The sequence below is a fragment of the Vigna unguiculata genome, chromosome 3, assembly GCF_037176805.1.
Source record: "Vigna unguiculata cultivar grain cowpea cultivar isolate G323 ecotype 2 chromosome 3, ASM3717680v1, whole genome shotgun sequence".
Lineage (NCBI taxonomy): Eukaryota > Viridiplantae > Streptophyta > Magnoliopsida > Fabales > Fabaceae > Vigna > Vigna unguiculata.
This window is the reverse complement of record NC_140794.1, coordinates 3,788,108-3,854,637: the sequence shown is the minus strand read 5'-3', so window position 1 is coordinate 3,854,637 and position 66,530 is coordinate 3,788,108. Positions and strand designations below refer to the sequence as shown.

Here is a 66,530-nt window from a genome sequence, read left to right as displayed (position 1 = left end):
TATTCATATATTTGATTTTTTTTAGTATAATAAAGAAAACTACAGAATAAGTAGTAACCATTCTAATTTTGTTTGTTTTATTTAAATTCGATATCGATAGTTATATGATTAAACACATATTTAATATTTAATAATCATACACAATCACCACATGTATTTACTAAATGTAAGATTAATAATTATATGAAATTAATTTTAAAATAATTAAAGACCTTAAATTTACAAAATCAAAAGTAAAGGACAACAAATTTTCTTCAATCATAATAAGGAAAATTTTTCATTCACTTAATAAGTACATACATAAAATTATTAACTAAACAAATATTCAATTAATTCAATCATTTATAAAGTTAAAATAAAATTAATAAAATTAAATTATTTATATTAAAATATTTTTTTTAATTCTACTAAAAATAAATATGTCAGTACTTAATTTATTAAACTAATTATTTATCTTTTTTAGAATATATATATATATATATATATATATATATATATATATATATAAGTGAGATTTACGTTCTCATAATTAACGTGCATGCATGGGAGAAGTTCATAATATTTTGACCGAGACTAGAAAAACGAGGAATTTGTAGTGGGTCGAGTTTGATACCCCTATATATAATTGAGATTTAGGTGGGAGAAATTCATATTTAACCGTGATGAATGGCCCATAAAGAATATGATTATGTATTTTTTTATTTTGTGGTTTCATTGTAAACATTTATTTATGTGTATAAATAAATAAAATTAGTCCACTTTAATTTCTATGTTTGTACTAACTTTGATATTTTTGTCGTTCATAAGTGAAATCTTATTATTTACATATCAAATATAATTTATAATGGTTTTTTGTTTTTCTTAAATGGAGGTTATTAGAAAGATATTATACATATTTATGTAATAAATATGTTTATAGTCTCTAAACTTTGATGTAAAACTTGAATTCAGTTTTCTTTGAAAATTTAATATATTTTAGTTCAAAACTTTAAAAACTAATGGATATAATTCTTTTAATTCATTTACATTAAATTTTGTTAACGTGTCAAACATGTTTGTCGATTAACATTGAAGCAAAAATGTGTCAAACGGTGTAAATAACTTAATTGTTAGTATGAAATGTGTTTGACATGTCAAAATAATTTTATGTAATTAGGTTAAAATAACTATATTTATCCATTTCTAAAGTTTTGATGACCAAAATATATCAAAATTTAGGATAAGGATAAATTTCAATTTTGCATCAAAATTAAGGGACTAAAAAATATTTAATCCCAAATTATTAATTCAAAACCATAAGACCAGACATTAAGTTTATGAGTTTTTTTTTTCTATTCAAAAGTGAATTTCTTTCATATGGTATATGTTTCCTCCAGTTTATTGACATTTACTCAAACCTCTTGCTCTGGTTGTAATGTTGTTGTGTTTTGTAATTGTTATTACAATGGTCTAAGCCTATCATCAAAACAAATCATGACTTCGATATCACTCATGTCCATAATAAAATTTATTAGGCAAAAATTATATATATATATATATATATATATATATATATATGACTTAAATCCAACTCACGTAAGGATTAACATCATTTTTAATTCAAAACCAAAAGACATCGGATTTATTAACGAATAAAATTAAAACACACTTTAATAAACGATTATATTAAATTATTTATATTTTATTTTTTCTCTCACATTAATTACATTATCTGCGTAATTCCCTATATTCAAATTTCCTTCCTTCTACCTCTTTCCTTCACCCTTCGGATTCCCGTCCCAATGTAAACAACGTCTAAAGTTGGCATTAAATTCAAGACTGGAGTCTAAATTTTGTTTAAAGAATAACACTAAACAAACAATTGTAACTAATATGTAATTTAAAAAAATTAAAGTTTTAATTAGTATCTATGATTATTTAAAAATTTAAAAATTATACTTTATAGCAGGGGTCCTTGATTTACTCATCACAATTTTAAGGACATATTTAATACTATTTTCAATAGAAAAAAAAACATTAATATTTTATGCAATACACTGTATTTTTCGTCAGCAATGAGACCGGTTAACATGATAAAAAAAATGAAGTTGTATAATAAAGAATAATGATAATAATGGCATAAAGAATGAGAATGATGATGGTTTAAGTATCTAAGAAATAATAATAAGAATGTGATGAGGTTTTTGAGGTGCTCATTATTATGAAGTGATTTTCTAATCTACCTGGGAAAAGGAGAAGTAACCCTAGGAAGGAGAACTAGGATCAAAAAACCGTTTCATTTATTTCTGACTTAGGATTCATTTTAAGGACAACTGGTGTGGTCTTCAAAAAAAGACTGCCATTTTCAAGAATTTAAAACAAAACACTGCTAATTACTATATTATTTCTAGTTTAATTTAATAGATTAGGTGAATACAGACAAATAAATGTCCAAATACCAACTGCATTTTTCACCACTATTCAATTTTTTATATACTTTCTTTTTTCTTTTTTTATATACAATTTGGTAAAAAACACAGAGGTAATAATATCTATGATTAATCACCACAAATTTCATAATAATAATAATAATCAAAATCACTCGTGGCTGGACAACATTTAATCTTTTTTCTATGTAAAATATACGAAGAATATTTAATTCATTTAATGTTTTTATTGTTTAATTTTTAATTAATTTTCTCATCGACATGCGAGAAAAGATATAAAAATGACTTTAAATTTGTCCATCAACTTCACAAGTCAAATTGAATTAGAAAAAAATTTGTTTTTTAAATGTGAGTAAAATTAAACCCAATTCACTTAAATTGCAAGTTAGTTAAGTTGAAGATAGAAGGTGATTTAATATCTAATTCACCTACGAGAATTCTTTATTGTATTTTGCTCATTTCTTTATTTTTTTAATTATTTACTATTTGACATTATATAGGTTGATAATTTGATTTTTTTTAACTAAAATATTGTTTTATAATATTTGAGTTTTTTAGATATTTAACTTATTTATTTCAAAATTATATAAGTTTGACACTAGTAATGTCTTTATAATAAAATTTGATAAATAAGTAAACTTTGACGGTATTATGATAAATTTATAAAAATAATTAGAAAAATTTATTTAACTCAATCAATTTACTTAATTCATCAATTCATAATTTATCGATCTAAATTAAAAAAAAAATTTAATTCATTAAAAAATTACTTAAATTGGGAATCTAATTTTTAAATCAATTTGTTATGTGTGAGCCAAATTAACTTGATGTATATATATATATATATATATATATATATATATATATAAAGTGTTTTCAAAATAATATTATATTTTTATCTTAGTTTATTAATCGTTTCAGATTCTATAAATTATTTACTATTTTTTATAAGAATCCACCATGTGTTTCATTTCTAAACATAACAAGATTTTTGTTTTCATATAAAACTTTGATTCATTTAGGTGTTCATATTTATGAAATATATAAATAAATTTTTTCTAGTCAAACAATGTTAACTGTTTTTTAGCATGACAAACGATAAAATGACGTTGATCTTTTAAGACATTGATATGACAAAAATGTATGGATTATATCTAACATGATTTGTGATTTCTCACAATAAACGAAAATGATTACAAACATTTCTTAAATATAGGACCTAAAAAATCAAAATTTAAAATAAGAACGAAATCATAGTTAAAATAAAACATAATAAACTTTTTAATCAAATAATATAATTTGACTAAAGTGCCTTTATTGCACAAACGGTATAGTAAATTGTAACTTTAATCTATACTATATTAAATATATGATCAAATCTAAACTAAACTTCATTCAACGTCCATTGTTTTGGAAAGCTACAATTGTGATAATAAATGGGAGTTGATTCATTCCTTGCAAATGCACAAGTTACTAAAGTTTCAAAAAGGGGGAGTTTGTTCTAGTCGTTCTCTTTGAGAAAAAAGAAAAACTTTTCCTAACAGAAAAATACTTATTATAATTTCTATATGTTTGTTTAAATTTAAAAGAAAAGCCGAAAAAAAAAACTAATGTGAAAATCATCACAAACACGTGATATTAAGTGAAAATAATATTTTTCTTTATAGTTATAATAAAATATAAGTAAATTTAACTTGAAAAAGTTGCTAATTTTTTTTTCAGAAAAGCTTTATTTCTATGTTTAAATATACTCTTAGAAAAACATTATTATATTGTAAATCAATTCAAATAAACAGTGTCTAAACCAACAAGCAGCATTGTTAACTAAATTGTGATTATAATTCAAGAGAGATGAATTTGATTATCTGCAAGAATATTTTTCAACGACTATTGAAAATATAGTAACAATTTTAAATTTTTTTATTGATATAATTTTCGTTAAAAGTTAAATACTATAATGACTGAGAGAAGAATTATCATTTACATATAAAAATAATATTTTGTTGTAAATTTAACGTAACTTTCAACGATAATTATAAATAAACATTGTCAAAATTTTATTATTTCAAAATAATTTTATTCCAAAATTTTCGCCGTTATCTTTTTACAATAACTTTTCTTTCATAATCATTATCATTGTCGTTTCTTTACTTTAAAAATAATTAATTTAAAATCATCACAAAATATGTTATTTGAACATTAAATTAATTAAAAATGTCATAAAAATATGTTATTTAAACATTAAATAATTCAAAAATAGTCATCACAAACTTTACAACGTTCCCTTTATAATTATTGTATTCCTGTTCTTGAAAACAGTAAGAAAAAATCATAAAAAATGAATTTAAAATTCCAAAATATGAACATACCAATCGAGGTCAGTTATTAAAAAAAATCACAAATGGTTATATTTATACTGGTGATTATTTTAATCTCCTTTTACAAATAACTATTAAAAACTGTGAAAAAATATTAAAAAATAAATGTCAAATTAATTAGATGAGCAAATATCATATTAAAATCACTCTAAGTAATTATAAAATTCAACAATATAAAAAATAGAGTTGGAGAATAACGCACTAGTATTTATGTTGTCGACTCGGTAATCATGTCCAATCTTATTTATTTGAAATTTTATTATCATCAAATGTAAAGAGTTCTAATTGAGTTCATGCAACTAAGACCAGCTTAAAAGAATTTAGAAAAAAAGAAGAAGACAAAATAACAAAAAAATAAAAAGATAAAAACATTAAGATAAGAATATTGATTACATCAATATTTGATTATATTAAAAAAATACGTTTAAGCGTACTTTTATTTTATTATTTTATTTTGTTTTGAAAATTTTTAATATATTTTTAAAAGCTTTACTATTAATGTCATCTGTGAATACAAAAGATCACATTGAGTAATAATTTATCGTTGTAATAACAGTATACAATAAAAAATCGTGGTTATGGATACATTGTCCGTTGAAATATTAATACATAATGTTTTTAATATTTAAAATAATTAAGAGAAAAATAGTTAAATATACCCTGATTATGTACTTATACTAACTTTTGAATGATTAAAAAAGTTAGATTAAAATATTCATTCCATATTTCCAACAAGCCGACATATACGCAAGCCTATACAATGGAAACATTAACCCGAGAAATAATGATAAATATTGCAGAAATGGTAAAAGTTGATAAACAAATATCATATACAATAATCACTGGATACAGTATGCTACAAACATCATGTTAACTTGTATATATACATATATGAACCCTTTCACATTGAAAATATTATGTAAAATTTTGCCTGTTTAGTTCCTAAAAGCATCCATTCATAGAAAGCATTTTATTTTATTTTATTTTATTTTCCAAATATCGATACCAAACTTTATATACGATTCAGTCCAAAAAACAAAACAAAAAAAATACTAAGGATTAAAGGTGAGTGATTGTGAAGTCGTTTTTGAAATTCCATTCACGATATGATTGTCCCACCATTGTACCCGTTCTAACCAAAAAACTATTTTAGAACAGTTTCTTTCTGCACTTCGTACAAGTTGCGCCATTTTGAATGACTCCATGCAAAATTCAAAATTAACTAAATTCTTCCTCATGTGTCAAAGCCAGATGTCAACTATATATAAAAGGTGGAAATTTTAATTCAAAAGACATTTATTCATATTTTTCAAAGATTAAAAAAGAATAATAAAACGTGTTTTACTTGAATTTGCGACATTTACTTCATGTGAAATATCGAAAGGAAGTTATGCTTGTTCAAAAAGAACGAGAAAGAGAAAAAGAATGAAAAACAAAGAAAAATTGAACAAAAATGAAGAAAAAGATAGAAACCATCAAATAATTTTTAAAGATATTGTAAATATAGTCGGAGAGTCAATTTTTTGTTTCTCGGTATAAAGATATCGTTTCCCGAATAATCGATATCTTGACATTAAAACAATCTTAGCCCAACGCATATTTAGTTGCGGAAATATCTCAACCTATACGAATAACAGGTTAATCAACTTAAAATTATCATATTAATATAATGAAAGAAATTAAGTTTGAATCGTACCTCTCTTATCAAATTAAGTCTAAATTTTAACTATTAAATATATACTACTAAAAAAATCATATTTGGTGTTAATTTTATTTTAAATATTTTTTGTAATAAATATTTATAAATTTTGTTATAAAAAAAATTACAGAAAATTACTATCGATTTTCTTATAAAATATTTTAAATAAAAAACTTTTTACAATAAATTTTGTAAAAAATACTTACGTATTTTATAATTTTATAAAACTAATTATCTACAAAAAAATTACCTATCAATTAAAATTCTTATCAAAAATAATAGAAAAAAAATTTCTTGCAATTTTTTTTAACAAATTTGCAAGAAAAATCTTATGTAATATGAGAATTTTTAGTAGTGGTAACAACTTAATCTTATTCTGATAATAAAATTTAAATTATCAAGAAGAATATATATATATATATATATATATATATATATAATTTATTTTTTGTTTTTTAAGAATAATTTCTTACACTTTCGCTACACCGAATGTTTGACGGTGAAAATTTTACCAAATTAAGATTTTGAAGAATTTTTGGACTACAAAACTTTTTGAATAGATAGAAAGCTTGGATATTCAACCCTATCTAAGTATTAGTCTTTTTCTTCTTTTAATTGGATGATGTTAGAAGAGATGTTAGTAATGTAGGATTAAAGTCTTGAAACTTGCCTAGATTACTTGGATTCTTATAAAAAATTATTGGATAAAACACACTTTAATTTAGCTAAGGGGAATTAATATTACATATCTAGAATGTGATAATTGTCATATGTATGAAAGATGCATAATTTTATGTTTTGACAATAGAGTATGTGAAATTTGAATTTATATATATATATATATATATATATATATATATATATATATATATATATATATATATATATATATATATGAAGTTGGTGTTTGTGCTAAAAGATAAGTATGCATTGTTATATTTTGTGTATTTGAAAAGAACGAAAAGTGTATGAGAGATGAACATCATAGTTGAATCAACTTATAGACATGTATATATTATGGTATAAATGTACTTAAAATTTTATCTGTGTGGCCCTTGATGGGTGTTGTAGAATACCTACAATAGTATCATGTTTTGGGTGACAATTAAGTTAACAAAGGTATATAAGACTCAATAATTATATTATGTCCAATAGCTTTTAAATAAATAAATAAATAAAAACAAGTTTCATGAATTTACTAATTACTTAACATGCATCACTCACTTTTTGTCCTTTGTTTATAAATAAAAAAAAAGTGATAAAATAATTTTGCTTTTTTTCAGGATATCACCTCACTCACTTCATGCATCACCCTTTTTACAGCAGGACAGAAAGGCAGAGGGTGCTGTTAGTTGCTCCTCATAAATGCATACTTTTTTTTATTTTATCTTATCCCAACTTCCTCACACAGAGCTTCTCCCAAGAAAGTCACGGACAAATTGAAGATAAAAAAAATAAAAAAACATTAAAATTTGTAATTACTTTTCACTTATACATTTCCATATACATAATTCATATAATGCTATCAGTTTATGAAAAAAAGTACAACCATTACAAAACTCCACAGCTTATGTGTAGATTCATTTCACTTTTTTTGATTTAGCAGAAAAAGTACAGAAGAAAAGAAGAGGCACATCTACTATATCTCAGGATATACCAATCAATCACTAAAATTCTTCCACTATTACCCCTCTCATTCTTCCATTTTTACATCACAGAACAGGCATTGGGATTCTCATCGCTGAAGATCTGGGGAGGGTAAGCTGGTCCAGGGTATGCATACAACTCCATGCCATACCTTGGAGGGTTGTAATAATACTCACTCTTTTTCAGCTCCACCACTGTGTTTTCTTCTGTGCCTCCTTCTTCTCCTTTCCCTTTCCCTTCACCTTCACCTTCACCCTCTCCTTCTTTCTTCTCCTTCTTCTCTTCTCCTTCACCATTTTCCTTCTCCTTCTTCTCACCTTCCTCTCCTTTACCCTCTTCTTTTGCTTCCTCCTCCTTCTTCTCTCTCTCCACTTTCACTATCACTGCATGCTTCCCCGTCCTCTTCGACACCTGCTCCACCAGCTTCTCTGCCTCCAACACCCCCTTCACGCTCACCTCTGAACTCTTCAGATCTGTTTCCACTGACTCCACCCCTGCCACCATTTCCAACACCCTTAACATTATTAATCTTACATTAAACACACATACCCTGTTTTTTCATCCCAATTAAATGCAATTCAAGTCTCGTAACTTTGCTAGCTGGATGGACCACTTTAACATTTTTTTTCAATTCCCTAACACAGGACAATCAATCTACAAAAACGTTACACTAACCTTTCATTCTCTCTATGCGTCTCTTGATCTCCTGGGAGCAAGCTTCACAATGCATGTGGACTTTCAGAACCACCGTAATAACCTGAGGCTGCGCAGAACCAGATAATCTCTGATGAGACGGAGTTCAGAAACATGTAAAACACGAAAACAGTGAATTGATTAGTGAACCTCTTCTTTCTTCTCCTCTGGTTTGGGCTTCTCTTCCTCTTCGGGCTTTTTCTCTTCTTCTGCCGGCGGTTTTGGGATCGGAGAGAGGAGCTCCACCTTTCTGTGGCTCTTCCTCTGTACTCTTTCTAGAACCTTCAGCGGATCCGCCTTTTCGCCTTTCACCACCACCTTGTGAGACTTGCAATCCGTGAGGATATCTTCCACCCCTGAAATTCCAACAAAGTTCTAGAACAATCAGACAACGTGGGAAACAAAAAACATAAGTAAGACACAAAAAAAAAAAAAACAGTGGTTCTGACCTGGGAATCCTTTGAGGGAGCGGCGAACCTTGCGAGCACAACCCTCGCAATGCATGAAGACTCTAAGCACGATTTCTGGCGGCGGCGCCGGAGATTCCTCCTCCTTGGATTCCTTCTCATCTTTTGACTCCTCTGCTTTTTTGTCTTGCTCGGGTTTCTTCTCCTCCTTGGGTTCCTCTGCTTTTTTCTCCTCCACTTTGGTTTCCTCTGGTTTTTTCTCTTCCTGGAAAAGAAAAAAAAAAGAAACAAAAATGAGACAATGATAATTAGATGAGAAGAAGAAGAGGAAAAAAGAGAATGAATGGTTCCGGAGACCTCGCCCATTGGTGTAGTGGGACTCACTGCAGAGATAAGCTCGGTGGTAATGCCTTTTGCTGTGAAAAAATTCAGCCTTTTTATTTGTGCTGTGTTTGTGTTTGTGGTTCTTTCTCTCTTATATATATTTAGTATAAGATTGGGTTAATTGGTAGAGTGTGAGGGCATGAGATTTGAAGCTACTCATTCTATCATCATCACATGACGTGGCATCTTTTAAGAGGCACGTGCAACGGGGGACTTCATGCTTCCAACACATGGTACTTGGCTGTGGTTACACTCTCACTGCACTACTATTTCACTTTCACATTGTTTTTCCAATGACGCACTTGGGCAGTTTTGGAATTCTCTAGAATCTATTCTCTTCTGTGTGCTCCTCCCCACCACACGCTCCTGCTCCTCCCTTGGTTTTCAACTCATCTCAGTCAATCTCATTTACCACCGTTTATTTTTTGACTTTAGTACATTCAATTACTAATTTAATTATTAATTAATTAGCGTAAACTTAATGTTTTCCACGTTACTTATATTTGGAGGGGTGTTAATAAATTATGCTGTTTCATGATTTGACTCACTCTGAGCTGGAAATGATCATTGGCAATTCATAAAGAGAGCGTAGCAAAGCAAAAAATAATTAAAAAAATAAAATGTTAAGTTTATTGGTATTATAAATGATAAAAACTGCTAAAAAAGTTGAGGCCTAGAACTCTTGCTTTAGTGGCAAACTGTAGTAGCTAGTGCTGTCTTGAACTTTATGAAAATGAGGTAATAATAAGTGATGGACATTGAGGCAAACACTTGCAAGTTGAATATGATTGGAACAAAAGTTTAGTAGGTTTCAACATGTTTTCAGTTTATGTTCAAATTAATGAGTTTTTATTTTATTCTATCGAATTTATTATCTTTAAAAAAAGTTGAGATTATAGTGTTAAGAAGTTACTGTGATGATAGTTAAGAGTGAAATGACTTTCAAATATTATCTTTTTAATGTTTATATGATATTTCCAAAAAAATAAAATGATAGATTTATTAAATAAATATTATTTATCTTGTTTAAAAGAAATTTTGGGGTGAAATTGATAATTTCATATTTTAATTTTAGGAAAATTAAAATAAAAAATATTTTTCAAAGATCAAAACCAAAGTTTAATTTGATAGAGATTAAAAGTAATAATTTAACATTTTAGAAAGATGAATTATAATTTTTGTATCAAAGAGATATAAAATTACAGTACAGAGGAGTTCAATTCTTCTCAACTTTAGAGGGTGCTGATACAATAAGATAAATAAATTGATTTTTTTAAATGTTTATCTAATTTTCTATTTAAAAAACAACTTTTACTTATTTTAATGATTAAATTGATCTAATTCTTAAATAAGTAATTATTTCTAACATTTAATTATTTCAAAAACACTTATTGTAAGTTCAAATAAACTGACACCATATCTAATTTTTCAAAAACTACCAACGGTCCTAAACTGATACGGAATTTTTAAACACTTAGCTACGATTCACCCGTATATCATCCATCATGACCTATTTTGTTTATGATATATCTTCACGTGAATATATTATTTTATCCAACGCATTATTTCTTCCTTAAAAAAGAGATTTTATTCCTTGTTGTTTAATATTTAAAACTATTAAATGAATTAAATAAAAAAATCATTCTCTCACTTTGACTCTATTTACCATACAAAATTGACCATTTTGGGTCCACCCCTCAACAAGATATGATTAATTACGTCTTACTTTCAATATCATTATAACATTACTATGCCAACCAACCATGCCCTTCACCAGATTCATCTTTATTGCTTAGTGAATGCCAAGTTAGGAAAAAAAAGAAGTAAATGTTCCAAATTTAAAATTTACAACATAGTTTCTGACATGTCAATGTTACAACATGGTTATACACTTAATAATCTTATATAACATAAAAATGTAGAGAAAAATAATAAAAATATATTGAAGTTATGAAAGTTTGAGGGTCCTATTGTTGGAGACATAGGTTGTCACAACATTACATACGTATTTGAGAGTAGGGAACACAAAGTTGCAGGGGTTGAGGATTAGCATGTGCTTCAGTACTCTTATCACCAACCCCAATCAGAACATCAGTACAGGACTCACATGCACCCTCATTAATTCACCAAATAGCAAATCGAATAATATTAATCATTAATTATTAGTACATCTTTCATAACTTATATTAATATATTCTCATTATACTTTTATAAACTTTTTTTCCCACCAAAAGAATCCCATATCAAACAAACTTTCTATCTCTTTCTGAATTCTTAATATTATAATATAAACACACAGATGAACCCGCCATCTGGAACTGACATCTTTGTTTCAATTTGCAAAAAAAAAATATTAATAATAAATCTCTCATTTGCTTTCGAAAAAAAGTTCCTCAAAAGGATCAAAAATTCAAAAAGAAATTTTTATATAAAAAAAATTATATTTTGGTTTTAGTGTATGAATTTGGGCACCCTAGTGAAGAGGGTGGGGAAGGGTTGGTGAATGTCTTAAATTTTCATCACAGCGATGATAAAAGTTGCGATCTTGTGATGAAAGCAGAAAACTAGTTTTAGGTAATGCACCTAACTTGATTAAAGGCCTTCGGCATCATCATTGCCAAATAGAGATACACAATTTCACTTTAAGACAAACTACTACCTAATTATTCTTATCTTTATTACTTTTATTAATTCTCTCGCAACACAACAACAATGATATGGTTTTAATGCTTACGTTAATCAGGTCGCACTCTTCAACCCAACCTTAATTTATTCGAAGTGGATTTGGATTATATATGTTTCACCTTCTTAGTCTACATGGATGTAAAATGATGACAAAAACGAAATTATAGTTACTTCAAAATTCTTTGAGTGAATATTAAGCAAGAAAATTAGGTGGACTTTTATTATTACTTCATTCGTTTTACTCTTTTTTTTTCCTGCATTTAAATCACATATTAAAAAGGAAAATTTATATTCAAATTTCTAACAACTGGACGCTAGATATTCTTAAGTTAACGTAACGAACGCTGTCAAGACATGTCGAATAATACCGATGCATGATATTGAGTTGACGTCAAAAAATGTTACTAATAAGTGTATCATTATTACGTAAATGGTTGGTTTGCTACAGTGTTATAATCAATTTCAAAAGCTTTTAGCACTACTTAATTATTACTCCACGTCACCCTAATACTAGGAGGAGGATATTTTCAAGAACGATGTTTAGATGATGAGATTTTAATTTGATGAATGCCTATTTGTTTTTTTTTGTTGTTAAAGTTTCTGCTTTTAATATTATAAAATTGTTCAATGTTTATCTTTATACCGAAGGTGACAACTGACAAAAACGCACATGGGTTTTGTTCAGCAAATGAAATAAAAGTTAAAACAAAAAGAGAATAACATTGATCAATGAGAAAGAAAATATAATTTAATTTCTAAAATATATTTATTGATAAGTAGAAATAGTGATGGAAATGATGAGATTTTTTATTTGATGAGTGTTTATTTTTTTTTTCGTTAATATTATGAATTTGTTCGATATTTATAGAAATAACAAATAGATATGTCATAGTAATTATTTTTGGAACTTGCTTCTATTTTGGTGATAAATGTTTGTATTCCCTAAATATGAATATAAATAGATAATGATATCATGACTTCTATTTTTTTTTTTTTATCTTCTATTTTTGACGTGGTTTAGTGTAAGTCATTAATTAATGTATTATTATCATCTTTTTCTAAAAGAATCAACGGTCTACACTAAGTCACGTCAGAGAATAAAATATGGGAGTTAAAAAATAATTTTCCGATTTAAATATGGGTAATTCTTAATTATTTTAATTTGGAGCATGTTGTGTATGCACACACATGTACTTATTGTACATTAAGAAGTAGTCTAGTACATATGCACTAAGATATATACATCTCGATCATGAGATTAGACAATAAATAATTTGATAACACGTGAAATAATAGACTAAACAGAAAATAAACTTCATTAAAATAAGTTTTAATCTATAAGTTTAATATCATGTTAAAAAATTAATTTTAAGTCTAACTCAATCTTATAAAATTTACTTATAAAATTTACAAACACTTTAAATTTATCTTATAAGACTTTTAGCAATGTTCAAAGATATTCTAAGATGCTAGAAACCGGTTATAAATATAATTTTAAATGTAACTCGATCTTATAAAATTTACTTATGAAATTTACAAACACTTTAAATTTATTTATAAGACTTTTAGCAATGTTCAAAGATATTTTAAGATGCTAGAAACCACTTATAAATAGTTGTAACCTAATGAAATTTATTGTGTCTGATCTTATGCAACAACTCTAATAGACTCTAACACCCTGATTTTATTATTTATATATACCTTATTACGTGATTGTATTTGGATAATTAGGTTTCTGATTAGTAAAAACACGAAACAAAGAGAAAAATATAAAGTGGATACGAAGTATATCCCTTGTCCATGTCCCAATCACTGGATCTAAACTGGATGTGACACGTGATTTCATTTTTATTCTTGTGCATGACATCTCTAATTCACGGCAAACTTAACTGGACGGTCATGTAGATAGCAAACCGCAGAGATAATTTAGCTCCACAACCCACACTCATTTGAGCCCGTTTGAACGGGGTTACCCACCGATGGGTTTATATGTTTTCATATAATGGTTATGATTATAGGGATGGTTATCGATATTGAAAGATTGTAGTTCTATATAGTTATAAGATATTAGTCTTTTATATATATAACACTTTAGACACCACTTTTACATTAAAATTTAAAAACAATCATATTATGAATCTTTATTCTTATATAGTGTTTAACTTTATTTTTTCTATTCAATGTAAAACTTTAACTCACACTTAAACTATTACTGACAAATCTAATAAAAATTCTCACCATCTGTTCTTCATATTCACCGCACCCTCCAACGTAAGATTAATTATTGCATGACAATGTTGTCACTATGTCTGATTACAACCTTCACTATCGATCGACACCTGGCAAAACCCATCAAACACCCAAATCACACAATACACGTAACACATTAGTCTTTTGCCGTGGAACCTTAGTATCTCAACACGTAAAGCAAACTTTTCCATGTATATTTTACCGACCGTTTTTTCTTTATAACCTCACCGAAAACCACGTGTCCCTTTCTCAGTATTTTTTTTTTTGTGACCATCAATGTTATCCAAATGACAAGTTCTAGAAATTTTGGTATGACTTGTCAGGGGCCGCGTGGAGTGGAGAGACAACCTTTTGCATATTTGCAGAAAATTTGGGCCTGGTTTTGGGCCCATCATCGCCAGGTGGTAGACCCGTTACCAGAAATAATGTAATGGTTTTTATGGCGGGAATATTTGTCCAAAATAATTGTGCATAAGTTGTGTGATGTATTGTGAGAAGTGAACTCAGATTGCGGTGGTTTATTTGTGGCATCAAATCACTCACTTTCTAAGGTGTAATGCTGTAAAGCTTGGAGTAGACAATGGAAAGCACCTATGTTTCTTATCAATACAACACAAAGTATGCATTTTCGTGTTACATTCATTTCACTCTCACATGCATATCCCTGGATGGTAGGAAATATCAAATTCATATTAAAATTCACTTTAAATTTAACTCAGTTTAATTTAGTTGGAAATATCACTACTGGCGTTTAGTAGCTACAACAACATTTACCTAGCAACATTTATTAAAAATGTTATTATTGTATAATATAGTTACATTTTTTTAAAATTGTTACTATAAAAAATATTAATATTAATAGTAAACTTTTTAAAGATGTCACTGTAGATAGTTACACTTTTTTCTATTTTACTAGCATTTGTGTGATCACATTTATTAAAAATATTACTATGTACATCCTAATTTTGCAACATGTTTTAAAAAGGTTACTGTAAATAAATAAATATACTAAATAAATAAATATACTGTATAATATCAGTATTATCAAAAATTATATAAATATAAAATAGTAATAACACATGCATTTGTTAAGAAGTAATTAAAAATTATTTTCTAGTCATTTTTAATTTATTTTAGAAACTAAATTTTAATCAATAAAAATAATCAAAATAGAAACTAACTTTTAGTTTTTATTTATTGTATTATTAAAAAAATGATTTTTTATCTTTATTCTCAAAACTTAGATGCTGATTTTCCGGTAACTAAAATTCGTAAAACAATTTTTAAAAATATTTTATATTAATAAATTTCCTTTTAAATACTCTATTACGAACAGAGTATAAATATTTTGTTGACATATCATTTGATGAATGATTTTTAAGATTTATATTTACAAAAATAAATTTAATTAAAATGTACTATAATTATAATGTAATGTTTCGGTATACGACCATGTATAATTAACTAGTGTATTAAAGAGTATATAAAATAGAATAACATTTTTCTTTTATTATTATATAAAAAATTAATTTTAGGTACTAAAATAACTCAATAATATTGAACGCAAAAAGCATCATTAAATGCAATAAATAAACATTATTAAAAATATCTAGTAACATTTTTATAAATATCTCAATTAATACGTAAAAATATTCCCTAATATTTATTAGTAATAAAATATACCTAAAGAGTATACATATGGTATAATGTTACTAAATTATATTTGTAACATTTTTTATAATGTAGTAACATTTTTTAAATGTTACTCAAGAACAAATATATAGTAGTGTATCAAATTCATGGTTAAAATAAATTTTAAATTCATAGACTTATCTCAATTTATGGAGAGTACAAGTACAAATAGTGACATAACCAAACTTTTAGAACACCAAACCTGAAAATTGATTTTAAGCAACTATAATAAGATTAAAAGTTCTTGTCTCATGTAAGAGAATTAGAAAAGTACGTTTATGATCACTAAACATAGTATCTCACAGGTTGCATTTGAAGCATGGTTTTAATATTCCAATATCCGCATAGCAACCATAATTGCAACTGCATCAATCTCGTTTTCCCACAATGTCAAAAGATCACAGCGAAACCTTATCACAATTTCATGTTGGCTACATTAGATGTTGGTTTGGATGTTTCCTAAATGGCTAACAGTATTGAATATACATGGAATATCATGGGAGGACATCATGGGATACAGATGAATGAAATAAATGCAAATATTGATGTTTTCTATGTTTTTTTTTTTTATGTTTAAAATAATAATAAAATTGACAGAGCCGTGTGAAATGAATGTAAAATTGAGACAGTGTGTAAATGTAGCGGCATTATCCAAATGGAAAATGATAAGTTAAGTACTCAGTTTTTACAACTTTTTTTTACTACCTGACATGGCATTATATCTAGTAATTATCCTCTCCTTCTCTTTCTTTGTTGCAATTCCTGCTTTTTTTCACTTTAGATTCACCGCTTTGAAGGTGTTGAGTCTGATTTGGGGAGGGAAAACTGAATGGAAATAGTGATATTGTTTAGTCCTGAGATGATTACAGTTTGGGGTGTTATTTGATTCCAGGAGCTCATTCAACTCTATGTAAAAAATAGTGTGCAGTGACAGAGGGAGAAAAGAGGAAGAGAAGAAAGTGGTGAGGGAGGGAATGGCGTCGAGCATCGAACTCCATGGGGAGGACTCGGTGGTGTTGCGGGTCACTCATTCCAATCTGAAAACCTTCAACGCCGATGTCCGCTTCTCGCTTCAGGTTGGTTCCTTCCCTTCCACTCCCATTCTTCTAAATGCATTGTTTAACACATGGCTTCTTCCATGACAGCTCACGGTGGAAGGCGTGAAGGATAAGCTGTGGAAAAAATGCGGCACTTCTGTCAATTCCATGCACCTTGAGCTCTACGAGGATGCTCGCAATGACAAAATCGCCGATCTCTCTGATAATTCCAAACCCCTTGGCTTCTATTCCCCTCTTAATGGGTTTGTATTTTAGGGTTTTTCTTTCTTAGAATCTGTTATGCAGTCTAATATTCTTTCGATTCCTCTTGCGCGCTTTCCCATTGCGTTTTCTTGTACCAGGTTTCGTTTGCATGTTGTGGATCTTGACCCAACTTCCATCTCTTCTGGTGGTTGGCTTGAAGATACTTCGTTGGTCGAAAAATACGAAATTTCCGATGAAGCCTACAATAAGCGACAAGGCATGCACCCTAAAAAAGCCCTCTTTTTTTTCATTTTCGAATTCCTATGGAAGATGATCTGTGCATATGTAAAAATATCTGTGTTGTCACCCTTGTATGTGTAATGGTATGATCTTGTTTTATGCGATCTATGTATGTATGCTGTCAAAATACCAACTTACAGATTATCATCAATGCATGTTTTTGCTGGGAAAATATTAGTATTTTATAGTCTTATTTCCATACTAAGTGGCTTTGTAGCTTATTAGGTATGTTTTACTTTAATGTAACAGACACCTTCAGAAAATATAAAGAGAAAATTACTTCCCATGTTCATGCGACTGAGGAGGCAAAGGTGAGCATTTGATTTATTCGTCCTTCCTAGTCTGCTGTTTCAGTGCTTTCTGATTGCACGTACAGATCAAAGCTATTATCTGTATTAGAGTTTGTTATCTCTGTTACTTGAAAATTGAGATGGACCCATGCTGGCTTTTGGGTAATTGACCTTTGACGTTCATTACACAGATATCAGACACCAGTATGGAAGAGCTCTGTGCTAATATCAAGGTTTGTCTGTTATATTATTATAGGTTTTATTTTATCTGATATGATTGTTGAAATTAAGGTTTAGGTGGAAAAAAGAGGGAAATAGAATAGAGATACTGTGAATAATATGAGGTTAGATTGATGTAAGCGTGATGATAGATGTGCATAGAAAACTAATCTAATATTCCCCTTCTCGTTTATATACACTAACGATAAGATAATGTGCTGTTGTAGTATCACTAGCACAAGCCTAGACCTATAAGTAATAAAACTCCTGACGAGTGCCCTAAATCTAATACTTGCTCCTGGTCTAGAGCTTAAGTTATAACCTACAATGTGAATGGCCAATTATTCCCAAAGCTTGTGCTGTTGGCGAAGGTTTGAGTTCAACAATGATTTAATCTATTCATGCAAGAGTCTCTTGGTCTTTGAGTAAGTCATTACTGCTCAAGCCCAGCTTACTTTGTGTCAAAATTCAACATAATTATGATGTACGGGAGTGGCAATAATCAAATTCCTGATGCACCTGTAACAGAGGAATCGAGACAAGAAAAATGACTAGAGTTGTGTACTTACTATCAACTAGGATCTAATGTGCTTAGTTTGATAAATTAGGGCGAGTAGTTCAGCTGAAATACTAAATCAGGGCAATAAGCAGTATCATCTTACTCTTGCTCAGTGTCATTACGAAAATCTGAGATGGGAAAAGAAATATAGTATATGCCCCAATCAAGAAACAATTGTTAACATACTTAAGAGATGAGAAGTCTTTATTTGGATGGATTCTGGAAACTTCAATGAAAACAATTTAATAAACAAAGATAAAAGTACATTTCAATTATCAGCAAAAGAAAAACCATCTGCAAGAGAACCGAAAAGAGAATAAGAGAAACAAATAAGGATATTTGATTTCATTAACTTCATGAACCTCCTTTGAACGAAAAGGGGTAACCTATGAAGCACAAACACAGACGAGACTCATAACAGTAAATTATAGTAGGACACAGTATGATAAACTTGTAACATTAGATAAATTATACGCAGGACGAACCAACTAATTAGGTCCAGAGACGAGAAAAATAAAAGTACCTAGCCAAGGAGCATGCTCTTCTGAATTCGAAGATCCCTCTCAACTTCTGATCCTAACGAAACGAGCAAATGAAGAAAGTGATCTAACTAGATGAAATGAATCAAATCATAATAAGATAGCAAATCTTAATCAAATTTCTACAACGAAATCCTAACCACTAGTTTATAATGAAGGATCAGCGAGAGTGCAACAAAATCACTATACATTGAAAGATTGACGGAAGCAACTGAGTTGATGGGGAATCCAAATACCTAATGGTTTATGCTCGTCAGAGTTTTTTGGGATGAGTCATTGCAGAGTGCGTCAAAGTCAAAATCGCAATGTGCCGGTGGTTGATGTTCTTGCTCGGTGGTGACTACTACTATACTTGCAGAATGGTAATGGGTCTCCTCGTAACTGTAGTACAAGTTAAAGCTAAATTTTCAAGTTAACTCTATTATAGCCTACATTTTTCATCTTTTTCCCTGAACGAGTAGAAAAAAAAGGAAAGAAAACTATGGCTAGTTTTGGGCTCAACTGAAACTAGTTTTAAACAAGGGAGGAGAGCGGGTGGGGATGGATGACTCCAGAAAAAATGAAGGTTTATAGGACGAGAATAAGTAAGGGAAATAGATGGGCTAACCAACAAATTAAAGAAGGCATGTTAACCAAATTGAATATGAATTGAAATGCTTTTAGCAGTAAGTTGGATACAATGTTTTGTAAGAGTTACAATTTGTATAATGTCAATTGCTAGTAGTATAATGACTAGATTAATTATATCTATCACCTGCTTGTGGTGGCAGTAGCCTCAAATACTTGAGTATTTGGATGAATTTTGAATGTTATTTATTTGATACTTGGTGTTTCTTTTCCTTTTTGATTCCTTTTTGATTCCTTCGTTTTTTAATTTATGCTACGTTGCAATTTTGTATGGTTGAAGAAGTGATTTATACATTCTTGTTCATGTTATTGTTTATCGTAGGTATATTTCTATGCATTGAATCTTTTTTAACTGCTATTTTGTTATTCTACTGTTTCCAATATCCAAATTTCCAAAAATATTAAGGTAGGATCCAGATGTGAAGTTGAACATGGGGCAAAAAGAGGTGTTGTAAAATTTGTGGGTCGGGCAGAATCACTGGGTCATGGTTTCTGGGTCGGAGTACAATATGACGAACCCTTGGGCAAACATGATGGCATGTAAGTACGATTTCTACATCTACTTATGGTATGCAAATTTGTGTACTCAATTCCAATTAAACTATCATCTTAAGTTTTTTGAAGTATTACATCCACACTTCTCTCAAAATTTTCCTGGGTTATGTTACAGGGTTAAAGGAGTACGCTACTTTCAATGTCCTCCGAATCATGGTGGAATAGTTAGACCAGACAAAGTGAAGGTTTGTTTAGAAACACATTGCAATTATATTTTAAATATTGGGATATTTTCCAATGTTAATGGTGGTTCTCTAATCTGATAAATATCAATGGAGAGAAGCTGCTCAATCCCTCCTCAAACCTCAACATCATGACAAAAATTCCAATTAAAAGGTCACATGTTTTACACCAAATAGAATCTAAAATGGCTATTCTTATCCAACATGTTTTTTTTTTCTTGCACAATTTGTCCATAGAAACATATTATATTATTTACTCATAGCCTTACTTCGAGGGACAGATTTTGTTGGGTGTAGATATGTGTTTTACTTCCAGTCATGAATTCTCTGTTTTTTTTTTCTTGACATGCTGCATGGCTCATGTTTTCTTTCTCCATTTGGAAACAAATATATGTATGGTCATATCTAGTGAGGGTATGAGAGAAGGTAATCATGTTGAGACAATAAAAAAATTGGATGGCCAAAACTGTCAATATGACCAATTTGAAAACTGAAAATGTTATCAAGAAAGCCAACCAAAAATATCCTAAATAGCCTTTTATCAATCAGAGCCAAACAAATCTTTACAAAACTTGGACGTTAGAAACACTTGTGCTAGAGGATAATATTTCATCCTTAATTGCATCATATTCTTAGAAGTTGGTTGCTTCTAATGGTCTGAATCAAGCTGTCTTTTAAAATATAATAGAACCAAATCAATGAAATCGTGCAAGCACCCTTATTAGCTGCAATATAAAACTAAATGGTATTTCATACTTCATTGCTTACCCTTATTTGCATAAAATGCATTAAATTTCAGTTTACTTTTGTGCAAAAAATGTCATTTACGTGTACATTTCCCTGTCAGGTTGGTGACTACCCTGAACGAGATCCCTTTGAAGAAGATGAAATATGAGTTTGAAGATTGAGGGTTTTCCTTGTGTGAATCAAGTATTTGTTTCCAGAACTTATTCTGTTGGCAATGGATATCTAGAATGGTTTCATTGTGTTTTTTGAATTGTTTGTGTTGTTTTTAGAAAGAAAAACCAGTGCAACGTGAAAAACATAAATTGGATGTTCATTACAATGGTAATATGAGAGCCAACAAAGCGGGATGCTACTTCTGAGAACATTCAAATTTTTAAGCTCATAATTTGGTAAAGGCTAACACATGCAAGACTAATTATTTTAAGAATTACATTCATAAGTAAGCGTTTAATGCTTTTAGGTCTGAAAAATGAATAAATATATTATTATGGCCTGTTAAAGTTTTCTACAATTTTCATCTTTCTAATTAATTATGATACAAATTAATTTGCTTACATATCAACCAGAAGACTAATATGTGGTTTCCTCTTAATTAAGGCTTCTGAGTTTGAGTGTTGCTGAATGAAAAAGTGTAAATGGGAAGAGAGATCCAAATGAGAATCAGTGAGTTCCTTTTTCGGTAAAGATTAATTTTAATTGCTAGCAAAGTCTATGAATATTCTACATTAATAATATGATATGAAAAATAGTAATAGAAGAACACCAAATTAAATGTTATGTGTTCTGGAAAAATATGGGATTGAAAGTAAATAAAATTGACCATCCACTAATTACGCTGAACAACTAGTTTTAAAATATATAGAAGGACTATACACAGTTTTTTAAAATTTATTTTAGTCTCTCAAACTTAATGTCCAAAGATTTAAATCACATTTTCTCAATTTCAAATATTTTATTTTGCTTGAATTATTTCAAATAAGGTTACGTATTTAGGTAGTATCAACTTAAAAATAAAATGCAAAAAGGAAAGTTAATTAAAAATTTATCTAAATTGTGTTTGAATAAAAGACTTTTATCATTCTAAAAATTGAAATGCATGATATTTAAATTATTTTATATTTAATTTTATATTTTATAAATATTTTGTTTGAAAAGAATAATTAAAATATTGTATATTTTAACATTTTTGTTTAAAAAAAATAATTAAATTTTTTAAGGTAAATTTTATTATAAAAAAATTTATTTTAAAATTAAAATTTAAAAAATATTAATGAAATTGAAATATTTAAATTGTATTTAACAATATAATCTTTGAATCATATATGTGTGGATAAAAGAAACTTACTAGGTATGGAATTTCAATTTCTTTACTTCTTAACATGTTCTAAATTTGAGTACTCTTCTAATTTTCCATCCAAATAATTTATTTTATTTAAAATAAATAAATTCATCAATGAATTATTCTTTTAAATTCACTAAATTTGATAGTCTATATTCATTCATTTAAAATGATGCATAATTTTTTCTTCACAAAAGATTTACTTATAATGAAAACTCGAGTGAAGTTAACTTTAATTTTCAGTCTTTTCGTAATACATAGATTACTACTAATATTTTAGACTATATTACAAAAATATTTAAAATATTAACATAATAAAAAAAATTAATAAAACATCTGACCTCGTTTATATCTTCTCAGTTTGGATTTAAATTTAAATGAAGCGGTGGAAGATATTTTGACGTTACCTCGTCACAAAATCGATTCTTCTCTTTCTCCGTAGCTGCTGGAGAAGTTGGTAATGTCTTTTTCTTTAGCAATTTCATGGAAAGTTGGAGTTTTATTTATTAATGATTGTAATCACCTATTTCACGTTCATGCCGCCATGATTCACAAATCATGTTTCTCATTTCGTAATCTTAATTTGTCACGTTTCCTCAGTTCACAAAATGCTCACGTCTTTTATGGACAAATAAATCTAAGGTTATAAATATATTTCTAATCTCTTAAAAGTAAATGTGTTTATTCATGTCTTCAATCTATATTTTAGTGTTTAAATTTTAAATAAATGTATACAATTCACTTAATACAATCACATTATTATTTTTATTTTATATGTTAAATAATGTTTCATATCAATATTTAAGTTGAAATATGTTAAATGATAGAAACAACTTGATCGTTACTCTTATTCTTATTCTGACATTATTTGAAATATAAAAAAGTTTAAAACAATTTAATTAGAAAGATTATATATATTCATTTCTGAAACTTAAAGATAACTTTTTTTTACAAAAAATAAAATAAAATTACATTTTAATTTTATGTCAAAATTTAAAAATTAAAAATATTTAACTTTAAATTTAGACACCCATATACAACATGTTCAGAAGCAGTCTAAAATGCTTAAATATTTTTACTCTAACCAAATTTTACGTAATCAATAATAGATAATACGAATCATTATAAGAAAATAATAAATTTTTGATACGATTAAATAATAGTATGGTTTTATGTTCTTTTCGATTGTTAATTAATTTATTTTTTAAACATGAACAAGTTGGATTTCACACACACACAGCTTCTTCCTCTTGTTCAATTTTTGGGTTAAATAAACTTGACAATAATTAAATTAATGCGTTTTCAATTGACCAAAAGTCAGAAGTTAGTAACATTGACATGGAAGATTGGAATTTATAATGTCTGCGCGCATCACTTGATTAGATTCCATGTTATTCACGGCAACTATGACCAAATTCATGCTAAAATACAAACTCTTAATTATGTCTATTCCCATCTAGAATTATCAAGAATACTATTAGAGAAAACATTTGAATTAATTACTGTAATTTTTTTTAGAGTTTGGTGTGATGGAGGATATTGATATTTTTTAAATTTATCAAAGATAGTATTATTAAGGTTATTATCCTACTTAATTCAAATAATAATATTCTAAATTTTAAATCCTAAACCTTACTTATTAGGTTGATCCTTTTATTCTTCTTCTACAAAATTTGAAAAAGAATAAGAGGAAAATATATTTTATATCCTCATTATTTAAATTTTTTTAAAACTAAATTATATATTTATTTTTTCTTTGTCTTTAAAATTAGATTATATTCTATTTTATTCTAATTATGAAAGTTACGTGACATTTTATTTCAACAAATATCATATAAATTATTTTGATTTTCACAAGTATTTCATATATAATTAAAGAGAATGTTTTTCTTGACTTTTATGAAATATAGAGAGACAAAATATGCATATTTTTAGTTTAGAAACAAAAAACCTGTCTCGTAAAAATAATTTAAAAAACAGAGAAATAAATTAAATAAAAAAATAATTATTATTTAGCAGTTTGATATATGGTAAATTGTGAAAGAGATTTATGTTGGTGTTATGTAGATTATGGTTAGTCATGTAAATTGGATCTTGACCAGACCTGTTGACTTGGTTGCCGCCCTCATGTTTCACCTTCTCATAACTATTCATCCATTCTATTCTCTTATATATACATAATACATATCTCTTCTCCTTTATTTCTTCTTCAATGGACAAAAATATCTCATCTTCATCTTCATCTTCATCTTCATCTTCATCTTCTTCTTCTTCTTACTTTAAACTTGGTGATCATCACGTTAAGCCATCCCAGAAAGTTGGAGAACAAATCAAACAACGCAGATTTGCATTTCAAACAAGGAGTCAGGTTGATATACTCGATGATGGATATCGTTGGAGAAAGTATGGAGAAAAGTCCGTCAAAAACAATAAATTCCCTAGGTTTGTCGCCTTCTTTTGCTTATGTTTCGTTAAAAGTCTCGTATCCACAAGAAATAAAACAATTTCATAATATATAAGTAGATACAATTTTTATTTTATAAGTTGATTATGTGAGATTAAATTAGACTTAAAACTCACTTAGATATGATATCAGAATCATTGTTTCCTAAACGAGAATTTTGTTTGGCGGACATATTGTACTATATTAATCTGGGATATGAAAAGCTTAAGCATGTAACAGAAAATTTTCAACCTTTTATTAAAGCATGCTACGACAACGTATGTTCTCATTTCAAAATTTTCCGATGAAACCAGTGATTAGAATACAGGAAATAGAAATTGTTGTTTCAGTTCCATGATTGGTAAGTTTTTGTTATTTTGGTGGTTTCAGAAGCTACTACAGATGTTCATATCGAGGTTGCAATGTGAAGAAACAAATCCAACGGCATAGCAAAGACGAAGAGATTGTGGTAACAACCTATGAAGGCACACATTCTCATCCTGTGGAGAAGACAAGTGAAAGTTTCGAGCAGATACTCAGAAATCATCACATATATAGTCTCACTCCATAATTACAGTATCTCCAAAAATGTTGCAAAACATGTAGTGGATATCGTTTTTCAATTTGTTTTCAGTTTCAACTTCTGAAATTTTCATTCTTTAGACTAAGAGATTAAAGAGAGAGAGGAAAAAAGTAAGAATATCTCAATATATTTAGATATAATACATTCTTTCTATTAATTTCTTTTACATTTATTTCCATGTATGTTTTCTTTCCATTGATAAAAAACAAAAACTATTGTTTTTCATAATTTCCTCTTCTGTTAGCAGACATAATGGAATAGATAGCTCATAGTAGATTCTAGTCACTTAACTAAAGTTTTTTTTTTTTTTTTAAAAAGTATACAATAAAGCAAAAATTTTGAATAACAGATTTACATACTTCTTTTACAGGAACTATAAATACTTTGTTAAAGTATAGTAATTTCATTATAATACAAATAACTGAATGAAACATGTCTTTTTAATCTTAATTTACTACATTAATCATTAACGAAACTAAAGCTAGTACGTTATTCAACTGATGATGTTATTTTAAATTTCACTTTCTTGATCATGGTTAAATTATAGTTGTACAGTAATTTATATTACGTAATAAGTATCTTAATTATTTATTATTATAACTCAATAAAAGAAGTATCACATTAAGATAAAAAAAAAAAAAAACCATTCAAATAAAACAAAACATCTATTCCCAAAAAAAAAAAAAACTTAAACTAATAATTAGTGTCCCTTGTTTTATAGTAAATTATCATTCTAGCCCTTGAAAATGTATATTATTATCAGTATTATTACATTAACTCCTCAACTAAAAAAATTCAAATTAATCTCTGAAAATACAACTAAAGTTTTGAAACAACTACTATATTTCTCTATCATTAACCTATAAAAAAGGATAAGATCTAGCTTCTACCAGTACAAAGTGATTGGAGCTAGAAATTATCAATTCTCTTTTAGAAAATGAGAACTAGAAAGAGATGAAACATCCACATGATGATGATAAGTATTTCGAGAAAGAATTTATTAAAAAAATAAATATCAATAACACATAAATCAAATTAACATAAAAAATTCTTAAAGACAAAAAAAAATTGACTTAAATCCACACTGACCCACTATACAAAAAAAATTGAGTGTTCAGCAAAATTTGTTTTATGGCTAAAGCAGCCTTGTAAGAAACAAAAAGCTTTGACTACATAGCATAGGATCCAAATGTACATAGAAATCGTGTAAGTAACAATTATACTCTCAAATGAATCATATGTTGGAATTGTTCACATTTTTCAAAAGTTCTTCAATTTTCTCTTTAGCACTGTCTCATCTTTATTCAATTGATTACCTTTGGAAATAAATGCATCCTTATAAATTTGTTCAACGCATTTCACTAAAAGTAGTATTTTCAACACTTTATCATAGATAGAGTTTTATAAATATCATAAATATTTTATTAGAGTAATTGTTATCTTCTTCCACACACAACACAAAACACAACACCATCTTTGTTGAAAATGAAAGTTTGAAAACGTAAGAGTAGAGGTTTATTGTTGATAAATCTTGGTTTGGGTAGCGAATCTAATATCACATATCACAATGCAAAACAATTGAATTTTGTGGCTGCTATTCAACTCATGTCAATCAATCTAAGTCTATATCAACTTTAATAGACAACCCGCGTGCCCTAAACAAACATTTTATTGTTCTTTTCTATATAAAAATGGTTCATGTATTTCAATAAGAACAAACAATTATGGCTTAAGAGCATGATTCTTGCCAACTAAACATTATTTTTAACGTTATAAAAATCAATCTTAGAAATAACTGGCCAATCTTTCATATTCCAGAATAAACCTTATAGCCACTATAAACTTAACACTTATTCATAACCAAGTTTTTTTTGTCGTTTTAGGTGAAAGTTAAGTATATTATTCACACACACTACACACAACAATTCATATATAGTAACTAAAAAATATATTTTATATTATTATAGATATAGATAACCGAGCCATGAAGAAAAGCATGAATACGGGGTGTGTAAAACTTTGGCAAATATTACTTTTGACAGAATACAAGTTTTTCTATTAAATAATTTGTTTAATGATCAAACAAATGGAGGATTAACATAAAAAGAAAGCTGGGATTGAAAATAAAATTAAGATTGTGGGGAAGGTTGTACAAAGGTTTTCTGATAAGTTGGCAAACACTAAATAGAGATCAAAACAATGGCCATAAAAACAGTATTATTCAACAGAAATTAACGGGGGGAAACTAATTTATAATAATTTTCAGGAATACATAGGTTAAGTTAAATTTATAAACTACAAACAAAAATCAATTCATGACACATGCTTAAAATTTGTAAAACAAAAAGCATGTACATACATAGATATCTGTGTGTAAATTTATTGCTAATAAATAATTCCAGCATCAGAATTACAAATAAATAACAAAAAAAAAGTAAGATCCTAACTGCATAAGGAAAATATGGCTTCATAAACATAAGGAAAATAAACATAAGGAAAATAAGGCTTCATAACTTCAAAAGCCATTCGATGATGAAATACAATCCACGGTCCAAAGTGACTAGAAGATCCTAACTGTAGCTGTCATTAGTCTAGATAAATAATTACCAACTAAGAAACTATACGAGCAGTTAATAAGAAGGGTCAGTTTCTTCTCAGAGATCTTAGAATTTTACTACGTTTTCTGTGCTGTTTTGGCAAAATCTTACATCCCAGATTTAGATTACCGAAAATTCATCCATTAATCAATTCGCAGATATGTCTTCTATAATGCCCTTCCCATCGAAAACATCAAAAAAGAAAAAATTCTTTAGGGGATCTCCTTTTCCAGAAATTGCTTTGATAACCTCCTGAGACGTTAAAGTCAACCTTGTCAGTTAAATATCACAAACATTTTTACAACGCAATGAAAACTAGTACCTGTCCAAGAATTCCCCCTATAAGAGCACAAACAGGAGGAAATTCTGTTGCATTTGTCACCAATCTTTCTAAAAGAGTGTCAGGCACATGAGATTCATTGAGAGACTGTCAACAAAAACATAAATATCAGATATAAAGAGGACTTTTGTAATACCACTAAAAATAACAATTTTCAGGAAGCATACTTGTGCGGTGCATAGGTCCTTTTTCAGCTTGAGAACAGCAGAAAGATCTGCAATTGAAACTTCCCCAGCACTACGTCCTTCGGACTCTTCAAACTTTTCAATTACTGCAATGGACAGCAAAACGTTACTGACTGCAAATCTCTCTATAGACCAGACTGATCATAAAATTCAAAGGAAGAGAACAAAAATAGATATGTATTAATTGTTTACTTCAGAATGAAAACAATTTCCAATTGATTAGAATCCCTTCATTTTCTTGTGTTTTACTTACAAAAAGAGCAGCACAGTTTACCGTACCTCTCATTGCAAAGTATAGCTTTGACATTCTCTTGGGAAGTGACCTCCAAGGTACTGACAATGCATCCTGCAGGAAAAAAGAAATAGGCACACTCACGAAAATAGCTCTCAAATACAAAAGGATGGTCACTCCAGTAAACTATTAAAGACATAGACAACCAAGACAAAATCACAAGCACAATAACACTAATCCCACATCTGCCATTTCATATTGTTTTACAGGCCCACTTTTATTTTACAAAATCAACACAACTCTGAAATCTTAATTTCAGCAAAGAAATCATATGGGAAGCATGGCAGACCTAAAGTACATGATAGAAAAGAGAATACTTCTCTTTCCTGACTTCTAGATTATGATACTAGGATCGCTGAATTTAAAAGTATGCATTTCAAGTCATACCATGGGGGTATCTGATGCAAATTAATAGTATGGCCTCCTATAATGATTACCGGTTGCATCAACTACCCTTCGGGTCAAAATAAACATGTTATTTCAACTGTTATTTTCATTTCTTTATGCAGATGATAAAATAGATAAATGTAGGTACAAGTTTTGAAGGTCTTAGGAATTGCAACACATACTATTTTGGGAAACATTAAAGGATTTCATCTCATATTGAAAAGAAATACAAAGTAGTATTGCAACTATAACAAATTAAGACTGGCATACCTCAAAAGAAGGATATTTCAAATCGCATTCAACGGTTTCATCCTGTTTTTTCTGCCAAATTAAAATAGAGCGTTAAAAAGAAAATAGATGCAGCTTTAGAAAGCACTCCGGGATCATCTAATGCTTATAATTTACTAGTTGCAATCACAAACAATTTATTTCTTGTCACAAAACATAAGCAAGGTTGTTAAACTCAACACTCTATGTAAACTTAGGAAAGATCCATAAAGTTGAACTGAAAACTCGTAAGAGTTACTCAGAACAGATGACAAAGAGCACCTGCAACAACAAAAGCAGGGACAGAAACTCTTCTCTTACACCCTGCGTTCACAATGCCTGATTGACATCAATGCTGCCAGACATCACCAAAAACCATAATTTTGGGAAAAAGGTTTTTACCACAACAAGCTCCCAGGATTGTGCAAGTTCAATTGAGCTTGCTAAAAAACGTTTGCAACCAAGCTAATCAGCTGCATCTTCGTGGAGACGTAAACCAGTCCCAAGTCTACGGGTTAACACACAAGTTTAATAATCATGAGCATAACAAAAAAACAAAAATGATTTTGAAACTTCTTAATGAGTCTAATTATCAAATAGTAAGATATACAATCCACAATCATGGGAACTGTGAATAAAGGAATTTAAGTGTCATCTATCCCAACTTACACGTTCACTAATTTTTCTGTTTTTGTGAAACTTGTACTTATACTTCCCTTGCAGCTTCTACCACTCATAGCAAGAAAAAAAAAAGTCATACCAAAAATGACGACCTTTTATTCATTGTAATCACAAATATAGTACAAATTGAGTTCTTTACAAACCATCGTCATATAAAAATCACACAAATTGACTTGACACAATCAAAGAAAAAATATCTAGTCGTGAAATCCAATAATTGTGACAAATAAGTTCCACAGAAGTGAAGCGTACCTTTGAATATTTATAATCCTGCAAATCAACAAAAACTTCACCACAAGAATCCCTACAGTCAACAGCATAAAATGCTACACGTTTTGATAGCTTTCTGCATTTGTCATTAGCCAGTTTCTACAGCAAAAGAAAAAAAGGCAAACAAGAATGTTAAAAGGAACTCTACAGTATGGGTAATGTGTAAAGTAATTTTATGTACAGTAACTATGTACACCATCAGAAGTAAAAAATATTCCAAACTACTTTGGCTGAAAGTGAGCAACAACTGACGACCACAACATCGAACTTGCTGAAGAATTCAACACCAAAGCTTGACAAATCCCCTGAAGCCAAGAGGAACAACATAAAAGTACAAACACAAGATAATGTCATAAGCCACGGGAAAGCGATGCAAAAGCAGAAACCAAACTAATAAGGGACAGGTTTGAAACAAAAACCTTTGTCAACTGAAACACGAACCATAGGATTGAAATCTTTAAGAGAGTTACAACAAAGCTCGGCAAGGGTCTTTCCACCATACACATCCTCGACAGGAGGGATGAGAAAATTTGAGGAAAGTGCCTCCTCAGTGGCAACCCGATCATCTACTAAAGTCAGACTACCCACTCCAGCAAGAACAATATTCTTGCAAAACTGACCAACAAAAGTAAACTCAAACACCATACAATATGACAAAAACATGAGAAGGATGCAAAAGAAAGTGCAACAACAAGAACCGGTAACCAAACCCAACATCCTATTTTAGTCATTTTATGTTTTGTGTGTCAAAGTCAAATTAGAGAAACCAAAAATATAAAGTGGTGGATTTACCTCAGCTACAGTTCCTTTCATTCCATAGACCAAGACATGAGCTTTGCTTAATCTAGGTAAACCAGAATAACAAACAGAAACTATAATTAAAATGCTGCATGGAGAATTTATTTAAATTTTTAAATTAGATACAATGAAAAATAAAAATAGCAGAATGTAATTAGGTTATGAGAACAAAGTAACAGAATAAACCGAGCATAAGAGAATTAAGAATTTCAAAAGTAAAAGAAGAAGAAGAAGGAACCTTCTTTGAGCATCGGCTCCCCAAACCCTAATTTGGCGGTCATACAAAGCAGTCTCCTGCGCCGTCAACTCCTCGCCGTCGCCCTCCATTCCGAGCCGCAACCTGCTGCACGACGTCATCGAAACCTTCACTTTCAACTTTCAAATTCGCAAATAATAAGAAACAAAGTACAAACAATGACAAACACCCACTGTCGCTGAATCCCCTCCCTCAAAGGCAAAATTCCGTTTCTCGCTTCAAGCTCTCGGTAGTTCACGGAAGAGAATAATGGGTGATGGTGAGTGTAATTTTTTGGGGCTCAACTGCACCAATAAGAAAAGGGCCAAACAGCTGGAACCCAAGATCAACAAAAATGTAAGGCCCAATAACGTAAATGAGCTTCGTCACTTTGGATCCATGCTAATTTGGGCAATAATAGGTCCAAGACGGAAACCTTAATTGTAAATCATTTGGTTACCAGACGGAACATGAACAAAGATTACTATTTTTATAAATCTTCTCGTAATTAGAGCTAATTATATATAGTTTCCTTCAATACTCACGCATCTTAATTAATGTACACAAAGAAATATTTTATATATTAAAAAACAACAACATGATAGATAATTTAGAATAACTCACACAATGAATTGTATTATCAGAATTGCAACTTCAAAGCACAAATCAAATTAAAACAAAATGCATACAATAGGAAAAAGAAAGGTACATATAACAGAACACAAAAGCCGAAGTATAATTTTACAAATTACATATATATTATAAATTTGATTAAAACAAATGAGTATGGATAATAATAAAAGTTTTAAGCTGTGATCATTCGATACATTTATAAGATAAAATTTGCACTCATTTTATATATAATAAAATTATCTTATTTTTAATTGATGGAGACTTTCAAAAAATATCGTGATAGAAAAATACAAAGAAGGAGGACAAGAGATGGAGACAGTGTTTTTGTCGACCTAGAAATGTGTAGTGTAGTGTAGGTGTGAAGTTGAAAATTGAAATATGGGCTGGTGTGTAATAATTTAAAATGTGTCGTGTCTTTATCCATTTTGTTTGGGAGAGCACGGCTTCTTGAGCAAAGAAGATGATTCCTCTCCAATCTCCCTCACCCCAAAAAACTATAAGCAACCTTTTTGTTTTATTTTGACAAACAAAGTGGGAGCATGGTTTTAAATGTGTGGAGTTCAAGGTGGTCCAAGTTTAGGTAGTGCAACTATTTGTCCAAGCTCTACTACACTCTTCTAGACTAGCCATACATACCACTTCTTCTTTGTCAACATCCCTAAACATTACACTGCCTCCACCAAATTCACACACACAAAAAAAACCATTCAGGGGTAAACTTGCCTACAAAACAGAGAACCAATCGCTTTTATTTTCTTATTCCTTGAAACAACGTGCTTCCTCTCTGCATCCTCTCCTCCACCACACACTATCCACTTCAGTCCTGATACAATAACAGTAGCAACATTTTCTTACTTTTCTGCTTTCATCATATTCTAACAAAATAATAACAGAAAATTTGAAATCAAAGAGGAACCTGTATCAGGGAGAATATCGTGGTTGGAAAGTTCTACTCTGGTCCACACACCCATTAGAATCGCATTATGGGTCATGAATGGTAACACATTATTTTAAGTGTGTCGTGCTTAAAACTATGTGTACTTCAATTTCCCCTACGCACCACCAAACCCTACCTATTCAATAAACTTGCTCTTGCTTTAACTACCCATGGCTATGCCTCTGCTTCTGCTTCTCATTCTGGGAGCATATATATGAATCCAATCCATGCACTTTTGCTCTTCATGTTACTAATTTCAAAAACGAATTTCAAAGGGTTTCTTTATCTTTCTATTTCTGGGGAAACAGAAGGGTCGCGTTAGTGGAACTGCAACGTAATAATAATAATAATAATAATGTGCGTGTTGAGAATTGAAACGTGCCCCAAGTGCAAGGGAAAAGATTAGCCACACTAATTAACTTCACCCAACTTTTTTAAATGTGAGGCTCAAATATTCAAATATCTTAAAAGAGTAACGTCTATTCTACCTCACTCACATTCACTTGGATTAAACTGCGTCACGACACAAGCTTTTATTGAATTTAATTAACTAACTTACCAAGCTTTTCAGTTAATCAAATCGACAACTACTTCAAACTCTCCTCAAAAATATATACTTCTTTTTCTTTTTATTATATCAACATTAAGTAAATCCATTTTTCTTTTATTATGTTTAAAGAAAAAAAATATTATGATGTCATGCAAAAATGAAAATTTGCTGATATTATCAACCACCTCTTTTTTCTTTATTTAGATTGAAATTTTATTACAAAGATTATTGTGGTGGAGTATTACGTTCTCGTACTTTTTTGTTGGAAAGATCAATGTCACATTCGAGGTACAGATTTCTATTAAAATAATATAATTTTCAAAAATATATATTTCAAGGAAAGAAATCAAAATTAAATAATTAACATTTTTTAGTTGAATAGTCATATATTTTTTATAAAGATTTTATATATTTTTAATTGTGGTTTTTTCCTCAACAGATTACAATTGATTGAGTTCATTAAAACGATAATTTTAAACTTCACACGGTTTTTCTTATCCATAAACTCCAAATGCTGAAATGGTTTAAGTCATAAAACTATAGTTTCCCTTAATAAGATTTCATTTATACGTTTCATTTAAACTTCATCTTCATATTCAAGTAAAAGAGATATTTAAAGTTGACTTCCTTTTATTGTTAAAATTATGAATAGTATTGATTTTGGATCATTATTATTATTATAAACCTTCAAAAGATGAAATCAAGATTTTGTGATTAGTGAATATCATGACATAATATCATTTATTAAAGTATAAAGAACGATAGCAGAAAATGTGTCTATCTGTCTACAATTGTTAACTTTGACTTTAATTTCAAAGAATTTGACTTTTACGAATTCCTCATAATCCAAGTTAACAAAATATTACGTGTTTTAAAAAATGTTATCTTAGTACTGAACACTTTTAATGACGTGGTTGTAATGTCTTATCATGTTACTTACAATATTCTCACATGCTATAAGTTGAATTTTTTTTATTTTTTTAAATAATGATTTGATCTTATAAATTTAGTTAAAAATTTAAGTGTAAATAAAAATTTCATATTGACTACAAGTAAAAAAATTAGAACACTATATAATCAAGATTTATAAATTAATTATCTTAAAATTTTGAGTTAAAAATAATATTAATATTTTATATTATCATACTCATGTCTTGTTAATATTTTATCTTTATGTAAATTTAACAAAAATTTTGAAATGTGACTTAATCTTTATAAATTTAAACGTTTATTTCAATTTCATAAAACTTATTATTTGTGGGTAGTTAAGTTTTTCATGTCTTATGAGACAAAAATATATTGTTGGTAATTCGTAATGTCATATTTATATATTATATTCGAATTAACATAAATGGTTAAATTTAGATTGGATACAAACAGAAGAAGAAAAAAAGTATTCCATCTCTTCATCCTCACTCGTGTCAATTATATGTTTATGCTGTAAATTATGCTAATTTTCATTTAATATTTATTCTATATAAAATAATCTTTAAGCACCACTTACAATTTAATGTTAAAAGTAACAATTTAACATACTTGGGTATTTTCATCAATGTAAAACTTCATGTTAATTGATTATTGTAACTTCTATATTTTTTTAGTGTTATTAAGGAAGATATATATTGGTATTGATATTTGTTCATATAAGATAATTATGATAGATAGGTTAAAGTTTAATTAATTATAAATTACAACCAGAGTACAGTAATCTATCACTGAGGCAAAGAAGTTGACTAATACGACAAAACCTAAAACATGCTCCTTTAGAAGCAAACTTTGGATTATTTTGATTCTTGAAGATTCAAAAGCAGTGATTTTATTTTTTTAACTTATAAAAACACTATATTTTGTTCTTAAAACATATATTAATCACTTATAAACTATTTTTCATCAACAAAAAATCATTTTCACCTGATACAAATGAGAACTATAATAAAAAACTTTATTTGTGTTTTATCTGAAAGATTAAGACCTTGCACCGGCTTCGTATATGTTATGTGAAATTAAAAAAATAAATAAATAAAATAAACTCAACAATTATATGACTTATAAACATCTTTAACAGCATCAAAAGAATATTAATTGATAATGAATATGAGCAATTGGGATTCAGGGAAGCATCATGGACCACTCAAATCTTCATTTTGTCAACGAGCAGCAACTTCTTCAATAGGCTAGTTGTTAATATTAATCTTACAGCAGATGATTATATCAAATTCATTTTATTTTTTAAATATTGTTTGAATAATACTTTTAAAGTTCAAATCTTTTGTATCATTTGGTATATACTATTATGCCATCATTAATGGTTAAGGACGTGTCACGTGATTTTATTTACTTTTGGCTTATAGCCTTTTATATATATATATATATATATATATATATATATATATATATATATATATATATATATATATATATATATATATATATATATATATATATATATATATATATATATATATATACTCTGTTGTTGGTAGCTGTAGAAATTGTCTTCTAGTGAACAATTATAATCTGTTTCGTAAATTTGTAAGTTAAAATGTACTTTTTTTACTTTTATTTTATTTTTAACATTTAAACTTAAATCCTTTAGTTATTTTATTAGCGTTTGAAACTAACATCCACAGTATTTTGCGTTTGACAATAATTATTAAATGCATTTTACAACAATTTAAATTGAAAATAAGTAAAATGATTAAAATAATTCCAAATCTAAATTGAAAATTTCAATAATCGTAATATTTATGCAAACTATTAGTCGTCATGATTAACCATTACCTTATAGGTATTTACCTTCCGGTATAGCCTATTTCATAGTCAAAATAATATTATCGTAAATTACTACAAAATTAGATGATGAAAGATTAGGAGGAGCAATAAACATTTACATTATAATTTACCATAATATTACTATGTATTAAAAGTTTATTCCACCCTTCATTACTTACACAAGTTTATACACTAATAATTATCACTTCATCATGTTCCTTAAAAAGAATTATAATATACAAATATAATTAGTTATTTGTTCTATATTTTCGTCATAATAATTCAAGTTGATTCTCTAATTTTTTAGTCTCATATATATCATAAATTTTGAAAAATTAATGTAAATCTGGTTATCTTTGTTAGAATTTTACCTCTGACGTTGTACCTTGTTTGATAGAGCGCTAAATACCGGGTAAAAAAGTTATAGCTGCAATTTTTTTTTTTTAATTAAGAACGTAACAACTCAAGCATCACCTCATTGATTTTTTGATTGATTTTCAAAAATTATTTTGACTGATCTTTTTCATATAGATATCATTGATTATATATTTCAGAATTTTTAAAAAAATATAAATATAAATGTATATAATACTTATGTATTTATTAAATAAAGATTAATTTTTTTATAATTCACCTCTTGCATCTAATCATACTCCATCCATCCATTTTGGTTGTACATATATCATTTGTTGATTTTATATCACATCAGCTATGTAAGGTATGCATTTAGACCACTCCTACTGAATAACTTTATATGGGAATAATTGTCACTTACTTACAATAATATTTGTTTTTCTAAAACAAATTAAATAAAGTCCTTTTTTGTTCGAGTCTTGTAAAGAGGAATACATAAACTTCTAACACCAATTATTTATGAGTATTGTATATAACAAAATAAAATATATTTTTCAATCCAAAACTTTGAAAAACAGTTTGTGAGTTTCTTATACATACGGCTAATTCTTTTTATATCTATTTAATGAGATAATTTTTTCATTTAAAATTCGAACCTTAAATCACTGTGAAGAAAAACGAAAAACGAAAAACTTTCAATAGAAAGAATCTTTTTACGTAAGACTCTTTACCCCCACTTACGTGTTTCTTCCATACTTATTATTGACTTCTACGAATAACATTGAAGATTAAAAAGTAATTAAAATTATAATAAAATTATATAATTTATAATTTGCAGTCTGGTCGTGTAATTTATTGACATTTACTTTGATCCGTCGCAGTTTTAAGATTTGTGGTGAATAAAATAGTTTGTTTTTGTGTGAAAAAACGATGGGTGTGAAAGGGTACACGTGGCCAATAATTGATAGACACAGAGAGAAAAGAAAGAGATAGACACAAAATCCTTACTACTACTACAGTACTACTGTTTAGTCAATGGCAATAACGAAGTAACTAGATAAGATGGAAGAGATTCATCATAACTCTCAAATCCTATATTTTATTTTCTTCTTTGCACAACCTGCAACTTCAGTTTTACAAAATCTGCCAATTACAGGCCATATCTGCCACACTGACTCATTGGTTGTTGCAAGTTTTAAATATAATTTTTTTTTTCTCTTTTATCATTATTGTTTAGTGTAATGATATTTTAACGTTATTTTTATCTATTTTTAATTTATTATTTTAATTGTTTTTAAATTATTATATTATATTATTAATAATAATCAAAATAAATCATTAGAATGATAAATTAAAAACAAATAAAAAAATAATCAAAATATTATTATCCTATTATTTATTCTTTTTAAGGTTAATTTTTTTTCATTTTTTTTATAAATAATCTCGTAGGTCTAAATTTAAATATAAGACTAAATTTTGTCGGTATTTTAATTTTTAATATGTTTTAATCATCAAACTTTAAAAGTATTTAAATGAATACAATTTTTTTAAATGTTAAATATTTTACGTAATAAATAGTATCATAGGTTAGCATGTTGACCGTAACATGTCTTTTAAATAATCGTCTAAAATACTATTTCACAAATTAAAATAATTTATTGGAATTGAATTAGAAAAATTGTACTTATTATTTTTTAAGATTAAGGCTAAATTATATAAAAATTTAAAATTATAACAAATTTAAATTTTATATCAAAATTTAGAGATAAAAAAAATATCTTAATTTTTTTAAAATGAATCTTATTTTAATCTTGTCAACTTTGCTATATTCATTCTCCACAACTATTAATTTTAACTATTATGATATGAATAAATCTTAATTTTAATATATATATATATATATATATATATATATATATATATAATATTAGGAACCATGTAAAACACTATTTTTTAATATTAAAATTCAAGTATAAATATAAATTTAATGTTTCACGTTAGGTACAAATGAAAGATAAAATAAGAGAAAAATATGTATAAAAAAATCATAAATATAATGTTTTAAGGTTTTTGATCGAAAGAGATGTAAAAATTTCTTAGAGATTGGTTGAATTCGTAATGATATTTATATTTCCTAATTAATTTTTAAAAAAATCTCATCATTAATGCCAAAACCAAGTTTTAAGTTTTAAAATTCTTAGATGGTTTGAATCTCTATTATATGAGACCAAAATAATATAGTTGATTTAAAACGTCATCGTTTCAAGATAAACACATCCACTTTCAAAGGTTAATATGATTAATTAAGAATTAAGTGAATAAATTACATCAGCAATATACATAATTAACGATTTTATTAAAGCACACTCGTTCTTTATTTTTTTCTCGTATTAAACCAAGAAAAATATATGTTTAGTAATAATTAATAAGTATTTTTTGTATAAAATTATTTAAGAAATATTTGTGCATTTCACTAATACTTTAATTTAAATAAATAATTTTAAAATTTAAATAATTAATGATAACAATTAAAAATATTTAATGCATTATAGAGTACACCGTACTCCAGAAAATAACTCTTGTTCAGATAAGTTATGCCATTTTCTTTTGTACCAAACATTTTATTTATTTTATTATACAACATTATTTTCAAAAGATTTATTTTTAATTTTCCTTATAATAATTTATATTGGTATTTAAAATGTTTATTCAAGAAAAGTTATGAAGCGAAAAATATAAAACATTTTACAAACAAGAGGTACGCAATGATTGAAAAATACAATTAAAAATAATAAACTTTAAAAGATTACATGAAATGTAATTATGTTAGAAATATTAAAAAAATATTAATACATAATTTCTTTTGCTAACATATGTTTATTTATGTGATAAATCTGTGTGCATAGCCAATAAATATAAAGTATTATGTTATTATTATTTGTATATTTATTTACTATAATAAATTTAATCATTTTTATTAAAATGAAAAATATATATTAACAATAAATAAATATGTTTAATTTTTTTTTAATTTCAAATAATATTACCTTTTTCGTTGTCTTTTCAATTTAAACAAAAACACTAGGATAATAAAGTTAGATAATAAAAGAAAATAATATATTTTAGATGATTTTCGTTTTAATATTAAATGTAAAGTGTTTAAAAATAATTTAGATATCATCATACTGCGTTATCATCACTTAAAAGTTTGGTATCTAAGACGGTTTAAATACTCATTTATTCTTTTATCATTTAAGATTCTTTTTAAAAATAAAATCGTGACGTAACTGATATTCTAAAATAAATAGTACAATGATTAACAATGATTCTATCATTGAATTTGAACTCGAAACATCGGTTTCTATCTTATATTTTTCTCTTTTCATCTTCTGAAACATCTTTTAAAAATAATATTTCAAATTTATGATGATGGGACAATTGTATCATCAAACTTATTTTATTTATGCGAATTGTATAACTAAATTGATGTTGACTTAATTTAAAACTCAAAATGTGATGAAGAAAAATATATTTGGTTTTTAATTCGATGAGTATTATCATTTTTTTTTATACATAAAAGAAAAGGAAGTTGGGTTATCTACTCACCAGTTGTCTTCACCGAATTCTCCAAAACTAGTATAAATATATGTAAGTAAAAAGTACCTTAACTGTTCTTCCTTTACTGAGTTACTGAAATAAATTTATTACTGCGATCTGGTAGTTAAAAACGTGTTTTGTGGGATATTTTAGCTTATAAATTAAAAAATAGGTTTAATTATCCTTTTGGTCCCTCTATTTGTCATGAAATTTCATTTTGGTCCTCACATTTTTTGTTGTCTCAATTTGGTCTTCATTTTCTTAAAAATGACTCAATTTGGTCCTCACCGTTAACTTTGACCAGACGGTGTTAAAGTCAATGCCACGTGTCAATTTCTGGTTTTTTTGAATTTTTTTAATATTTTTTGAATTTTTTTTTGAATTTTTAATTTTTTTTTTGAATTTTTTTTTCTTTTTGACACGTGTCAGTTCACAATTTTGCCACGTGTCAAAGTGACTCAATTTGGTCCCTATATTTGTTTTTAGTTTCAATTTAGTCCCAATTTTTGTAAAAGTGAAGTAATATTGTTCCTCCTTAGATTGAGACTCAATTTAATCTTTGTATACAACTTATGATGATATTTTTAATAAAATTGACATTTTTATTAAATATTTATAGAAATATTTTTAAATAATTTTTTTTAGTTTTATTATTAAACAAAGTTAAATCCCAAACTTAATTTCAAAAATTAACAATTTTGTCATCATATATAAAGGCATCAAGTGTATCATATTATACAAACTTGGTAAAGATTAAAAATCAAAATTTGTAAGAATATCACCATAAAATTTATAAAAAAGTAAATTTAGTGTCAATTCGAGGAAGGACAATATTGCTTCACTTTTACAAAATTTGTGACTAAATTGAAACTAAAAACAAATATAGGGACCAAATTGAGTCATTTTTAAGAAAATAAGGACCAAATTGAGACAACGAAAAACGTGAGGACCAAAATGAAATTTCATGACAAATAGAGGGACAAAAGGGTAATTAAACCTAAAAAATAATAATAATTCGTAAATCTAGATATGGTAGCTTTTATCATCACTTTCCTCAACTATTTTTGGAAAGTGTGGTAAATGTTAGTTAAACAACCTTTAGAATCTTCAATTCCAGTGATATTTACACACTTTGATAAAGAGGAGAAAAACTAAAGTATATATAAATAAACTAATACATGAAATAGGTAAAAGAAAATAAAAATATTGTACTGAAACAAAATAAAAAAATGAAGAAAAAAAATGTAAAATCAATTTAACAAACTTTTTTAAAATTATTTTCCCTGTCGGAATGTTTTTATCCATTTTTTTTATTCCATATTACAAGATGTAAATGTTTTATTTATTTATTCTTTATTATTCAGTTGTTCAATTCATTTGTCATGTTTAATAACCTATTTATTTTTTTATATTTTATCAGAAAAATTATGATACATAAACCTAACCCGAAACCCTTTGCGTTTACCCGAACTAAAATTTCTCTCTCACAATTAAAACAAATTCTATTTCACCTTTTTCTTTTGCCAAATTAAGGACTGACTATGTGAAGTTCATAAAATCCATTAAAACACAGAAACACACACACGTATAAATAAAAGTTCCCAATAATATCACATTGGATACCTGACTTCACCCATTTAAAGAAACTTGACCATTAGCGAAGCCATTTAAAACAACACTCATTGAATACAAATGTCCGTTTTAAAATGTAGAAGATGGAAAAGTAATTTTATTGATATAAAATTGATGATGTAAGTTGGAAGTTTCACATGAAGTATAAATAAGGTACATATATATATATATTTGGTCCGTTAAGTTTTAGTGAATTTTGGAATTAGTTTCTTTTCGAAACTTTATATCAATTTAGTCATTCATTTTTAGAAATACGTGAATTTAGTCATTTTTACCAAATTTTGTTAAATTTATTTAACATTTTAAATGTATTTTATGATAATAATTGAATTAATATTAAAGCGAAATATGTCAAACAGTGTAAACAATTTAAATAGTATAATGAAATGCGTTTGAAACGTCATATAAACTTAACAAAATTTAATTAAAAAGATTAAATTCACGTATTTTTTAAGATGAAAGATAAATTGATCAAAATTTTTAAAGAGTAACTAATTCAAAATTTTACTGAATATTCATAAACTAAAAACATATTTAACTAACTAAATATATATATATATATATATATAACTATAAATTTTACCTTATCGTATTGTAAGTTTGAGTTAAATATAAAATTTACTTTTCAATATTATATCAAATACATGTTTAGAGTCAATTTCAATATTAAATAAGTTATTCCATTTGTTATTGAATTACTATTAAACTATTCATCAATGTTTATATATATATATATATATATATATATATATTTCGATGTTAAAAAAGAGTATTAAATATTTTATATCGTTTATAAATAAAAGTTAATTTAAAATATATATTTATAAATTGATTTTATAAAAAATTAGAATACGATGAGGTTGAAGATAGATTTCTTTAGATAAATAAGATGCAGTGCGAAGGTTTGATTGAGGGTTAAACGAGTAAGGCATGAAAAGCCTGGAGCCCTCTGAATGGGAAGGCCCACCACCACCACTCATCATTAGCCTTCTGCCAACAAAACCTTAGATTTTTCTTAACTTTTATTTTGCTTTTTCTCTTTGTTTCTCCCTCCTTTAAATCAACTTACACCTTAGCTTTTCATTTTCATATTTCAACTCTTTTCTTTTGTTCCCACTGTGGCCTACACTCACCACCACCACCACCCCTTCCTTCCCGTTTCCTTCTAAACATAAATCAATTTTATTTTAACCTTCATCCATTTACAGACAAAATTTAAAACTTAATTCATTCAATTTCATATTTTCAATATTTATACTTTAAATAATCATCATAAATTAAATTTTGTTTGCAATGTTTTATTTTAATTTTTATGGTTATAATGAGGGTCTAATGCTCTTAAAGAAAATATTACAACCTCATTTCTTTTAGTCATGTGATACTAAGAACGTATGGTACCGATACTTCAACTTAGATCACGTATCCGTGTCCAACACGTATCCGGTCCGATACTTTAGGATACTTTAACAATACTTATTACTGAAATATCTACTTCATAAAGTCGTAATACACTACAACAAAATCTTTGAATAGTGAACAATTTTAATGACAAAAAATAATTAGTCACTATATTGATAATTAAAATAGTTTCAAAAAATTATAACTAGTCTCTAAATTGATAACTAAAATAATTTTAATTATGATTTGGTTTTTAAATTGGCCACTACATTAACTATCAGGTTTTGACTACCAAAATAATTGGTCTCTAATTAGGAATTTTGGATTCAAACATTAACAATCATATATTTATTATATTTGTAAGAATTATTGTACATTTTTTCAATATTCATATATCGCATATCTATCACGTATCGTATCCTATTATTTTACAAATAAACATATCGAATACGTATCGTATTTGTACATTATAGCTAAGAACGTTATATAAGAAGATCATGTTCACTGAGAAATATTAATGAAAAATATTTAATTTTATTTGGATTAGATAATTTGAATTTAATGATTTATTTATTTAAATAACGTATTTCAATTATCACAAAATATAAACAAATTATGATTTAAATACTAAACAACTATTGATAATTCAAAAATATCAATATTAATGATGTTTTTTTATTTAATCTTAGTTAGTGTTATTTTTCCATAAAAAAATCATTGAGATTTTTTTAAGCTATACTCACAACGTTTTTTCTCAATTGATATTGATCATAATTGTGTTTAGGTGATATCAATTGATATTAATTGAATTAATTTTACAATGTTGTTTTTTTTACTGGTTTTTCAATCTACGTTTGCTGAAGAAATTTCTTAGCCAACACTAATTAAAAGAATTTTAATGTTGGTCAAAAGTTTTCATAACCAAAATTAGAAAAAAAGAAATCCTAGTAAACTAATCACAAATAATAACATTAGTATTGTTGATTAAACGAAAAATTATTGCAAATACGGACAATAAAAGTACGAAAAATATTAATTAAAAATATATATAATCCTCCTTCGCAAAAAAACCTTTTGGATAGTGGTTAATAAAAACTTAACTAATATTAAAAAAGAAATAATAAAAAATATATTTATAACAATATAAATAAAAAAATATACTGCTTGTTAACATTAATAAAGAAATCCTTGTAGTTATAAGCTGAGATATAATCCTCTCAAAGGTATAAAAGAAAAAAAATCTTAACTAACATTTATGAAGAAATAATATTGACCTATATTAAAAAAATAAAAACTTCAACTAGCATAAACGGAAGGTAACTTTAGGTAGTATAAGTTGAAAGCAATGTATTTGACATGAATAAAAAAGCATCTTTAATGTCGATAAAAAAAAATTGACTAACATTACTCAGAAATAACTTTTACCTAACATCAACAGTAGAATTTAAAAAATAAATACAATCTCATTTAATAGGAAATAAGCTTTCATTGAGATTTGTGAAAAAAAAATGTTAAAATTACGACACTCAATAACTGGTCAAGCCAAACAATACGTATCTTTGATTTGTGACGGATCTTCTATATAAGTGATGGACATTGACTCTCCCAATTTTTATATATTATAATATTTAAAACTTGTATGTATTTAGCACAAATATTTTAACACTTCAAAAAAATGTTCTGAAAATCTAATCTACCACTGCCTTTGATATTATGATAATGTCCCACCAAAATGGTGTTGATATATATGAAAGAAGGAAACATGAATTTAATTTTTTGAATTTTATTATTAGAAATTGAAGGATATTTGAAATAGGTGACGGTTTGTATTAGATGTTTTATTATTTATTATTTGTGTCGCTGGTGGTGAGTTAAAGAAAATGTTACTGTAGTGTAGAAAAGTAAAAGAGGAAGATAATCCTAATAAAGGAAAGACATGCCATGAAATGTGAAACACAATGCCACATGCCTTGTCTTGAGCATCCATTCTTTGTACTTCTCTTTCCTGACTAAAAAAGCTGAAAGCAACCAACACCCTGTCCTTATTATATCTCCTTTCTTTCCTTTCTTTCTCAAGCTTAAAATACCCGCAAAAGGCCCCATTTTTGGAAAATGCTTTTTCAATTTCTTAAATTATTTACTTTTACCTCTTAAACAGACCACATCATCCATACCCTTTTTGGCTTTCATTCTTCATCTTCTTCTTCTTTTTCTTCTCATTCTTCTTCTTCTTCTTCTTCTTCTTCAACTTTCAACACATTATCCACAGTTTCACCTTCTTAAGTGCCTAACAAGGTATGCTTGTGGGGTTCCTACTCTTATAGATTCCTCCTTCTTTCTGTCCTTTTCAGTGTTATTATTTGAAGAAACTAAAGGAGAGAAGGGGAAAAAATTTCCTTAATTTAACTCTGCAGTGGAGGTTTTGGAGGTGAGGGGAAGAAGCAAGTATCCTTCAGCTACTCACTTCTCTCTCTTTTTTTGGTTTTCCTTTTTAACATCTTTTTGGTTCATTTATATGATGTATGTAGGTAAGTTTGTGAATTGTAACTCCGATTTGGTTGGAAGTGTTTGAAGTTGCTAGTGTTGTTAGTCATTATTACGTGTTTTCACCATTCTCTGGTGGTGCAGGTTTCTTCTCTCTCTGCTTTTTGCTAAATACGGACAAACAGATGTCCAATATAGTTGGATATAAGGAGCCTATTTTATGGTTGTCTTTTTTTTTTAATTTTTTAATAAAGTTCCTCTGTATCAGTTGCCACTTTAAAAATCTTGTTGAATAGAATTTGGGTTGTTGCACATTAATCAGCTAGAGATACATACACTTTGATGGAGTTTGGTTCACCTTCTTTTTTTATGAGGGTCTGCTCCAATTAACATATCTCCCTGCCTAATCTTCTCTTACTTTTCAATTTCCATGCAATTGAAAGCATCTTGGTGTGTGGTATACAGAAAGGGGAGCAAAGAAAGAGAAGAAGGGCTGAAAAAGTGGTATGGACTGGAATCTGAAAGCACCTTCTTGGGATTTGAGTGAAGTGGATCAGGGAAACTTACCCAACATGGAAACAGTGGAAGGTTCAAGCAGATATGGAATGTTTAGAAGTAAGGGGGAATTTTCAGTTGACTTGAAGCTTGGTCAGGTGGGAAATTCTGGCACAGAATCAGTGTTGACCAAATCCAAAGATGCTGTTGGACTCTCCAAAATCTCATCTTCATCTTCATCTTCTGCCTCATCTAAGAGACCTCGTGCCCTTGCCAACGCCACACACACAGTCTCGTGCCTTGTCGATGGCTGCCACTCTGATCTCACCAACTGCAGAGACTATCACAGGCGCCATAAGGTCTGCGAAGTTCATTCCAAAACTGCACAAGTCACAATCGGAGGCCAGAAACAAAGGTTCTGCCAGCAGTGTAGCAGGTGCATCTTTTATCTCTCTCTCTCTCTCTCTCTCTCTCTCTCTCTCTATATATATATATATATATATATATATATATATATATATCTATGTGTATATGTCATCACTTGCTTCAAATTTCTTCTTTTTTTGTCTGAACTGTATATAATATAATACATGCTCTGGTAACCAGAGTACATTCAAAACCTTATCGGGTCATGCTAGACCTCAAGATTCAGCACAATAAAATACTCACCAAATCTTTTACCAACGAAGTCTTTATTATTGGTCATGAGATTCAAACCGTTTTTGTAAAATATGTGTTATATCTGTGTGCCAGATAAAGCAGCAAATACCAAATACATGTCTAATATTTTAATCTAGCGTTCATGAGAGAGGTAGAAGCAGAATATAAACAGAAAAGGAATCTGAAGTGAGAAGTGATGGAGACTATACTGTATACTGTGTGTGATTAATTAAGAAACATAGTTTCCTGCTTAGATAGCTGATTATGCGCATAAAAGAGTTGTTAATAGTTAATTAAATTTACAGTAAGTGTGATGCTAAGTTAGTGATGCTAATTTAGGAGACAGGGCAGTGTGATGTGAGTGAAGTGGTGTAGGTTTAGTTGTACTTGATGGGATGATTGTGCAATGGTGAGGTGTATTATTGAGTTGATAAATGGAGATTTGAGAGTATTATTATTATTATTATTATGATGATGTGCATTTTGATGGCATAGTTGAGATGACATGTTACCTGAGTGGGGTTGTTTGAATGATAAACCTGTGTAGGTTCCATTCACTGGAGGAATTTGATGAGGGGAAAAGGAGCTGCAGGAAGCGGTTAGATGGGCACAACCGACGGAGAAGAAAGCCCCAACCAGAACCTCTTACACGGTCTGGTAGTTTTTTGTCGAATTACCAAGGTTAGCTTCCACTTCTACCTACATTATCGGAGTGGACCCATGTGTGTCTAGATTTGGAGCAGACATTTCCTCAGGATCCCCACATACCTACACAATTCTTAAGAGTAACAAATAACACACAATTACACAATACACTTACCCACCCAAATCACAACGTGTCACTACACACACAACACAAAAAACCCTTTTGCTTTCCCCATCCTAGTACACTCTTATCTCCATTAACTACCTATATCTACTTTGCTTAAACATCTTCTGCCACACCCCCCAGTTTCTCTTACACGGTTTCCACATTTCTCCACAAAAACACACCTCATCCATCAATTATCGCTAACACCCAAAATCTGTACCCATCAACAATAGTACAAAATCAAATTATAAGCATTTCATCACCTCAAATTTCAACCAGTAATTGTTAAAAAAAAAAAAAACACTTATTTATTGGAAAGACGCTATTTTTAAAACTAAGTAGAAAAAGTTACCCATTGACGAGTTTTGAGCAGGTACCCAGTTGCTACCTTTCTCAAGTTCACACGTATACCCATCGACTACTGTGATGAATCCCACGTGGGGTGGAATTGTTGCGTCTGGTGAAGTTAGGATTCATGGACACAACCAACAGCACCATAACCAGGGTGAGCTTTTTCTTGGGACAACTTCTCCAACCGGTTATAAAGAAGGGAAACAATTGGCCTTCATGCAAGGTGACCACTCTCTGAACAACCAAAGCCCACATCTCGCGGGTGGTTCCGTGAGCCAGGCCCAGATGTTTCTGCGGACCGGCCCGTGTTCTGAAAGCAGTGGGCTGAGGTGTAAAATGTTGTGCGATAGCCTAACAAGCTCGGTCCACGACTCCTCTCGTGCTCTCTCTCTTCTGTCATCACCACAGCCGCACAGTCCTGGAAATGGGTTGAGCCGAATGGTGAACCCGCATTCGCCCCTTATGCAGCCATTGGGCCTCAGCCTGCATGATGGTAACAGCTTGGGGCCCGTGGACCCGGTTTTGGGCCTTAATGGGAGTGACCATTCTTCGTCGATGTATAACATAGGTTCTAATGGATCGCAGGGGAACGAAGCCCATCCGCTGTTTCCCTTTCAATGGGGATAGAATCGAATGGACCACTCTTTTATTTGAAGGATTCTTTCTCTCGCACTATTTAAATTCTGAATTTATCTTTCATGAAGCCATGAACTACCTATTGTCACGTTATCAAAATTATGGTCTCAATTTTTTTCATCTCATCACTTTGTTGCCCTCAAATTTACTCCTCGTGCAAATTCTTTTTCATACCCTCATTTCCAAACATTTTATGTTCAAAATTATTACTATGATAAAATATTTTATTAACAATTAATTGTAGTGACAAAAATTTGTTAGTCATTATTATGATTAAATTAAATATCAATTTGTAATATAAAAAATTATTAGTTATTAAAATAATTATTATTATAAATAAAAAGTTATCATTGATCGTTAAATCAAAACAACCATTAAGTTAAATAGTAAAAACAAAATGAATATTTAAAAATTATTTGACTTACAAAAAAGAGTTATTCAAATTAAGTTTAGAATTATACGACGATGTTTAGATAAAATTTTCATGAAAAATTATAAGAGAATAATGAGAAAAAAAAAGTAAAAAAAAAAGGTTTTCTTGTAGTTTAAAATTAACTAATTAATACAATAAAGTTTTTATTAAAACTATCTCTATTAATTTATTCAGAAAAAAGTTAAAATATCCAAATTTGATGTAATTCATAACATAAATTTAATACGTTTTACATTTTTTTATTTTATTTTTTTACAAATGTTTACATAAAAAAAAAACCGAATATAACTTAAATTAAGAATGACAATGATAATATATATATATATATATATATATATATATATATATATATATATATATATATATATATATATAATTATTTGTAACTCAACTCTTTCCATAACTCTGGCATGAATAAGTTTTGTAACTATTCATATACTTGTATCGTAGATTAAATGATAAGAATAAATTTATAACATTAACTCTTAATGCAAATATAAATGCATATCCCATTAGGAATATTTTACATAAATGAAAATTTATATTATATTAACAAACAATTATCACCTAAAAAGTTTATTTTATATTAAACTTAAACCGAGTTTATTATAACAAAGATTTATTAAATATATAATAAATTTATTGTTTAATTGTTATCAAATCATCCACAAATATCTAATCTCATATGATATATATATCAAATATATCAAATGTAAAATATATATTTAGCAGGAATTGATATTGGCACGACTCAATCAGAACAAAAGACCCAGTGATTAGGAGATTTGATTTGATTGATTCGTCCCAACATCCCCACCTAAATAATTATGAAAAAACATTATCTATATCTACCTTTTGGGTATGAAGAAGAAGATTAGGAAGAAGATGGTGTTGAGATTGAGGCATGGTTGTTCTCCAACAAGGAACCAAATAATTGAAATGGAAGAAGCCTCTGGACTTATAGAAGAGAGCAAAAGAGATAGGATTATATAGGGGAAATCTTAGTTGAGAGGTCAATATCTCTAAATTATTATATAAATTTCCCATTAATCTAATGCTTACATGATGCTTCAATATTTCTTTTCATATTATAGTTTTTAAATGTCCGTGTGGAGATAAAAATTAATCTCCCTGTTGTTGATCATAATTTTTTTTTGAATGGAAGATACTTAACCACTACACCAACGGATAAGTTATAGATTATAATTGATTATTTTGTGAAATGCATATAAAAAAAAATACTTAATAGTTGTCGATTTTTCTAATTAAATATGTTTTAAATAATGTTCCCACATATGTGCCAACTATTTCCTATTATTCAAATTTATCTCTTCTTCCAACCTCCTCTTCCGGGAAAAAGGGAATAATGACTAATCTAGATTTTATTATGTGTTTTAATGCATAGTTTTATTTTATTCATGTTAGGGATTCAAACAAAGAATAAGGGTGTGAATTTAACTATTTCTATTTCTGTTTTTAAAGTAAAAAGTTATTCATACATTTAATTGGTATAATTTGTTATCTCACCATCATCTGCAAAAGAAGTATAAAAGAAGTATAGGTGAATTTGCATTATTATCTATTTCAAGCAATTATGATGGTAATATTTCATTTACGAAAATGGTTAAGAAAAAAAAAAAAGTTATCGCACTTCACCAATCCAAACATTAAAGACCGAATGAAAACAAAAGTATTATATAAAAAATCAAATTGAGTTTTTTTCAATGAATTTATTTATTTGATTTTGTCCTAGAAATGGTTTACTTCCATCAAATTCAAAATTGCATTTACCAAAATGCAATGGTCCGTTTTAATGAAATTGTAAATAAAAATAAAAAGTGAAATTAAAAGGTATAATAAGATAAAAAATATATCAGCGATCTAATTAAATTTAATAGATATCAAGTGAATATAATAAAAGATTTTGTAGTACAACAAAAGAATCTTCAAATAAAACTAAATTAAAGGTTAGAACGAATAGAGGAAATAAATATTTTATGTTAGTAAACTAAAGGTTCAAGTAATTGAAGATTAAAAATTCATAATTCAATCATTCTCATATAAAAGAAATAAACTATGAATAAAAATATTACCAAAATAGTATAAATAATCAAATGTTTAATTATTTGATTAAATAAAATTAATATTTGTGTCTCTTGAAATGAACTCCACCCTCTAAACTAAACATCATAAAAAAAATTATAATCATAGTTGTAACTAGAGAAAAAAAATATCTCCTGAAAATATTAGTTAACTTTGTGAATATTAAACAAATAATTAAGAGAGAAGAAATTTTTTGCAGTAAAAAAATAATGATTTTCTAAACTATTGATATTTTTTTTATAATTAAAAAAAAACAAATGTAAAAATAATATATATAAGTTTTCAGTTCAATAACTAATAATAATGTTATCTATACCCGTATCAATATCCAGAAAATTCCAACAATATTCACGACAACAATTCACAACAAGAAGTGATCTATTTGCCATCTTATCAAGCATGTCGGTTTTTAAGAGATTCAACTCATTCTTATCACACCTTTCTTTTACACTTCAAGTGCCCATTTTTTAACTTTAATATATCATTTACACAACTTTAGGTCACTCCTAATTCCCCCCTTTAATTACGATTTTTCCAGCTCACAGTACGCGAAAAGTGGAGTCCAAACATTTTATTTTATATCCCAAAATGGTCCACTGCTGCAGATGAATTTTTTAATTTTAATTTTCAAATTATCAATAAGAGGGTTCCTCCAACAACACATTATTATTATTTTCTTCTGATGGGCGTGGAATAATAATATCCATTATCCAACTACGTCAACAACGATAGGAAACAAATAAAGAAATTCCATTACATGGGATCTGCTACGAAGATTTTTGGTCGAAAATGATGTAATAATGTTGGTGGAGTCAATGTCATCACAAAGATAAGCTCACTAAAATGTGTTTTACAACAAATCATGCAATAAGAATTAAGCTAACTTTAAAGAATCTTTGACCATCTAAGTGGAGTTGCTCCACGGCACCACCCCCTGATTCAGGGCTCTACACTTACATTTTAGTATCCTCCATTTTCACCACATTGTGCTCTTTGTACGGTTTTTTCTTTTATATTATCCCATTTTTTTGCCCTAATTGATTCGAGCAACATTTTGTAGTGCTTTAGTTTTAATTATTGACACATTGGAAATGGTTGTTGTTGAACAGTGATCTTTGACATGGGTGTAGATATAAGAGTAATGCAAGCATCGAAGTCTTCGTTTTACTAAAATAAAACCGCTGAAATCTAGAATAGAGGGATTTGTCTCAAGTTTCAATTATGGATCGTATATTGTGACGTTGAATTTCCTTATCATATGTATTTTCCAAATCATTTTGGGAAACGTTAATATAAGAAATAAGGTTGGAAAATGATTGAGGGAATTGTAAGGAAAAGTTGGAGATGTAAGTAAGAAGAATATGGTTTATATGTAAATGGAAGAACGATGAGTTATTGGTCCGAGTGGTACTATACTCGTCTCTCTTGATCAAAGTGTTAAATTCAAATTTTACGAATTAAAAACCTGTGTTTGAAAGGGACGTAGTTAGGAGGGAAGAATTCAATAAGTAAATATTGAATATTTGCTTCGAGGCATTCAGAATGTCAAAGTAAGGTTTTTTTTTTTTTTTTTTTTTTTTATATCTAAGTTGTACATTTTAAAACTGGTAAAATCAACTTAAGGATTGTTCAAATTACATCAAAATAGGTGAGAAAACATTAAAATGTGATAAAAGAATGTCCTGTTGAGAGAAAGTAGAACTTGATGCTTCAAGATTTTGTATTTAAATATTGTAAATTAAAAAAATAATTGTACGTTTTAAAACTGGTAAAATCCACTTAAGGATTGCTCAAATTAGATCAAAATAGGTGAGAAAACATTAAAATTTGATAAAAGAAAATGTCCTGTTGAGAAAAAAGTAGAACTTGATGCTTCAAGATTTTGTATTTAAATATTGTAAATATATTTTTTTGGAAATAATACTTCACTAAAAGGGTTCAATCAAGTCTTATTTTGAAAATTAATTATCAGCAAAACTTATAAATATTCCACATCAATAACATTATGATTCAAAAAAATATTAAAAGGAATTATAAGTTTAAATCATTTACAGGCTTGATTATTATAACTTATATATATTTTAATTTTTATTTACATGGTACATTTTACTTAAATTTTTATGTTTACTTTGAGAGTTAAGAACATATAAAATTATGCCTTATTTTAGCTTTTAGAGTGAAAAAAATTAATGATATTATATTAATTTAATATTCTGTTATATATTATTAATTATTATTATTATTATTTTATTGATTTATTAAAAAGATTGATGAAGACATGTTTTCATAATAGTTGCCCTCACCAGCATGCATCAAGTATCAACTAGGGATGCGCTGGAATTTGAATCACCTCTCATTCTTAGCACAAAAAGATATAGAGCAGACTCATACATTACAAGAATACTTCAATATAACCATGAGGAAAGTGTTGAAAATAACAGCGTCAAAGGAGAACTGCCCATACCTTTCCTACGGAAACTTCAAAACAAAACTCAAATCAACTCCTGCGTCTCACTAGCACATGCCTGCAAATAGTATATTTGTTTGAAAAAAATGGATAAAAAGATATAACAATGAACCGGTCCAATTATGAGTAATACTAATGGCCAAAGCTAAAAAGATGCATTCTCATCTCTGATAAATATCACTCCAGTCAAATTTTATAGACCATGATGCCAATAATCTCAGCAAGGAATACAAAGAAAATACAAAAAGCTTGCTCTTTGTTTTTGATTCTTATTTCCTTACAAGCAGAACTCCAGCTAACGGATACATAGAAGAATAACAAAAAAGAGCATCAAACAGAAATACCCAAGGACTTCTTAAACTTCTCAACCTCCAAATATACTGTGGAGTAAGGAAGGAACTCTGAGTAGTGGTCTCTGCTCAGATCATTTATAGCAACTGCAAGTTTAGGGATTTCTACGATTTCCTCATGGGTCAAAGTCCTCACAAACCTCGCTGGATTTCCTGCCCAAAGTTCACCAGAAGGAATTCGCCTTCCTGGTGGAACTACTGACCCAGCTTCAAGGATTGACTGTGTCTCCACCAATGAACCTTCCATTAGGATGGAGTGCTGCCCAATAATGCACTCTGGCTCAATAGTGCAGGACCTCAAAAGGCTGTATGCCCCAATTGTCACGTACCTCTCTATTGAAGTGTCAGCCGGAAGGCCTGTTTCGCAGAAGACAGCATAAACAATACTAATATTATAAATGGAGTTGTATCGTTGGTATGTATGTATAAGAAAATATCATATTTATGTCAATGACCATAAAGATTAATGTGATTGTTTAGTTATTGCATGTATATCTTCAAAGGATTCAAATTACGAAACAATTAATCAACTTTCATTTGGATAACATACGTTTAATTCTTTATAATTGGTTTTGGTTAGTTTTTATTTTAAATTTCAATTTGTGTGCAACTTAATTGCAACCATTATGACAAGTAACTATGTTTCCATTATAACAGGAGATCTATAATTCTCATGGATTAGAAGAAAGTTTCAAGCTGTTATTATTTGAAATGCAGAGAATGAAAAGTAATCAAAACATTGTAGTTATTCTATATTTGTACTATTTTTAATTTGTATGATTAAACAACAAATTATATATATATATATATATATATATATATATATATATATATTTTAAATTTCCAAAATAGTCCCATGCGTTGCACGGGTAAAATACTATTAAGCAATACATTCAAAAACTATAATTAAGTCTATCCCATATGAAATTTTCAAGGATCTTTGGAAACAGCAAAGTTATTCAACTCCAGATGACAGTAAATAATTCCAAAGGAGTATGCAGATAACTAACCCCAGTTCACAGTAAACAGCTTGACAATGAATATCGCATTCTGATATTATTTTCAGAGTAGTGATATAAACATTACCCATACAATACAACCACTTACTTAATTACTTGTTGTCAAATATCATTGGTTCATTCAAATGTTATTATTATTATTATTACTATATTATATTATAAAAGGGTTGTCAATTGGTTGTGCACAGAGGAGTTATCAAACCATTATTTTCCATTTTGAAACAAGGATAAAGACTAATTTTCCTGAAGAAACACAGCCTACAATGGTTGGAGGGAGATTGGAAGTGTCGAACAGGACCATCACATACAAGTACAACGTACCTATAATAGTGGTAACAAAATTTATTCATTAGTATGTTAGGATGGGCCTAGAGAGGTCCGAAGGAAGAACAGGTAAATGTCTTCAACATTTTATAAGGTGGTCTTCGAATACTAGAACAATAATTAGTTTATATTTAAATTTTCCTAAAGACAGATAATGACACTAATAGGATCATCATTCAACTGTTGGCGTGTTTTAGGTTATATAATTGTAAGTGTAATCTTCCTAGCCTATTATGAATGAATGAAGAAAGGTGAATGCTGATTTTATGCTCGTTAGCTTTAAAGGTAGTCTTCTAGGTATTTTATGGTAAGTAGTTATTTTCTCTCTCTATTACTGTAGGACACAACCTCCAGATGCCCTCTTGCCAGACTCAAAATAACACAATAAATGACCAGATCACATGCACAAGTATGGCTCAACTCTTTGTAGCATACCACCCAAGTCACCTAAAGATCGAGGCCCTAGCATAGAGAACTAGTCGGATCAAACAAACATCTCTGTCACACTCCACTTCCACTCCATCTCCACTCCCCAAAAGTATTTTTAAGTTATCCTTTTCGATCAATAGAAAAAGAAGATAGATATTACAATCTTCAATGATATTAGAAAATTTTTCAATCCTACTGTCTCTACTGGAAATAAAATAAATCTTGCTCTCAATTTGAGAAAACTCATTTGTAAAAGCAGATGTCAACTAGTAAGTTAAGGACTTAAGGCCAAGCAACAAATATATTTCCCTCAAAAATGCTATTTGGTACACCAGTAGCACAAATATATATTACATGAAAAAAAAAATGGTATCATTTCACCCAAGGTTTCCAAAGTTTGGTTCCTATAAAGTGAATAAAGAAAAATAAGAATTGTCCCTTCAAAAGTGCTATTTGGTACAATACTGTTGCACGGAAATTTTACATGTATAAGCTGCATCATTTCACCCAAAGGTTCTTAAATTTGGCTCCAATAAAGTGAATAAAGATGCAATAAGTAATCTTAGTCATCCATGAGAACATCATCCATTGAGTTTTCAACACATTTATAATTTCTTATGCGTGTGGTATTGACGGTTGATTTTCTCATCCATGATTGAGATTACCTATTTAGTTTATCCTCGAAAGTAAAAAGTTTAGTGTAGACAAGTAGCACCCAAGTTTTTTTATTTTTTTATTCTATCAATTTGCTCCTGTTTAGATAAAGTCTTCACGAGCACTTACAGGGAAAAAAGGTAAAGTAAAATGAATTGAACATCTCGCATGAGCAATAATGAACTTAGGAATTTATCTCCTTTGAAAACTACAGTCTGTACGTTGATTGTTAATTTTAAATAGCTTATGAGAAAATTCCAATTAAATTTTTTTTCTCATTTTCATTGCTTAGATAGAAATTTATCCAAACAAGGTCTTACTAGTTATCCAATAAAATACAAAGAAACACCTGTATTCGTATATAATTCATATTAACAAGCATAGCATAGATAATATCAAAAACATACACTACATTTGTCTTTATTTTCTTTGGGCAAAAATGTGATGTTTTAGAACTTAGAAGCTAGTTATGTACCCAACTCCAAACTGATTTCAAATATATCAGGGCCAACACATTACCTTCCCTGACTGAATTATGACAATAGAAGTGTCAGTACAATGAAACACACCGGGGAAGGAGCATCAATTATATTCATAACTCAAAACTCCTGAATTAAACCATACTGAAAGACGAATTCGAGGAATTTCATAAGTAATACAACAAAAAGAACAAATGCACACAATTCACATTTCTAATTCCAATGTACAGAAACATAAAGGGAAGGAATGTGTTGGAATGGGAACCTAACCTGTCGGAGAAGTCCATGCGGCGTGAAGAACGGATCGTTCCTGAACGTTTGAGCAGAATCCGATGCTGATCTTGTTGAGATCGCCGCGTAGAACGCAACCAGGCCAAACAGAGGCTCCGTCCCACACGGTGACTTGGCCAGCGAGGACCACGTTGGGTGCCACGTAAGCATCCACTGCCACTTTCGGGAGCCACTGCCCCAACGGGATTATCTTCCTCTGCCCTCGGTAGTCCCACTTCACCCGATCCGGAGACGGAGTAATCGATTTCGCCGCCTCCGTCGCGAAAGCGCGCTCCGCGGCCAATAGCTGAGGCTGCGGTTGCGATTGCGCGTGCCTTACGAGCGAGTGTGCGCTTCGCAGGGCTCGTTTGGAGAAGCGTGCTAGATTCGCCATGAGAGAAACAATCAGAGAAAATGGAACCGGAAATCAGAGTGAGGGTGAGAAAGAGAGGAAGGAAGGAAGGGGGAATGAGTTAGTGGGCTACCGAGAGAAATCGGGTACTTCGAGCTCCATTCTTGGCCCAGAATGATAAACAAATGGGCCGTTGGATTTATCCTTCTAAAATTTTAACGCAGTTTCTTCTTGATTTTTACAATTTTTTATTTTCATTTTACTCTGAAAATAAATTTTTAACTTTCAAATTATGTAATCTGAAAATCATTTTCTTTAAAAAAAAAATTGATTTTATAATTTGAATATCTTTTTCAAAAAAATGACTTCTAAATTATACAATACAAAAAGAATAAAATGAGAAAAAAAAAGGTAGGCTGTAGGAATAAAGTTATGGAGGTGGAGAAAGAGCCTGCCAAATTTTGATCATACCAAAAACAAATTTAGGCCCGAAAACAAAACGAATTAAGGAAATGACTATATTTTGCCATTAAAGGTGATACAGTATCAATATACTGTATTTGTAGAAGAAATTCCACTTGTTCTCGTACGTCTAGATAACAATATGAATTACACCCAAGTATTTAGTGGATACATGTATATTTCCCCTTGCTATCCACATTTACTTAAGTATAAAATCAATAAGTTAAGAAAAAAATCAATTAAAAAAAATCCCTATAACTAAGTTAAAAATTAATTTTAATTCATCTAAACATAATATTAAGTCATTTCATAACAGGATATTCTTAACGTTAAGATTAAGACCATGCAAAATTAAAAACAAATATATTTTATGATCTACGAATAAATTTAAAATAAACTTGCAAAACATCTCATTTCTAAACTTGGATGTGATGCTCTAATACTCTTCAAAACTTACCAAACAAAATGTACATCAACACTAACTATTTTTGTGTTTATATATTATAAAGTATAGGAACTATGCACACATATAGAAGAATGAATGGAAGTCTGTATATTATGTGAAATGAATGAACGTATTTATACACAGTACAGAAGCAAAATATGAAAGCAACTATCATATAACAGTACTAACTGTTTTAACTAACTAAGGTTCAGTTTTGACTTATTCCTAACACACCCCCTTAAGTCAAAACAGGTTTTACAACTCCAATAGATTGTCTCAGATACCTAAACCTCTCCCCTTTTAAGGCTTTGGTAAAGATATCTGCCAACTGAACCTCAGATTTACAGTAAACGATTTCAAGCTTCTCTTGATTGACTTGTTCCCTCAAAAAATGGAACCTAGTTTCAATGTGCTTGCTCCTACCATGAGCAGCAGGATGTTTTGCTAGGTCTATAGTAGATTTATTGTCCACCATTAATTTTGGACAGTTATTCATTTCACCTTTAACTCTTCCAAGAGCATTGCTAACCATGCAGCTTGGCACGCAGCTTGAGAAGCAGAAATGTATTCTGCTTCACAAGAGGAAAGAGCTACAACAGGTTCTTTCACGGAATGCCATGAGACAGGTGACCCACAGAGGAAAAATATGTAACCAGCAGTGGACTTCCTATCAATCTGATCTCCGCACCAATCAGCATCTGCGTACCCCTTCAGTTCAACACTTCCTTCGCACCCTTTATTTGGAAACAGCAAGCCAAGGTTCTTTGTCCCTTGCACATAACGCATGATACGTTTCACAGCATTCATGTGGGTTTGTTTAGGTTCCTGCATGAATCTACTCACTATTCCAACTGAAAAACTCAGGTCAGGTCTTATACAACATAAATACCTCAAGCACCCAACCATTTTCCTGAATTCTGATTCATCCATAGGTTCCTCATCTTCATTCTTTCCCAACTTCAACCCTGTTTCCATCGGTGTAGCTGCTATGTTGCAGTCTTGAAGCTTGAACCTGCTCAACAGGTCTTTCGCATACTTCGCCTGGTGCATTAACATTCCATGATCTGTCTGCATGAACTCAATTCCCAAAAAATAATTGAGTTCCCCCAAGTCACTCATTTCAAACTCAGTGGTCATCTGATGTTTGAACTGATTGATATATTCCGCTTTACTTCCTGTGACAAGCATGTCATCCACGTAGAGGCATACGAGCAACTTTTCTTCTTGACCATTGTTGATCCAATACTTCACGTATAATCCTTGCTCCGTGGTGCATCTTTCAAAGCCAATCTGATGCATAAACTGATCAATTCTTTTGTTCCAAGCTCGCAGGGCTTGTTTCAAGCCATAAAGAGCTTTGATTAACTTGTAAACTTTCAGTTTATCATCCTTAACCTCAAATCCTGGCGGTTGAGTTACGTATACCTCCTCTTCAAGCAACCCATTTAGAAAAGCTGCTTTTACATCTAGCTGATGCATTCTCCACTTGTTTAATGTTGCAATAGCTATAATTACTCGGATTGAATCAAGCCTAGCAACGGGTGCATATATTTCTCCAAAATCAGTTCCAGCCTTTTGCAAATATCCTTTAGCCTCTAACCTGGCTTTATGCCTTATCACTTCTCCCTTGGGATTGACTTTAACCTTGAATACCCACTTCAGTGCTATGGGCCTTTTATGCGGTGGGAGATTAACCAATCTCCACGTTCCATTACGTTCAATGGACTCTATCTCCTCACACATCGCTTTTCTCCATTTTTCATCCCGCACAGCATCCTCAAATTCCACGAGCTCCGCCTCTGCTGCCAATGCAAAATGCACTGGGTTTCCTTCTTTAGTAACAACACCAAACAGTTCATAATCTCTGAAACGAGTTGGTTGTTGTCCTTGACGCTGGGATCTTCGAAGCTGCTGAACATATTCTTCGGGTTCAATCTCGCCAGAATCTACTACATCATCAGGTTCTAGCGCAATAACTGGGACCACCTCTGCTGCCTCATTCACCTTATTTTTCTCCCACTCCCAACTAGAGGCTTCATCAAAAACTACATTTCTGCTGATAGTTACACTCTTGGTTTCTGGGTCAAACAGCTTATACCCTCTAGTAGTGTGATAACCAATCATCACCATAGGCTTTCCTTTGTCGTCTAATTTGGTTCGCTGCACTTCAGGCACTTTATGGAAACACAGGGAACCAAAAACTCTCAGATGCTTGACATCTGGCTTCTGTTTTGACCAGGCTTCTTCTGGTGTAACTCCCTCCAACCTCTTCGTAGGTGTGCGATTTAGAATATAGGTTGCTGTTGCAATTGCTTCTCCCCACATATACATAGGCACGTTTTTACTTTTGAGCATACATCGAACCATGTTGAGGAGAGTTCTATTTCTCCTCTCAGCGGTTCCGTTATGTTGCGGTGTGTGAGGCGGTGTAACCTCGTGTGTGATTCCCATTTCAGCCAGGAAGTTTTGAAACTCCAGTGAGTTGTACTCACCTCCTCCATCAGACCGTAGTCGCTGTATCATGCAACCACTCTGTTTTTCAGCGAGAGTCTTGAACCTCCTGAATGTGTCAAAGACCTCGTTTTTGCGCTTTAGGCAAAACGTCCACAACTTCCTGGTGTAGTCGTCCGTGAAGGTCACAAAGTATCGACTGCCCCCAAGTGTTTCCACAGGCAATGGTCCGCAAAGATCAGAATATACCAGTTCTAACTCCTTCGTTGTTTTGGTGGCAACGAATTTGCTGAACTTGCTCTTCGTTTGCTTGCATTGCACACAGTCATGACACGCTTCTTCTGGCACAGACACGCGAGGCATCCCTTCAACCATTCCTTTAACGCTCAGTTCACTCAAATTTCTGAAGTTTAGGTGACCAAAGCGTAGGTGCCACAACCACTCTTCTCTGTTCACTGCAGCTGCAAAACACTTATGGTTTAACGTAGTCATTTTTACCTTAAACGTACGATTGAATGATAGTGCAGCACAAATGGCAAGCTTCTTTGTTTGATCATAGACCCGTAGGGAATTCTCCTCAAGAACCATCTTGAACCCTTTCTGCATTAACTGGCCAAGACTCAGCAAATTGGTTCGTAACCCAGGGACATACAGGACGTCGTCGACTATGACTTCTTCTCCGTCGAAGCTTCTTAGCACGACTCGTCCATTTCCTTCTGCATGCAAACAGCTGTCGTCTGTAAATCGCACCCGTTCTTGAGTCTCATTACTCAATTTCACAAACCACTCCCTCCGGCCAGTCATATGGGTAGAACACCCAGAATCAAGATACCATGCATCATCATCATTGTCTTCGTTCTTGGTCTGAACCATGAGTAAGACAGCTTCAGAATCGGACGACTCTTCTTGCGCGAGATTTGCCTGGGACTGAGGCTTGGGTTTGTTTTTCGCTCCATCACCATGCCAGCAGTCGCGTGCGAAGTGGCCATACTTCTGGCAGTTATAGCATTTCACTCGCTTTTTGTCAAACACCTTGTCTTTACTCCCATTCCCGCCTTGCTTCGATTCACCATCTTTCGACTCTGGATCAGTCTTTTTCTTGGATTTGTGCCCTTCTTGGTATCTTTCTTTGGCTTCGATGAAGTTCTTGCTTGAAGAACCAACTCCTGATACGATTTGTGATCACTCATGCGCAGTTCGTGACCCTCCAACGAGTGCTGCAATTCTTGAATACTCAGCTTGTCGATGTCCTTTGTTTCTTCAATTGTGATAACAAGATGATCGAACTTTGGATGCAAAGAACGAAGAATCTTGTTTACCACGTGTTCTTGAGACAATGTCTCGTTACAGCTTTTCATGGCGTTAACCACACTCTGAACTTTGTTGAAGTAACTCGCCACAGATTCGTTGTCCTCCATTATCAAGAACTCAAAGCTTCTACGTAGGGCCTGCAACTTCACTCGCTTGTGCTTGTCACTATCTCCGTAAGTCTTGATGAGAATCTCCCATATTTCTTTAGCCGTTTCAGCCATTGAAATTTTGTTAAAGATCTCAGAATTCACACATTGATATAGCAAATACCTGGCTTTGCTATCCATCTTCTGCATGTTTGTAATTCCTCTTCTCTTCGTCTGATGCCTTGCTACCGGGATCGACGACGCCAACTTCGATCACCTCGGCCACATCTTGGAATCCAAACACCGCGCGCATTTTATCTTCCAATCATCAAAACAGCTTCCATCGAACATGGGCAACCCTCCAGAAATGAATCCACCAAGTCCAGCCATGATTCTTGAACGTTTCTTGAAGAATCACTATAGGTTTCTTGAACCTCACACGTGCTTCACAAAGAGCACCCTGAATCGTCAAGACACGCCACACATAGTCTGGCAGAATCACAGACAAAAGAACCACTTCTCAACTCACGTACTGGAAGACCCCCCCTCTGAACCAACCTTGCTCTTGATACCATATAGGAACTATGCACACATATAGAAGAATGAATGGAAGTTTGTATATTATGTGAAATGAATGAACGTATTTATACACAATACAGAAGCAAAATATGAAAGCAACTATCATATAACAGTACTAACTGTTTTAACTAACTAAGGTTCAGTTTTGACTTATTCCTAACATAAAGTAAGCAAATATGAATGTATGAGTTCTTTTACCCGTCATCAAAATAAAGTTTTCCATTTTTATTATGACAAATATATAAAATGATTGTGGCGTGTCTTTATTATACAATAAAGAATCAAACACATTTCATGAAATTCTTTCTGCATTCACTTTTAATTTAAAATGCCAAATTATTATCCCAATCTAATGATTTAATGTCCTACATAATTCCAGTCATAATGTGTCCATGTTTTTCTAGAGTATTCTACATATTGAATTTATTAACACGCTCTTCAATAAATGTGTCTGTTGAAATTATAAAACTGTTTTAATAAATATGCCAAATTATATATAGAAATCTTAAATTATTAGGAACAGAATAATATTAAAAAGCAAATAAATTACTAATAATGTTAGTACTTTCTAACATTTTTATTTTTGGTTGCAGATCAGGCCACAATACCCAAGGATGCTAATTTTAAGGATTCCTTTCCTATACTTTATGCTACCTACAAAACCACGTGAGTTGAACTGCATCTGCACGCAAACCAGAAAGCGCGTTCCGCGTTTGCCTAAAATTTTTAAATATACATTAATTACATTAATGTATTCATTGTCCAAAAATTTACCAGTAATGGTTCAACAGTTATCGGTAGTATTAATAGTATTTAATAAAAAGTGTTTCTGGGAAAAGGAAGAGAAGGAAAGCAAACGGCGTGACTTTTACTGTTTGCCTTTTTCTGTGAATAGACACTCTGCGAAGGCGACCCACACAATAGCCAAAACGGTAGCGTTTGCGAAATTGTTGAAGAAACCCCAAAAATCCACACCCAGCCAGCGTCACAAAGCGAAAAGAGGATCATCATTCATATCTTCGTAAAAACAACATCATCCTTATCCACACACCCGTACAGTAACAGATCAGAAGAACTACACTAGAAACTTACAGGGAAATGTAAAAAGTAAAAGGCAGAGAAATATAAAGAAATTGAGATTTGGATCTGTTGAGCTAGCCGGTTTGGATGTGAACGCCGATGGCAATGAGGAAGATGGTGATGAGGCCGAAGTAGATGATGGCGTGAACCAAAATGGAGGCTCCACTGGTTTGCATGTTGCCAAACTCCGCGATTCTTCCCCTGGATGGTATCTGGAAGAGAAGGCCCGGGCTTAAGAGCACGAACAGCACCACTGCTATCACCACCGGACCCCAATCCGCCATGTTCACACCTTGCTTCTACTGTGGAGCGGTTGGAAGGAAGAAGAGTGTGGAAGTGGAAGAGACGTCTACGTTAGATTTCAGGTTTGGGGCTTTTAGCGGTGGGAGACACCAGTAGACAAAACTCATACCCCACACCCAACCAAACGGATCCTTCGCTTTCCCCATCACACTCATCATCTTATAACTCGTTTCAACCGCTCTGATCCAATTCCACATTCATTTAAAAAAAAATTCATCTTGATAACTTTTTAAAAAAAATGGATTAAATATATTTTTGATCTCTCAACTTCAAAATTTTATACTAATTTAATCATTCATCTTTCAAAATGTATAAATTTAGTCCTTTTAACTAAATTTTGTTAAGTTTATCTAACGTTTCAAGCATATTTCATAATAGTATTTAAGTTAACATTGAAGCAAAAATAAGTCAAACAATGTAAATAATTTAAATACTATAATGAAATGTGCTTGAAACGTCAGATAAACTTAACAAAATTTGGTTTAAAGGACTAAATTCATACATTTTGAAAGATGAAGGACTAAATTAATCAAAAATTTTGATAAAGGACTAATTCCAAATTTCGCTGAAACTTGAGAAATCAAAATCATATTTAACCCTTAAAATATTATACAACTTCCATACTAATAATAATTTATAACTTGACGGTAAGATAATATCGTTAAACCTTTAGTGTATCATTTACCCAGAAAAAAATTGTCTTAAAATAATTGTTATTGGACATCTTTTTTCATAATAGAAATTAAATGAATTTAACTTTTTTTTTTTAAATGTAGACTATGAAACATTAAATGCGTCTTATAAATACTTTTATTTACTTTTGAAAAATAATAGCTATCTTTAAGTTGTTGTCACATAAATTCGTTCGTATAACACGCGTAAAATTTTTAAACTTTGAAAACGTTTTTTCTCAGGTAAAATGTAGTGCTAAACTAACACTATTTTTTATATAGAAAACTTCCTTATGTTAATGGAATTAAGATTGGAATTAGGTTTCTCAATAATTTTTTAAGGTTTTTTAATAGTTTCAATAAATAATTAATTTTAGTCATTAGTTAGATTTAAACAAATAGTAGGAGAGTTACTCAGCCGTATAAATATATAAACCGAGACATGAATATAAATAAATTGGGTCAATTTAGTGCTATCCTTCACTCTCATATGGACTGTTTTTACTTCCTGCACACCACAAGTTTTTCAATATACAGTACAAAATAATTTACACTCGTTCAATCACAATAAACTATTGTGTATATTGAAATCTTGTTAATTTTTTATCATATCCACACTCAGGTTTCTTCCGAAAGTTTTTTCTTTGTTTTTATGCCAAAAAAAAAGACACGTTGCCATCAAACTCATAAGATTTTTTTTAGCTACAAGTATCAGCTGGTTCCATTATTGTGCTTATTTTGTTAGGTAAACCTTTCGATTAATTGTAGAGGTTACAGCATGAAATAGCTCCACCAACGGCTAAAATTGTTTGCAGGTGAATGATTTTAACTACGACTTTTAAAGAAGCAAAGTTTGCAATTCGATCATGTTATAACCTCTAAATATATTGCCCCTTGATATTTACGAAACTTCTATGAATCATATAAACACCCAATAAAAAAAAATATTAATGTTAGCATGTATTTGGAAGAAGCCTTAAAATAATATATCAGTAGCTTAATCTTAACATATGCA

General features: G+C 29.6%; 7 protein-coding genes and 1 long non-coding RNA gene across 9 annotated transcripts; 3 read left to right on the top strand and 5 right to left on the bottom strand.

The window, feature by feature from the left end:
- Nucleotides 1-7,958: 7,958 nt before the first annotated feature.
- On the bottom strand, nt 7,959-9,751 carry LOC114175925 (heavy metal-associated isoprenylated plant protein 7-like). The gene is made up of 5 exons (XM_028060777.2): nt 9,608-9,751; nt 9,293-9,515; nt 8,994-9,199; nt 8,826-8,913; nt 7,959-8,644 (listed from the first exon to the last, which is right to left on the bottom strand). Exons 1-5 carry the CDS (start codon nt 9,614-9,616, stop codon nt 8,211-8,213), a joined length of 960 nt encoding a protein of 319 aa, XP_027916578.1. The 5' UTR covers nt 9,617-9,751; the 3' UTR covers nt 7,959-8,210.
- A 7,262-nt stretch (nt 9,752-17,013) lies between these two features.
- On the top strand, nt 17,014-21,884 carry LOC114179314 (tubulin-folding cofactor B-like). The gene is made up of 8 exons (XM_028065606.2): nt 17,014-17,337; nt 17,407-17,561; nt 17,661-17,779; nt 18,052-18,113; nt 18,284-18,325; nt 20,443-20,576; nt 20,707-20,776; nt 21,621-21,884. Exons 1-8 carry the CDS (start codon nt 17,236-17,238, stop codon nt 21,666-21,668), a joined length of 732 nt encoding a protein of 243 aa, XP_027921407.1. The 5' UTR covers nt 17,014-17,235; the 3' UTR covers nt 21,669-21,884.
- A 3,156-nt stretch (nt 21,885-25,040) lies between these two features.
- On the top strand, nt 25,041-26,042 carry LOC114179218 (putative WRKY transcription factor 75). Its single transcript, XM_028065478.2, has 2 exons — nt 25,041-25,301; nt 25,693-26,042. The coding sequence occupies exons 1-2, from the start codon at nt 25,072-25,074 to the stop codon at nt 25,871-25,873; spliced, it is 411 nt and encodes a 136-aa protein (XP_027921279.1). The 5' UTR covers nt 25,041-25,071; the 3' UTR covers nt 25,874-26,042.
- A 2,334-nt stretch (nt 26,043-28,376) lies between these two features.
- Nucleotides 28,377-32,321, bottom strand: LOC114179844 (SUMO-activating enzyme subunit 1A-like). Of its 2 annotated transcripts, XM_028066323.2 has the most exons (11): nt 32,132-32,321; nt 31,941-32,045; nt 31,697-31,748; nt 31,324-31,519; nt 31,130-31,209; nt 30,887-31,003; nt 29,957-30,007; nt 29,287-29,353; nt 28,990-29,093; nt 28,805-28,909; nt 28,377-28,734 (listed from the first exon to the last, which is right to left on the bottom strand). In XM_028066323.2, the coding sequence occupies exons 2-11, from the start codon at nt 32,027-32,029 to the stop codon at nt 28,630-28,632; spliced, it is 966 nt and encodes a 321-aa protein (XP_027922124.1). In that variant the 5' UTR covers nt 32,030-32,045; nt 32,132-32,321; the 3' UTR covers nt 28,377-28,629. The 2 variants fall into 2 exon arrangements, with proteins under 2 accessions (XP_027922124.1, XP_085527741.1); XM_085671615.1 differs by lacking the exon at nt 32,132-32,321 and having other exon boundaries at nt 31,941-32,074.
- Nucleotides 32,322-45,253: 12,932 nt separating this feature from the next.
- LOC146887425 (uncharacterized) lies at nt 45,254-48,195 on the bottom strand. Its single transcript, XR_014994007.1, has 2 exons — nt 47,962-48,195; nt 45,254-47,150 (listed from the first exon to the last, which is right to left on the bottom strand). It is a non-coding gene; the product is annotated as an uncharacterized LOC146887425 (long non-coding RNA).
- LOC114174992 (squamosa promoter-binding-like protein 13A) lies at nt 46,801-49,372 on the top strand. Its single transcript, XM_028059735.2, has 3 exons — nt 46,801-47,225; nt 47,997-48,130; nt 48,634-49,372. Exons 1-3 carry the CDS (start codon nt 46,801-46,803, stop codon nt 49,236-49,238), a joined length of 1,164 nt encoding a protein of 387 aa, XP_027915536.1. The 3' UTR covers nt 49,239-49,372.
- Nucleotides 49,373-54,416: 5,044 nt separating this feature from the next.
- On the bottom strand, nt 54,417-58,252 carry LOC114178948 (gamma carbonic anhydrase-like 1, mitochondrial). The gene is made up of 2 exons (XM_028065104.2): nt 57,776-58,252; nt 54,417-54,957 (listed from the first exon to the last, which is right to left on the bottom strand). The coding sequence occupies exons 1-2, from the start codon at nt 58,167-58,169 to the stop codon at nt 54,581-54,583; spliced, it is 771 nt and encodes a 256-aa protein (XP_027920905.1). The 5' UTR covers nt 58,170-58,252; the 3' UTR covers nt 54,417-54,580.
- A 6,194-nt stretch (nt 58,253-64,446) lies between these two features.
- LOC114176813 (DUF3339-domain containing protein) lies at nt 64,447-65,001 on the bottom strand. Its single transcript, XM_028061979.2, has one exon. The coding sequence runs from the start codon at nt 64,823-64,825 to the stop codon at nt 64,616-64,618; it is 210 nt and encodes a 69-aa protein (XP_027917780.1). The 5' UTR covers nt 64,826-65,001; the 3' UTR covers nt 64,447-64,615.
- Nucleotides 65,002-66,530: the final 1,529 nt, after the last annotated feature.

Coding starts and splice junctions, on each gene's coding strand:
- LOC114175925 (XM_028060777.2), bottom strand. Junction 9,200..9,292: donor CTCCCTCAAAGGATTCCCAG/GTCAGAACCACT, acceptor TTGGAATTTCAG/GGGTGGAAGATATCCTCACG. Junction 8,645..8,825: donor ACGCATAGAGAGAATGAAAG/GTTAGTGTAACG, acceptor AAATGGTGGCAG/GGGTGGAGTCAGTGGAAACA.
- LOC114179314 (XM_028065606.2), top strand. CDS start 17,236: ATGGCGTCGAGCATCGAACTCCATGGGGAGGACTCGGTGGTGTTGCGG. Junction 18,114..18,283: donor ATGCGACTGAGGAGGCAAAG/GTGAGCATTTGA, acceptor TTCATTACACAG/ATATCAGACACCAGTATGGA. Junction 20,577..20,706: donor TTGGGCAAACATGATGGCAT/GTAAGTACGATT, acceptor GTTATGTTACAG/GGTTAAAGGAGTACGCTACT.
- LOC114179218 (XM_028065478.2), top strand. CDS start 25,072: ATGGACAAAAATATCTCATCTTCATCTTCATCTTCATCTTCATCTTCA. Junction 25,302..25,692: donor AAAAACAATAAATTCCCTAG/GTTTGTCGCCTT, acceptor TGGTGGTTTCAG/AAGCTACTACAGATGTTCAT.
- LOC114179844 (XM_085671615.1), bottom strand. CDS start 32,059: ATGACGTCGTGCAGCAGGTTGCGGCTCGGAATGGAGGGCGACGGCGAG. Junction 31,749..31,940: donor GGAGCCGATGCTCAAAGAAG/GTTCCTTCTTCT, acceptor TGGTTTACCTAG/ATTAAGCAAAGCTCATGTCT. Junction 28,735..28,804: donor TAGGGGGAATTCTTGGACAG/GTACTAGTTTTC, acceptor TTAACGTCTCAG/GAGGTTATCAAAGCAATTTC.
- LOC114174992 (XM_028059735.2), top strand. CDS start 46,801: ATGGACTGGAATCTGAAAGCACCTTCTTGGGATTTGAGTGAAGTGGAT. Junction 47,226..47,996: donor TTCTGCCAGCAGTGTAGCAG/GTGCATCTTTTA, acceptor AAACCTGTGTAG/GTTCCATTCACTGGAGGAAT. Junction 48,131..48,633: donor TTTTTTGTCGAATTACCAAG/GTTAGCTTCCAC, acceptor AGTTTTGAGCAG/GTACCCAGTTGCTACCTTTC.
- LOC114178948 (XM_028065104.2), bottom strand. CDS start 58,169: ATGGCGAATCTAGCACGCTTCTCCAAACGAGCCCTGCGAAGCGCACAC. Junction 54,958..57,775: donor CGCATGGACTTCTCCGACAG/GTTAGGTTCCCA, acceptor TCTGCGAAACAG/GCCTTCCGGCTGACACTTCA.
- LOC114176813 (XM_028061979.2), bottom strand. CDS start 64,825: ATGGCGGATTGGGGTCCGGTGGTGATAGCAGTGGTGCTGTTCGTGCTC.